Source organism: Pongo abelii, chromosome 2 (assembly GCF_028885655.2).
Source record: "Pongo abelii isolate AG06213 chromosome 2, NHGRI_mPonAbe1-v2.0_pri, whole genome shotgun sequence".
Classification (NCBI taxonomy): domain Eukaryota; kingdom Metazoa; phylum Chordata; class Mammalia; order Primates; family Hominidae; genus Pongo; species Pongo abelii.
In genome coordinates, this window is record NC_085928.1 from 171,196,022 (window position 1) to 171,268,110 (window position 72,089).

Below are 72,089 nucleotides of genomic sequence, written 5' to 3' on the forward strand. Positions count from 1 at the left end.
TTTCAATACAAGTGATTCCATTTTGGTTAGGTCTGTTGGGCCTAGTGCAGGAGCTCAGTCGAAACCAATGGTCTTGTATAAATTTCATTTAACAACTACTTAATTTCAAAACATTTTTCATCACTCCAAAAAGAAGCTCCATAGTTATTAGCAGTAATTCACCATTCCTCCCTCCTACCAGTTTTTGGCAACCACTAATCTACTTTTTCTCTCTGTGGATTTGTTTACTCTGAAAATCCATATAAACGGAATCTTGAAATATGTCTTCTTTTACTTAGTATAATGTTTTTATGTTTGTCCATATTGTAGCATGTATCTGTACTTCATTCCTTTTAATGGTTAAATAGCATTCCATTGTATGGATGTACCACATTTTGTTTATCCATTCATTAGCTGATGGACATTTGGGTTGCTTCGATTTTTGGCTCTTGTGAAAAATACTTCTAAGAGCATTTATGTACATATTTTTTGTGTAGACATGTGTTTTCTGTTCTCTTGGTTCTATACCTAGGGGTGGAATTGCTGGGTCATATGATAGCTTATGTTTAACTTTAAAATGTGGTTTCATTTTAGTATTACTAAAAGTGGTATTAACCCTAAAAAGGAGGCAAATAAGCACATAGTCAGAAATGGGGGTTATAACCCAGATAGCAGTCAGAGACTGCAGCACCAGTGAGAGTCAACAGGGCTTTTAGATTACCTAAATTGTGTGTCAGATTATTTCACCAGTTGATTAAACACAGAAGTCTTTAATCATTAGTGGAATAGTGTATTTGCATTAGTTAGTCAAGGAAAGCTATAAACATTATGTCCTTAAAGACTGAGGATCAATTTCATTGTGTTGTGTATTGTCGAGAGCTAGATGTTTGCGAAGGAAATGTTTTTACAGTTTCTTTGTCCATTTCAAAGTTCATCAGCAATTCAGTGTGGAGTCAGTAGCCCAAGATGGAGTCACTGGTGTCAAGCCTGGACCACTGCTAAGCTCACAGTGGGAAAATCCAGTATTGTGTGCATCAGAATGAGATGCAAAAAATTACACAGCATACATACAAATTATTCTGGCCTAAACAATTGAACTGAATATAATAAAGCATCTCAATCAGGAATCTGCAAGCTTTATTTTGTAAAGGGTCAGGCAGTAAATATTTTAGGTTTTGTAAACCATACAATCTCTGTTGAATCTTCTCAACTCAGGTAGTGTAGCATGAAACAAGTTATAGACAATATGTAAATAAATGGCATGGTTGGCTTTGCCCTAGTAAAACTTTATTTACAAAGCCCACAGAAGGTCAGATTTGGCCCACAGACCGTGGTGTGCCAACAGATTTGAGATCTCACAACCATTTGCAGGAAACTGGTGACTTGGTTTCTCCAAAAAAAAGGTCAACGGCGTGAAAAAGGCTTACATTCCACTTCTTAAATACTGGCTTACAATGTATTTTTCAGTAGTCTTACTGTGCTGCCCCTTCTCCTGGTGACAAAGTGTTCCTCTATCTGGACCAATTATAGTTCTCCATCCCTGTTGCTGCAGCAGCAATCACTCACAGATGTGAACATTTGCTCTAAGGTAGACCAATCAATTTTTCCCCTAGCACTCTTTTTTTTTCAAGTGAAGTGCTCTGGTTGTGAGAGCATGTGAGAGTGTACAAGGCCCAAGATGACTCTTATCAGAGTTTCAGGTTTGAGTGGCCACTGATCTTGAGAAAATGAAGCTAACCTGAAAAGAGAAGGAGAGAGGTGTATGCGTGTTTGTGTATGTGTATATGTTTGTGTGTGTGTGTGTGAGAGAGAGAGTGAGAGAGAGAGACAGAGAGACAGAGAAAGAGACAGACAGAGGCAGAGAAAGACAGAGACAGAGAGACAGAGAGAGAGAGAGAGAGAGAATGACAAGAGAGGAGACGTGTTATTTGCAACTAAAGAGTTCAATTTAATTTTTCACTCCTAAATAATTTCTGAGAAGATTAAACATGATATGTGTAAAATTCCTGGCATCATTGTGTATTAAATCACAAATTGCTTACTCTATCTCTATTGTTTATGTGCCTGGTTTTACAAGTAGACTGCCAGCTCCATGTAGGCGGGAAACACATTCTACGCTTCCTTGCTTTCCACGGTATTTAATGCAAGCTAAATTAAATTCTGTGAAAAAGATACTCTGTATTAACATATAAGAATATGAAGTTGTATTATTTGATTAGCAGCAGAATGACCTGTAATATCTTCTAATGAAAGTAGACTTGTTTTCTGTGAATTTATAACAAGTTAGAAGTGACATTTTAATTGAAGAGTCTTTTCAGAAGTATTATTATTGTTATTTATTATTATTATTTTTTGAGATGGAGTCTTGCTCTGTTGCCCAGGCTGGAGTACAGTGGTGCAATCTCGGCTCACTGCAACCTCTGCCTCCAGGGTTCAAGCGATTCTCCTGCCTCAGCCTCCCCAGTAGCTGGGACTACAGGCATGTGCCAAAATACCTGGCTAATTTTTTGTGTTTTTAGTAGAGACAGGGTTTCACTGTGTTAGCCAGGATGGTCTTGATCTCCTGACTTTGTGATCCACCCACCTTGGCCTCCCAAAGTGCTGGGATTACAGGTGTGAGCCACCGTACCCGGCCCAGAAGTATTATTATTACTTTTACATTTAGTAGAAGAAATATTAAATTTTAAAAAAAGTTTTCCTTGGAAGTTCATGGATGAAATGTTATTGTGCATGTAATTTAGGCTCTAATGTTGACTATTTAAGGCATATTTTTAGCTTAATTGCTGGAAAGCAATATCACCACAAGCTGAAATCATTTTATAATACAGGAAGACTTAAAATTATAGTGAACATGTCATTTGGAATAATTGGCATTCTAAACAAAGTCGGAAAGAAGTCATTACAGGTATTTAAAGCAATTAGCTGATGGTTTTTAAAAGACTCATACAAGTTGAATTTATTTACTTTATACATTTAATGGCTTTAAATATATAATACTAAAATTTCTTTTCTAGTTTTTAAATAAGTAACTGAAATTCTTCTATTTCTTTCTAAAAATCAGATTGCCTAGAACACTAAAATATCTATTGGTGTTCTAAATATAATGCTTATTTAGTTACCAAATTTGATGCCAGACCCACATTAAAAAGTTTTCAAGCAAATATTAATATACTCTAGTTATAATATCTAGGTGAGGTGTATCCTATAGCTTTCTCTTTATAGTCAATGCTAATTTTAAAAAACTCTTTAAAATTTTATTGTGCATAAGTTTACATTTTTAAAACATTATTTTTATTTTTAATTTACATAAAATTCTACATATTTATGGGGGATGGTGTGATGTTTTGATTCATGTAAACAATGTGTAATGATCAAATCAGGGTAATTAGTATACCTGTCACCATAAATATTTATTTTTTTGTGGTGGAAACATTCAAAATCCCCTCTTCTAGCTATTTGGAGATACACAATACCTTGTTCTTGACTATAGTCACCCTACTGTGCAATAGAACACCAGAACTTATTCTTCCTTTCTAATTGTAACTTTGTGCAAATCGACCAACATTTTCCTATCTCTCCTGCTCTCCTACCTGCTAATGCTAATTTTCTCATTCTCAGGAAAAATTATAATTAAATAAAAATTTCTCCCCTCAATAATAGATATTTCCTTATTTATACTTACACATAAAATTAATTTAAAAAAATGTCCTAAGGATGTATTTTCTTTTTTTGCTTCACGTATTTATGAACATAATTTGATTTACAAAAGTTATGGGAAGACAAACTATTATGCTTTTGCTTGAGTTTAAATCTATATTTACTTTTATGTAAATAAATACAAAAAATTATATTCTTGACTTTCATTTCTGTCCATGATGGATTAATAGAGAGAATATTTATAATAAAAAGATTAAATAACCAGACAAAATATATAAAGCCATAGTTTTTAGACATTGGAGAACAGGAAGTACAGGAAAGTGATTTCTGAGCAAACAGAACAAATAGGGTAGGCTGTAAGATTGCATTAGATTACAGGATAAAGAGAGTTTCCAGGCTCCAGCACAGGGAAAGGGAGCTCAAACAGAGCCTGGAGTCTCTCTTAACTAAGAAGACAGAATGCAGAGTTCACAAAGGCCAATGCGTTTATAATGGAAAGGACGGAATACTGAAGAGGAGAGAGCTGCCCATAAAGGAATTCTGAAGATCTGGCTCTCAAATAATACACGGAGCTCACACAATGCCAGGAATAGTTTGTGTTTCAAAAACGTTTGCTGAGCCCCATGCTATACTAATTGCTGAGCTCTACCTTAGACTAAAAGCTGTTCTAAACCTGATAATAAAGCCGAAAAGCAAATTTCAAAAGCATAAAACTATTTCCAAGCAAATTAACCACTTTTTAGAACAAAGCCTAAAAATATTTAAAGGAAAAATAATCTAGTGTACATTTCCAAGAAACTTAACTTCATCCCTGAACAACGTCCAAAAATACTTAAAAAAATACAAAGCGTCCAGTATCTGACAATGTGAACATCACACTGTCTGGCATCTAATAAAAAATTACCAAGGCATCCAAAAAGGCAGTAAAATATGACTTAAAATGAGGGAAAAAGTTAACTACTAGAAACAGAAATGACATTGATGATATAATTAGTAGAAAAGGACATTAAATCATTTATAATAAATATACTTCTGTGTTGAAGAAGGTAGAAGCATAGTGAAGAGAGAAACAGAAGAAACAAATAAAACCTAAACTGACTTTCTAGAAATGAAAAAAATAGAGTGTATGAAATAAAAATACACTGAATGGGATTAACAAGAAATTAGTCACTACAGAAGGAAATGTAGTGACCTTGAAGACATAGTAACCAAAACTATCCTAATAGAAACACTGAGAGATAGAAGACTGAAGAAGATGAGCAGAGCACTAGTGAACTGTGCTTCAGTTTCACTTGTCAATGGAGTCATACATGTGTCATAAGAGTTACGGAGAGAGAGGAGAGAGATGAGAAGGGGGCAGAAAAAATATTTTATGAAATAATGGCTGAAATATTACCAAATTTGATAAAACCATGAGCCCCATAGATTTTAGATCAACAGAATTCAATCAGAAAACACATGAAACACACACACACACACACACACACACACACACACTCATAAACCAGATAATTGAATTGCTTAAAACCAGGGATAAAGAGAAAATAATTACATAAGTCAAAAAAAAAGAGACATATTACATACAGAGAAACAAAGAATGATAAAGAAAGAATACAGCCAGAAAATAATGGAGCAACAAATTTAAAGTATTGAAAGAAAAAAACCTCCATCATTGTAGAAATCTATGCTTAGCTAAAATATGTTTAAAAGATGAAGGTGAAATAAAGGGTTTGTCAGACATTAACAAGCCGAAAGAATTTATCACCAGCAGAGCAGCACTACAGGAAATGTCAGTAATCCTTGAAGGAAAAAGAAAATGATGACAGATAAAAAATGTATTTCTACTCAAACGAATGACAAGAACTAGAAGGAATAAATATTTGGATAAATATAAAAGAGTATTCTTTCTTATTTTAAAAATCTCTTTGAAGAATACTTGTTTTAAACAAAAATGGCAACAATGTATGGTTTATAACGTATGCAGAAGAAAACTGTATGACAACAGCAGCACAAAGTCCAGGATTGGGAGAAATGAAAATAAGAGTGTTATATAGAGTTCTTATGCTATGTATAAAGTAGTATAGTATTAATTTAAGGTAGAGTACAATAGCTTGAATATATATATTATAATCCTAGAGCAAGGGCCAGCAAATCTTATAAATATTGAAAAGAATATATTATGAATACATAATGAACAATTTTATGCTAATCAATTCAACAGCTTAGATGAACAGAAAATTCTTTAATAGATAAAAACTTCTAAAGCTCAAGAATAGATGACTTGGGTAGCCCAGATTTCCTGGTGAATTCTACCACATAATTGGGAAAGAAATCATAACAATTCTATGCAATTTTTTTTTCCAGAAAATAGGAGAGGACACTCATTTTATGAGAGCAGCATAATCCTAATACCATTAAACCGAAAACATTGTAAGAAAGCTAGAGATCAATATTCCTCATGGACATAAATGCAAGAATTAATTTAAAAACTAGTAATTTGAATTCAGCAATATTATAAAACGATAATACATTATGTCCAAGTGGTGCTTATCCCAGGAATGCAAGGTTGGTTTCACAGTCAATGTAATTTACAATATTAACAGACAAAAAGAAAAAAAGTGTGAATGTCTTAAAAAGATGTAGAAAAACATTTGACAAAAATCAACATTTTTTCAAATAAAAATTATTAAACTCTAGGAATACAAGACAATTTTCTCAGCCTGATAAAAGGTATCTATTAAAAACTTACAGCTAACATCATACTTGATAAAAGGCTGAATGATTTCCTCTCAATATTGGTAACATGGCAAAATTGTCTACTCTCACTACTTCTCCTTAACATTGTAGTAGAAGTCATAGTGAAATAGACAAGGAAGAGAAATAGAAGTCATGCAGATTGGAAAGGAAGAAATAAGACCATCTTTATACACAGACAGCATGATAATCTATGTAGAAAATCCTGAGGAATCTGTAAAAGGTAACTAGAAGTAATATGTAAGTTTGACAAGGTTTTAGGATACTAGGTAAACAAAATCAATTGACTTATTTCACTTAGCATAATTTCCTAAGGCTTATCCATGTTGCATATTGCAGGATTTCCTTCTTTTAAGGCTGAATGCCATTACTCTGTGTGTGTGTGTGTGTGTGTCTATGTGTATATATATATATATATACACACATCTATATACACATATATATACACACACATATATATACACACACATATATATATACACACACACATATATATATATATATACACATATATATGTCATGTTTTAAAAATCCATTCATCTGTTGGTGGATATTTAGGTTGTTTCTTCGTATTGGCTTTGTGAATAGTGCTGCAATGAATATGAGAATACTAATATCTCTCTGAGATCTTGATTTCAATTCTTTTGGGTAAATACCAAAAATGAGATAGCTGGATATTATGGTAGTTCTATTTTTAAGGCTTAAAGAAGCCTTCATACTGTTTTCCTTAATGGCTGCACTAATTTTCATTTCCACCTACAGTGTACCAATTTCTCCACATCCTTGCCAACAATTGCTGTCTTTTGTTTCTTGATAATAGTCATCCCAAAAAGTGTGAGATGATATCTCATAGTAGTTTTGATTTGGATTTAGCTTTTGTTGAGTATCTTTTCATGCAGCTGTTGGCTATTTGTATGCCTTCTTTGGAGAAATGTCTCTTCAAGTCCTTAGCTCATTTATTTAATTGGGCCATTAGTTTATTTTTTTGCTATTGAGTTGTAGGAGGTCCTTATATGTTTTAGAAATGAAACCCTTACTATACATATTGTTTGTAAATAATTTCTCACATCTGTTGGCTTCCTTTTTGCTCTCTGTTTTAAAATTTTTATTGAATTAATTATTTATTTTGAGACTGAGTTATGAGACTTGCTAAGTTTTACATTTTTAACAGCGATGAGGTTTCACCATGTTTCCAAGGCTGGTCTTGAACTCCTGGGGTCAAGGCATCTACCCACCTTGGCCTTCCAAATTGCTGAGAATACAGGCATGAGCCACCACCCCAGCCCCTTTTTGCTCTTTTGATTGTTTCTTTTGCTGTGCAGAAGCTTTTTAGTTTGACGTAGTTTGTTTATTTTTGCTTCTGGTGTAATATTCATAAAATAATTGATAGACCAACGTCATGTGAAATAAATCAGTCACAGAAGGACAAATAGTTTGTGATTTCACTTGTATGAGCTATCTAAAATAGTCAAATTCATAGAAGTAAGGAATAGAATGGTGATTGCCAGGGGTTAGAGGAAGGGAGAAATGGTGAGTCATTAATCAATAGGCCCCAAATTTTGGTGACACAAGATGAATGAGTTCTAAAGATCTGATGGGCAACATTTTGCATATAGATAATAATATTGTATGGTGCACTTAAAAATCTATTAAGAGGGTAGATCTCATGTTAAGTGTTCTTACCATAGAAAATTATAAAAGCATGTCTGGGAAACACTAAAAAAAACTTCAACCCAAACCAAATGAAACAAAAATCCAAAAAAAAAAAAAACATGACAGATGGCCAGTGGGTGAATAAAAACCCCAGGATCCTAACCCATCAGGTGGAATAATTCTGAAGTGTGTTCCACACTATCCCTGAGTTCTCAAATGGTATCGAGACGTTGTTGTCCATAGGAATAACCTCCCTGATAACTCACCATATATATGTTTCCTTCCCTGCCCTGTCTCACTTCCCACTCCTCCTTTGGTCCTATTGAGTACAATAAACTATTTGTACTTGTTGGGGCTCAGGACATACCACCCCAAAATATGAATGTGAGTAACCAGAACATGCCACCCCAAAATACACATCTTTAGCATATTTTGCATAGGTTATTTTGAGAAACTGCAGATACAGGAGTAACTCCTAAAAGCTTCCCTTTTATAAAGAAAATTTGCATCTATAAAGTAAATCTGCATTAGTAAAGATATCTGCGTCAGGAAGAGGGCTGCTCCAAGACAACTTTTCTTATCTGAGAGACTTTTTATCTGTATAATAAGACAGTTTTTATTCATCATACATTTTCTTCCCTCAACTTCCCATAACTTGTTTCTACCATTCTCTGTAGACCCCAAGCCTTTATCCTTTGCTGAAATTCAGGATGCTATATAAGCTTTAATTATCTGGGCTTCTTTGAGTTTCATATTTTGTGGGATTTCCATATGTATGCATGTAATTAAATGGTTTTTCTCCTATCAACCTGTCTTATGTTGATTTATCTTTATTGTATTTATTTTTAAAAATTTATTTTCAATTATCATGTAATAATTGTACATATTTATGGGATACAGAGTAATATTTTGTTACATGTATACAATGTGATTACAATCAGAGTAATTACCATATACATCACCTCAAAGTTTTATTATTTCTTTCTATTGGGACCATTGAAAATCCTCTCTTCTAGCTATTTGAGAATATATAATCAGTTATTATTAACTGTAGTCACCCTACAGTGCTATGGAACACTATAACTTATTCCTCCGGTTTAGCCATAACTTTGTATCCATTAATCAGACTCTCCTTGTTCTCCCTCCCTCTCTACCCTTCCCATTCTCTAATAACCACAATTCTCTTTTCTAATTCAGAACTCAACTTTTTTAGCTCCCACATATGAATGAGACTTGGAGGAATGTTGAGAAGAAATAATTGCATTTTGCAATGTGAGAAGGACATGAAATTTGGGAGGGACCAGGGGAAGAATAATATGGTTTGGATTTGTGTCCTTGCCCAAATATCATGTCAAATTGTAATCTCCAATGTTGGAGGAGGGGTCTGGTCGAAGGTAATTAGATCATGGATGTAAACTTCTCCCTTGCTATTCTCATAATAGTGAGTTCTCATGAGATCTGGTTGTTTAAAAGTGTGTAACACCTCTCCCTTCTCTCTTTTTCTCCTTCTCCAGTTATGTAAAATGTGCCTCGTTCCTCTTTGCCTTCTGCAATGATTCTAAGTTTCCTGAGGCCTTCCTAGCCATGCTTCCTGTACAGTCTGTGAAACCATGAGTCAATTAAGCCTCTTTTTGTATTGTAATGGAATTGTATTCTTGATTTCTTTTTCAGGTAGTTTGTTATTGGTGTATAAACACAGTAGAAATTTTTGTATGTTGATTTTTTATCCTTCAACTTTGCTGAATTCATTTATTCATTCTAAGCGTTTTTTCCTGGTGAGGGCTTTAGGCTTTTTTATGTATGAGATTATGTCATCCACAAAGAGAGACAATTTGACTTCCTTTTTTTGCGATTTAGATGTTATTTCTTTTCTTTTGTCTTGTTGAATTGGCTAGAACTTTCAGTACTATGTTGAACAAGATTAGTGAAAGTGGACATCCTTGTCTTTTTCCCATTCCAGTTCCATTCAGTATGATGTTAGCTTTGAGTTTGTCATATATAACCTTTATTGTGTTGAGGTATGTTCCTTCTATAAATACTCTGTTTAGAATTTTTATTATGAAGGGATGTTGAATTTTATAAAATGATTTCTTTCTGCATCTATTGAGATGATCACATAGTTTTTGTTCTTCGTTTTGTTGATATGATAGATCACATTTATTGATTTGTATATGTTAAGTCATCTTTGTATCCCTGGGATAAACCCCATTTGACCATGATGTATAATCTTCTGTTGTACTGCTAGAGTCAGTTTGCTAACATTTTTTTGAGAATTTTCGAGTCTGTTTTCATTAGGGCTATTGGTGTGCAGTTTTCTTTTTTTGTGTGTCCTTGTCTGTTTTTGGTATTAGGATAATGCTGGCCTCATAGAATGAGTTAGAAAGAATTCCCTCTTCAACTTTTTGGAATAATTTGAGAGGAATTTGTTTTAGTTCTTTCAAAGTTTGGTAGAATTAATAGTAAATTTATTTGGTTGTGGGCTTTTTTTTTTTTTAAATTGGGAGACTTTTTATCACTAATTTAATCTTGTTACTCATTATTAGTAAACTCAGATTTTCTATATCTTCCTTGTTCAATCTTTGAAGGTTATATATGTCCAGAAATTTATCTATTTCCTCTATGTTTTTCAACTTGTTGACAGTTTTTTCATAAACATCTCTAATTATCCTTCGTATTTCTGTGGTATAAGTTGTTCTTTCCTCTTCTTTTTAATTTTTGATTTTATCTATTTGGGTCTTATTTCTTATTTTCTTAGTTAGTGTAGCTAATTATTTGTCAATTTTGTTTATTTTCACAAAAAACAGTTTTTTCATTGATGTTTTGTATTTTTTAGTTTCAGTTTAAAAATTCTGCTCTAATTTTTATTTCTTTTTTTCTACTAATTTTGGATTTGGTTTGTTATTGCTTTTCTGGTTCTCTGAGCTACATGATTAGGTTATTTTTTTGAAATCTATCTACTTCATTAATATAGGTGTTTATTGCTATAAACTTCCCTCTTGGCACTGCTTTTGCTGAATCCCATAGGTTTTGGCATGTTGTGTTTTAATTTTCATTTGTTTCAAGAAATTCTTAAATTTCCTTCTTATTCATCAACTTAGCAGTCATTCAGGAGTCTGTTTTTAAATGTGTATGTATTTATATTGTTTCCAAAGTTTCTCTTTTTATTAATTTCTAGATTTTTTCCATTTTGGTCTGAGAAAATACTTGCTATGATTTAGATTAAAATTTTTTTTGAGACTCGTTTTTAGCTCTAATATATGGCCTTTCCAATGTTCCATGTGCTTATTAGAAGAATGTGTATTCTGCAGCTGTTTGATGAAATGTCCCGTAAATATCTATTAGGTCATATTGGAGTATAGTGCAGTTTAAGTTGATGTCTCTATGTTGATTTTTTGTCTATATGACTTGTTCAATGCTGGGAGTAGGATGTTGAAGTTCCCAAATTTTATTTTATTAGGCCCTATCACTCTCTCTAGCTCTGATAATATTTGCTTTGCATATCTGGCTGCTCTGGTGTGGGGTGCATATATCTTTATAATTATATCCTCTTGCTGGATTGATTTTTAAATCATTATATAATAATATTTTTGCCACTTTTTGTGTTTTTTAAATTAAATCATTATATAATAATATTTTTGCCACTTTTTGTCTTTTTTAAATTTATTTTTTTAGGTTTTTATTTTTATGAAAAATAGGGAGGGGGTCTCACTCTGTTGCCCAGGGTGGCCTTGAACTCCTGGGCTTAAGAGATCTATCCACCTCAGCCACCCAAAATGCTGGATTACAGGCTTAAGTTACCATGCCTAACCTATTTTTATGTTATTTGACATAAGATATATTTTGTTTATCATGAGTAACACTACTTCTGCTCACTTTTGCTTTTCATTTGCGTGGAATATCTGTTTCTGTTTCTTTACTTTCAATTTCTGTGTCTTCACAGGTGAAGTGAGTTTCTTGTAGGCAACATGTAGTTGGCTCTTGTTATTTTTTATTCATTCAGCCAGTCTATATCTTTTGATTGGGGAATTTAAATCATTTACTTTCAAGGTTATTATTGATAGGTGAGGACTTACTCCTGTAATTTTGTTGTTTCCTGGTTGTTTTGTGTATAATCATTTCTTTATTCCTCTCTTATTGCTTATCTTTGGGATTTGGTGGTTTTCTGTAGTGATCGTTTGATTCCTTTCCCTTTGTCATTTGTGCATTACACCTACCAGTGAGTTTTTAGTTTTGTGTGTTCCATGGTGGTAGATATTATCTTTTCATTTCTAAATGTTACTCTTTTAGCATTTCTCCTAGGGCTGGTCTAGTGGTGATGAATTTTCTTAGTATTTGCTTGTCTGGGAAGGACTTTATTTCTTTATTTCTGAAGGATAACTATGGTGGGTATAGTATTTTTGTCTGACAGCTTTTTTTCTGTCAGCTGTTTTGAATATATGATTTCATTCTCGACTGCCCTGTAAGTTTTCTGCTAATATAACTGCTATTAGTCTGATAGGATAACTTATGTATGACTTGACACTTTTCTATTGCTGTTTTCAGAGTTCTCTCTTTGTCTTTTGACAATTTGACTGTAATGTACAAGTTTTCTGAGTTGAATCTACAAGAGAGTCTTTGAGTTTCTTGTATCTGGATGTCTGTATCTCTCCCAACCTACTTGGGAATCTTTGAGTTTCTTGCATCTGGATGTCCATATTTCTCCCAAGATTTGGGAATTTTTCAGCTATTGTTTTATTAAGCAGGGTTTTTTTTTTTTGCTTTTTAATAACTTTTCCTTTTGTAATTCTCATAATGTGAATATTTGTTCACTTAATGGTATTCCATATGTCCTGAAGGCTTTCTTTTCATTCTGTTTTTTCTTTTGTCTGGGTTATTTCAAAAGACCTGTTTTTATGTTCAGAAATCCTTTTTTCTGCTTGATCTAGTTTATTGTCAAAGCTCTCAATTGTATTTTTAAATTTCATTCACTGAATTTTTCAGCTACACACTTTCTGTTTGTTTCTTTTTTTTTTTTTTAAATGATATCTATGTCTGCTGAATTTCTAGTTCAGGCTATGAATTGTTTTTCTGATTTTGTTGCATTGCCTGCATTCTCTTGTATCTTGCTGAGTTTCCTTAAGTTTATTATTTTGAATTCCTTTTCAGGCATTTCATAAATTTTCTTTTCTTTGGGGTCTGTTATTAGATAATTATTTTGTTACTTTAGAGATAATATGTTTCTTTGATTTTTAAATGTTTCTTGTGTCCTTTTTTTGATATCTGTGTATCTGGTTGAAACAATCACTTCTACTGATTTTATGGAATAGCTTTCATAGGGAAAGATTTTTTTCTTGTAGATATTTCCTACAGTGTCATTTGAGTAGATTGCTTTGACATTGGTTCTGGCTGGGCAAAATAGTGTATTCTCGATATTATTTCTTCAACTGTAATCAATGTCAACAGTGTCTGTGAGTTTCTCAGTGGCCTAGGCTGTGGTTGTTTGTAAAAGCTGTGATGTAGCTTTATTGGGAGTGAGGACACTGGGCAGGCAGGTCCTCAGAACCTATGGGGGAGTTTGCATGCTTATGGTGGCTTTGCTGCTGGAGGAGGTGGGGTTGCCAGTTTCAGTGTGTTCCAGGTATTCTTGTCCTCAGGCCCCTGGGAAATTGCTCATGGGCACACAGCTGTTATGCAGCTGGATGGGGTGGGAATGCTGGTGGCAGCTGTTAACCCAGATCCTTGGATTCTTAGGGGGGCTTGCATGGCATGTGGCTGCTTCCATTGCTGGAGAGGGCAGGGTCACAGGCAGTAGTAGTGGGGCCCAGGCAGATGGCTCTCAGGCTATGGGGAGTCCACACATTAGCTTTCTCTGTATTGGGGGCAGCCTTCCTGATGGGCTAGACCACCTGTTCCTTGGGGTGTGGGGAGATACATGGGCTCATCTGGCATGGTCATGGCTGTACCACTGGGTTCAGCTGGTGTTGCAACCCTGCAGCCATCTAGGTGGATATTGGTGGATATCAGTGGGGTTCCAGGGACGTGGAGATGCAGGGGCTATTGGTCTCCAGAGCAGGATTCTCTCTGGTGGTGGCCCTGCTTTCAAAATTGTCCTGTGATACAGTGCTCTGAATCCCAGGGAATAGGGGATTTTCAGAGGGAATTCTTCTGTACGATAATGCTGTATTGTGGACTCCAGGTAGTTCTTTATACTCAGTTCAGTGCTTGTGAGGACTATGAGGCTCTCCTGTAGCCTGGATTGCAGGCATCCATGATGAAAATGTAGACTTTTAGACTTACTTTTTTCTAATGGGGAGACCCTATTGGCTTTGAGTTGATAGCATCTGGGTGCTTTGCTTACCTCTTTGTAATGCCTTTCTGAGTTTCTATACCTCAGAGGGCCTTTATCACTTATTGGCTGAATTCCAGTGTTGTTCCTTAGGGGAACACCTATTAAATATGTGGCTATTTGTTTGTTCTTTGGGCCCTTCTTTGTGGAGGAGGTGACTGCTGAGTGCCTACGGTCAGTCATTTTGATCTTATGTCAAGTTAATTTGTAGCCCAGCCAAGGAAACTACGAGAGTTAAGGGAAGACATTTTCCCCACTTATACACTAAAAAAATAATGTGGTCTTTTTATCCTTAAAAATTAATTGGTAGTCTTTAGTACTGGTTGTATTAATTAGTAATTATTATATAACTTCACTATGAAATTTGTGCTTGGAAGAGTTCTAAAAAATGTGGACTGTGTCAGCCTGCATGCCTTGAAATAATTTTATTAGCTTGAATGGCAATAAAGGTTAAGATAATAAAATGCTAAAAAGGAATTAGAAGTTTAAATTAACTAAATAATACTCTTTACAGTATCACCAAAATATGAAATACTTAGGGATAAAGTTGACAACAGTTGGTTAAGATCTATACATTAAATAGTGCAAAGCATTGCTGAGATAATTTCAAGACAAATAAATAGAAGGATATACCAGGCTAATAGACTGGAATAGTCAATATCATTAGAATGTTACTGATCTATACTAAAGCAACTCCAATAGAAATTCCTGCAGAATTTTTTAGTAGAAATTGATAAACCAATTCTAAAATTTAAGTGGAAAGGTAATGAATCAAGATACCAAAACAATTTTGAGAAAGAAAAAAGATTTTTCATATTTGCAATATTGTGATTTATAATAGAATATATATATATACACATGTATATGTGTGTGTGCTTGTGAGTATATATATACACATATGTATATATACACATATGTATATATATACACATATGTATATATACACATATGTATATATATACACATATGTATATATACCCATATGTGTATATATACATATGTGTATATATATTTGGTCTTCCTCTTCATTTAAAGATATTTAGTTCCTATAGTACTTGAAATCTCTAGAGTGATGAGTGTCTTTTTTAGGTGAATGAGACAACTATTGACTGGGGGCCCTTAGATAGCTTTAGGATTGGGGCTAGTTACCAGAAAAACTAAGGCAGGATTAGAGGACTGGGACTTTTACTCTCACCCCTTAATATAGTTTAGATATTTGTCTCCTTCAAATCTCATGTTGCAATATAATCCCCAATGTTGAAGGTGGGGCCTGGTGTGAGGTTTTTGGGTGATGTGGGCAGATCCCTTAGGAATGGCTTGGTGTTATTCTCCCAGTAGTGAGTAAGTTCTCACTCTTAGTTCCTGTGAGATCTGTTGTTAAAAAGAGTCTAGGACCTCCCCTATTTCTCCCTTCCTCTTTTGTCATGTGATGCTTGTCTCCATTCACCTCTGCCATGAGTAGAAGCTTCCTGAGGTCCCCTCCAAAGAAGATGTGAAGCCATGATGATTCTTGCACAGCCTGCAGAACCATAATCAAAATAAACCTTTTCTCTTTATAAATCATGCAGTCTCAAGTATTCCTTTATAGCAATACAAAACAGGGGAGCTGAAGGTTAAATTGATCAACAGGGGTCAATGATTTAATTAATCATGTTTACATAATAAAATTTCAATGAAACCCCTACAGGACTGGATTTGGAGTGCTCCTGGATACCTGAACATGTGGAGCCTCCTGGAGGGTGGCAAGCCTGGAGAGTGCATGGGAGCTCTGCACTACTTTCCATATGCCTTGTTCTATGCATGTCTTCCATTTGGCTGTTCATCTGTATCCTTTGTAAATATACTTTACAATAAACTGATAAATGTAACTAAAGCATTTCCCTGGGTTCTGTGAGTAACAAATTAATTGAACCCAAGAAGGGGGTCTTGGGGACCCTGATGAATAGTCTGCCAATGAGAATCACAGGCCACAACCTAGGATTTGATTGGCATCTGAAGTTGGAGGCAGTATTCTGGGACTGAGCGCTCAACCTGTGGGATCTGATGCTATCTCCGGGTAGGTAGTGTCAGAATTGAACTGAATTAGAGGATACCTAGCTGGTGTTCACTGAATTTCTTGGTGTGAGGGGGAAAACCCCCACATATCTGTGGTTGCAGAAGTGTTCAGTGTTGATGTGTGAAAGAATGGGGAAAACACTTTGAGTTTTCCTATTTATATGCACAACTGACTTTTAACAAAGTTGCCAAAGTATTTCAATGGAAAAAGGATAAGCTTTTCAACAAATGGTGCTAGAACTATTAGACAGCCACATGCAAACAAATAAACAAACACAAGACCTTAACTTATACTACATGTATACATTAATTTGACATGAATCAGACCTACACACAACCTGAATGAATTATAGACCTAAACCAATAAAATTTCTAGAAGAAAACACAGGCTAAAACATTAGTGATCAAGAGTTTGGCAAAGCTTTCTTAAATAAGACACAAAAAGTATAACCTGTAAAAGAAATAATCAATAAAATTTGACTTCTTTAAAACTAAATAATTTGTTCTTCAAATAACACTGTTAAGATAATTTAAATGCAAATGGCAGACTTGGAGAACTACTTGTAAAACATATGTGACAAATATGTTGTGTCTAGAATATATATATCTAAAATGTTTACAATCTACTGAGTTCACAATGAAAAAATGAGCAAAATATTTGAATATATGCCTCACCAAAGAAGATACACAAACGATCAATAAGCCTGTGAAAAGATGTTTAGTATCCTCAGTCATTAAAGGAAAGTAAGTTGAAACTATAATGATATACCACTACACACCAACTAGACGATTAAAATTAAAATGTACAACTATATTAAGTATTGATAAGGATGTGGAGTAACTAGAATGCTCATACTCTGCTATAAGAATGTAAAATGGTACAAATACTTTGGAAAACATATTTGTAGTTTATTAAAAATTAAATGTGCATAACTGCTGTATGCCTCAACCAATCTACTATTATTAATTGCCCAAGAGAATTGATAGTATATGTTCACATAAAGTCTTGTATATGAATATTTAGAATAGCTTTGTTTGTTAAAGCTGCAAACTGCAACCAACCCTGTGTCCATCAATAGGTAAAAGAATAAATAAATTGTGGTATATACATACATTGGAATACTACTCAGCAAAAAAAGTAATGAACTATTGATAAAGATATTAACATGAGTAAATTTCAAAAGATATTATGCTAGTGAAAGAAGCTGGACCAAAAAAGCACATTATGAACTGTATATTCCATTTAAGTATAATTCTAGAAAATGAAAATATATTTATACTGCTATAATGCAAAAAAGTCATTGCCTAAGGATGGGGACAAAGGGAGGAAGGGATTACAAATGGACACATGGAAACTTTTGAGGGTGAATGTTCATTATTTTGATTGTGGTAATGGTTTTATGGCTATATCTACAGGTTAAAGCTTCTCAAATTGTAAACTTCATATGTACAGCTTATTGCATGTCAAATATATTTCAATAAACTGTAAAGAAAGAAAATAATAAACAATAACAAGGACAAAACCCAAAATAATTTACATTTTTTTGCCTAAAGTACTTTTTTTACTTGGTATTATAAAAACAATTTATATATTATATATGAATTTGCATAATAGTTGATTTCTTCCTCTTGAAAATATTTTTACATGAATGGTTAAAACTAGAGTTTTTCTTATTCATTATACAACATCACAATTTCTTATTCAGTAATTTCTTATTCATTATACAACATCATAATTAAATATATACCATATGAAAATCTATGTAAGCAAAATGGAACAGTTCAAATCAAAAAGCAATCCAACCCAAAAATTCTTGATGAAACTTTTTTTTTATGAGGCAGGGTCTCACTCGGTCACCCAGGCTAGAGTGAAGTGGTGTGATCACAGCTTACTGCAGCCTCGACCTCTTAGGCTCCAGTGATTCTCCCACCTCAACCTCCCAAGCAGCTGGGACTAGAGGTGTGCACCACCATGCCTGTCTAAGTTTTAAAACATTTTTTTTTTTTGTAGAGGCAGAGTCCCTATAAATGTTGTCCAGGCTGGCTTCAAACTTCTTGGGCTCAAGCAGTCCTTTCTCTTTGGCCTCTTAAAGTGTTGGCATTATAGGTGTGACTACCATGCCCAGCTGAAACATTTTTTCTGTCCATTTTTTTTCTTTTTTTTAGAGAGGGGGGTCTCACTATGGCTCCCAGGCTAAAGCGCAGTGACTATTCACAAGCATGATCCCACTACTGATTTACATGGGAAATGTTTTTTAATGCGCTTGAGTATAGTTTAATTTCACAACTGAGAATTTTGCATTTTTAAGTTCCAGCCTTCATCCCTCCCTGAAAGGACAGGATTGAAGGCCCAGGATGGCTGGTTATGGGCAAAGTGAAGTCAGCCTGTTTTGTGCAAAGGAAACCAGTTGCTGAGGCTTTAGTATTCTGACTCTTCAACTAAATTTTAATTGTAGATATAAAAGATCAATACTGGAAGGTAACCAGCATTGGAAATGGATGGAATAACTACCAAAATAGGAAAATACCAAAAAGATAAATGAACTATGGGAATAGAAAAAATACCTAACACTTGTTTTTCTGGAGTTTAAAAAATTTCTTCACATACATTATCTCCTTTGATGGATACTTGTTATAGTCCCTGAAACAAAGTAGGTATGCAATAAAAGCTTGCTGAATGGAGGAATTAGAATTATTACCAGTGTCTAGCACATGGTCGGCACTCTGTGTTTGGAGACAATTATCCATTTGTGTCTTACATTTCTGCATATCTGGTGAGCAGAGAAATTGATTTCCTTGTTATGAACTGTCTCTTCAAGGATGTTTGTGTAGTAAACTGGCTTGGAAGATAGAGATAGTGTCTCCTCCAGAGCAGTGAGAAGGCTTGCTTACTATCCAATATAATAAGTATATCTTCTTTAGGAGCAAAAGTCAGACAAGTTTCCCTCCTATTATAGAATATTTGGGATGTTATGCTGAGGATTCCTCCTCTGTAATATACTATACTACACAGCAGGTATCATTTGGCCCTCTTTGTTTTACATTATAGAAATTGAGCCTCGGGGAACTGGCATGAATGTTGATGTTCTGGCTATAGGCATTGGTCTGAGCAGTAAACTGTCTGTCTCTGATCCAGAAGTCTCATTTTTTCTACCTGGATCCATTAGACTGTGAGAGGCTAATGCGTTAATTTGTAAGTAGGTTAAAATCTCAGATCCTGCACAGTTTTTGATTCTATCTATACATGCTTTTTGCACTAGCGTGCATAATCTCAGGAAAGCTTAAAAATCAGAATAAGTAGCAAAATATATTAGATGAACAAAATCTAACCAAAAGTACAACTTCCCCAACTGTGCAGAACAAAACTACTATCTTACCTCCTCCTGAGGAAAAATAGAAACCATCTTGCAGTTGGGAAGAATAAGAGAAGTGAAAAAGCCTAATTGATGGTAAGATAAAAGGCCAAAGCAATTATAGAAATTAGAAGAAAACATAAACATTGGAAGACAATGGAATCCACACATATGAGAAGTTAAACATAATCTTAAGGAGAAGTTGATTCAGGAAGATTTCAAAGAAATATTGTGCCATTATGCTGGTATTGCTTCTTCATCAATCTCTGGAAGGATTCACAAAATACTACAGAGAGTGGTTGTTTCTGAGAGGGAGAATCGGGTGGGAGACAGAGCGCTACTTTGAGTATTTTAAATTTTGTACCATCTGCAGCTAGATTTATTTTAAAAACATATACATATATATATAATTTAAAAAACCTTTAAATGACTTTTAAAGTAAAAAAACACTAATTTTTTTTAGATTAAAAAAACTTATATAACAAGGATATAACTGTTTAAAAGATTTACTGAGGACATTTCTTTTCAGGGTTGCTGGCAGTTTGGTTTTATGGAGGTAAAGACATCTTTACCTCTGAAACTGACTACTTTTGTTAAGAAAATTCTCCAGAATAGGCTCTTTCCTTCCAGGTATGTAAGATAAGTAAATACCCACCCAAAGCCCTTGGAAAAAAGTATGAGGTTACTTTGAATCGGAATGCATGCATTGTGTTCTGTTTAATAATGTCAATTAGGTATACATATTTTACTTCTAAAAGAGGAGACAGAGGTAGTTTTCCTCAAAGATATTTAATAGGGACTATTAGTGCCCTATACTGGGTTTGTTTAAGATTGAATGATTAAGAATTTGAGATGGTCTTGTCAGGACTATAGTGCTTCCTTGTAGTTGTGCCTTTGGTAAGTCAAAGGGGTATAGTTCAGCCAGGTTTAGAGCAATTCATAAGGAAGGCTGGTTTTGGGCACAGAATGTATCTCTTCCTTGAGTTTCCTGGCCCAGCACCAGGAGGAGAACTGCCATAGCTAATTGGTCTGGATGGCTCTGATGGCCATGAGCAGAAACCAAAGGGGTGGTTGGCTGTCTGAGGAGGCTCAGGTAGCAGTCATTAGGAATTAATATTTTAGATTAATTAAACTATCCTGGAGGTCCTTGGGAATATCTCAGGGGAAGAGTGATGAGAAAAAGATGGCGTCTTTTTGCAACTGTAGAAAGGGGCTTGGAATTATAGTGATAGTGATAATACCTTTTTTGGTACTCTACAGTGTTAAAATTGAACATTATGATTATTTATTTAAGCATGTTTAGATTTGTTTAAACAGTTTCATCCTTTAGTAATTTAACCATTTAAGACATTGATAAAGTCAGGACTCCAGCTTGAATCTAAGTAGGATTTGGACATGGCTAGAGTAAAAGTGTGGGTTGGGCTAACAGATGTCTATCTGCAGGGGAGGCTTGAGGAATATATGGGGAGAATGGGCCAGGTTTGCTGAAAACAAACAGTCTTTAGTGAGAAAACTTAGTCATCAGTAAGGATGGCATACTCACAATAGAGTGTAGTTGTTATTGGACTCCTGTTTGAGTCCCACATCATTCAGGAAAGCTATAGAAAACAGGAAGAACTGTTTCAGGGAAAGTTTGTAAAACATTGAGGAACCTCCAAGAATGCTTTGGAATCCTGCTAACAAAAGCAAACACTAAGAAGTGACTGTATCTCTTTTGCTTTGCCATTGACCCTTGCGTAGGTTAAGTCTCTGAGAAAGCCAGACACTTCTACTGTAAGCATCACCAACATGATAAATTGAGTGCAGAGCCTCCTTCCTCAGGATGCTCACTTCCAAATTGAAGTCTCATTGAGTACCTCTTATTGGTAGAGCCTGGGTCACTTGCCTGAGTCCTAGTTGCAAGGGAGGCTGTTTCCTGAGTTCTACCTTGAGGATGAGGGACTCGTAAGCTTAAAAATTTGCCAAACAAAAAGAGAAAAGCTTGTCAGTCAGGACACCTACAAATGTCTACAACAACGTGTACCTCTGAAGTTAAGCTGCAAGTATTTGAAGTTGTGGGGTGAGGTATCAGAGCGCTAGCATTGGAAGTGGTTGGCTTGTGGGTCATAGGGTAGTAAGAATTTACCAACACCAGTATAAGTTTGAAAAGGAAAGTTTTATTAGATAGAAAAAACATTGCTGAAGAGTGCAGCGGGGTGTCTCCGCAAGAGAGGACTGAGCACAATGGAGTGGATTTTTCTTAGGAACATTTACGGACCTTAAAATAGGAGCTTAAGGGTCATTTGGATCATATTAGCCACATGGGTCATGATAAATGATTACATTTGTAGACATTTTGGTGCCTTAATGTCAGCAAGGACTGCACAATGAGTTTCAACATGCATGCATTCAGGAGATATGTAGAAATTCTAGTTGTTTTGGGGAAAGAAGCCTGGTACCAGATGCTGGCTTTAGATAATAAGGAAGTCTAATTACTTCTAAATTCCCCAGTTAAGGAGTTTTGCTTCTGGATGGCCTGCTTGATGGTCACCAGGTGATCTTTTCTCTCCTCAGAAGTTCCTATTTTAATATGCAAATATAAATAGTTTTGAAAATGTCTTAGCTGTGTCTACCTGTTACTTTTATTGTGGGTAATCACCTAGAACAGGGGTCTTAAATCTAAGCAGGATCCAGATATTTCTAGTGTTACTGTGTAGGGGAGGAAAAATAATTTTCCCTCTACCCTCCACAGTTCTTAGTTGAGACAGATCCCTGCAATAAAAAACAAATTAACAAGAGAAAAACAAGCAAAATTTAAAAACATGTTGTCTTATTCTGTTTGGGCTAATACAACAAAAATACCTTAGACTGGGCAATTTATAAACAACAGAAATTTATTTCTCACAATTCTGGAGGCTGGGAATCCCAAGATCAAGGCCTCAGCAGATTTGGTGAGAGCCTGTTTCTTGTAGATGGTCCTTTTTCTGTTTACTCACATGGTGGAAGGGGTGAATACTGTGTCCTTCTTTCAATCTCTTTTGCAAGGAAACTAATGTCATTCATCAGGGTCCACTGCTTAATACCCATCACAATGCAGATTAGGTTTCAAGATGAGTTTTGTAGGAACATAAACATTCAGACCATAGCATATGCACACATCCTATATGCATGAGACATGACTCAAGAGAAAGGAGTGAATATCTAAAGTAGATCTCAAAGGGGTGGTTTAAACTTCAGGCTTAAATACCATCATTCTCTGAAACAAAGAAAGAAGGATGGAAAGGTCTGGTTAAGATGAGAAGGCTGGAAAGGACCTTAAACAAAGCTAAGGGTTGCTATGCAGATTTCAGTCAATGCTTTCTCCATTAAGAGTTCTAGTGATTTAGTCATCATTTTCTTCTGGTACAGAGAGGGAGATAACTTTAAAAATGGAGATTTCTATTAGATGTAAATTTCTCTTACAAAAGGGCAACTTTTCAGAGCTGTTCCTGTGTCTGTACTTCCTCAAAGTAACCAACTCAAAATAATGCTTATGCCAGAAAGGCATATTTTGGGATGGCATATTCTGATCTCCTACAGTCATATTTTGGGATGGCATGTCCCCCTTATGTAGAAAATGGTGGATTAACATTGAGGAAAGTGAAGCTGACAAGCATAAGCACTAAGAACCCTCATGAGAGGGGAATTCATTCTTAGGATGAAAGTTGCCCCTTAGAAAGGGTAATTTTATATCCTGAATGGTAATGCCTAGGTTTTCTTCTAGGGTTTTTATGGTTTTAGGTCTAACGTTTAAGTCTTTAATCCATCTTGAATTAATTTTTGTATAAGGTGTAAGGAAGGGATCCAGTTTCAGCTTTCTACATATGGCTAGCCAGTTTTCCCAGCACCATTTGTTAAATAGGGAGTCCTTTCCCCATTGCTTGTTTTTCTCAGGTTTGTCAAAGATCAGATAGTTGTAGATACGTGGCATTATTTCTGAGGGCTCTGTTCTGTTCCATTGATCTATGTCTCTGTTTTGGTACCAGTGCCATGCTGTTTTGGTTACTGTAGCCTTGTAGTATAGTTTGAAGTCAGATAGTGTGATGCCTCCAGCTTTGTTCTTTTGGCTTAGGATTGACTTGGCGATGTGGGCTCTTTTTTGGTTCCATATGAACTTTAAGGTAGTTTTTCCCACTTCTGTGAAGAAAGTCATTGGTATGGGCAAGGACTTCATGTCTAAAACATCAAAAGCAATGGCAACAAAAGCCAAAATTGACAAATGGGATCTTATTAAACTAAAGAGCTTCTGCACAGCAAAAGAAACTACCATCAGAGTGAACAGGCAACCTACAAAATGGGAGAAAATTTTCGCAACCTACTCATCTGACAAAGGGCTAATATCCAGAATCTACAATGAACTCAAACAAATTTACAAGAAAAAAACAAACAACCCCATCAAAAAGTGGGCGAAGCACATGAACAGACACTTCTCAAAAGAAGACATTTATGCAGCCAAAAGACACATGAAAAAATGCTCATCATCACTGGCCATCAGAGAAATGCAAATCAAAACCACAATGAGACACCATCTCACACCAGTTAGAATGGCAATCATTAAAAAGTCAGGAAACAACAGGTGCTGGAGAGGATGTGGAGAAATAGGAACACTTTTACACTGTTGGTGGGGCTGTAAACTAGTTCAACCATTGTAGAAGTCAGTGTGGCGATTCCTCAGGGATCTAGAACTAGAAATACCATTTGACCCAGCCATCCCATTACTGGATATATACCTAAAGGACTACAAATCATGCTGCTATAAAGACACATGCACACGTATGGTTATTGCGGCACTATTCACAATAGCAAAGACTTGGAACCAACCCAAATGTCCAACAATGATAGACTGGATTAAGAAAATGTGGCACATATACACCATGGAATACTATGCAGCCATAAAAAATGATGAGTTCATGTCCTTTGTAGGGACATGGATGAAATTGGAAATCATCATTCTCAGTAAAGTATCGCAAGGACAAAAAACCAAACACCGCATGTTCTCACTCATAGATGGGAATTGAACAATGAGAACACATGGACACAGGAAGGGGAACATCACACTGTGGGGACTGTTGTGGGGTGGGGGGAGTGGGGAGGGATAGCATTAGGAGATATACCTAATGCTAAATGGCAAGTTAATGGGTGCAGCACACCAGCATGGCCCATGTATACATATGTAACTAACCTGCACATTGTGCACATGTACCCTAAAACTTAAAGTATAATAATAATAAAAAAAAGAAAGGGCAATTTTAATATGTTCATGTTATTTAAATTCATCTCCCAGACTAGCCCTCCTTGGACTCTTATGTGGTGCAAGACAGAGAAATGGAAAATGTTTTTTACTTTGTTAAAAGAAAAACTTTAGAAACATTAAATTTAACAGAATTTGAGTAAAGACTGATTCATCAATCAGGCAGCCTCCAGAACCAGAATAGGTTCAGAGCAATTCCAAGGCTGCCGTGTGACCAGATAACATTTATGGATAGAAAAAAGGAAGTGACAAACAGAAAACAGAAGTGAGATACAGAAACAGCTGGATTGGTTACAGCTGGGTCTTTGCCTTACTAGAACCTGCTGTGATTGGCTGAGACTCAGCTACTTGTTACAGGAGTAGGTTACAGTCTGTTTACACATCAAATTACATTACAGTTCATTACCGGGAAACCTTTAGGCTGAACCTAAATATATAAACCTTTAGACTGAACTTAAATGTGTAAATATGAACTTAAATAAATATGTAAATTTCTAAGGAGTAGGTTACAGTCTGTTTACACATCAAGTTAGGTTATAGTTCATTATGTATGGAATAACCTTTAGGCTGAACTTAAATATGTAAGGAGGCAGCTTTAGGTCAAACTTAATTTAACAACTTAAATCTCTTGAAGACATCAAGTGAATAAGAAGTTTACACTCAGGCTCCTCCAAGAAGGCCTAAAACAAGGCAGAAAAGTACATTTCCAGCTTCTCAATGCACCATCATCCTCTATCGCTGAAGGAGCACAGATGGTGTCAAGAAAGATTCAGGGAAGGCTGAGATGCAGTAGCATGCAGGGCCCATGTGGTCACCTGGCAAGAAGCCACCAGGAATCCTAGACATAATTGAGGGTGGATCTTAGAGCATGGATATAAAAGCAAGGAAAAATTTAAAAAAATGCTTGTAAGGTGACCTAGAACCTGGGAGAAAAAGCAGTTTATACATGTATTTTATTTTTGATCTATCATTATATTCTTGGGATTGTTTTGCTGCTAAATAGGACTATTTCCAGATACATGAAGTCACTACTCAGATTGAATTCAGATAACTACAAAAAGTTTTTATTTTAAATGGCACCTTACCATGTATTTAAACACTTAGATATTAATGTATATTAGTGATAGATGCATATTAGCAAATATTAATTGGTTTTATAGAGGAAAAGTATACATATGTAAGACTTAAAGCAAATATATGATATAAAAGGAACTATTTTTAGTGATTAAATTGAATTGCTGGCATATTGCAATATTTCAAAGGTCCCTGGTGGGAGATTTGCTTATATTCTGGAACTTTACTTTATTGAAAAAAACCCCTCAATGTTATAAAACTTGACTATTTTCAGGAAGCCAAAAGCATTTTCAAATATAAGTTGTTCAAGGAACATTAGGTCTCTTATCGCTTGAATCAATGGGGAAAAAGCTAAATGATTTTTAAAAAAGGTTTGAAGCAAACAAAAAGATAATCTTTCTTTTCTTCTGGCAGTCAACTTAAATGATGAACAAGTATAGTGAAACGCCTAGTTGTTAAATTTTTCCTTTATTTACACATTAAATTACAAAAATAGAAGGAAGCTCTGTGCCATTTAAATTTTCCACTGTGAGGTTTATAACTTCACCAGAGCTGAAAACAAATGAATATTTTTGCAATAAGATTTTCAATAAGAGAGAGGATGAAACAAAAACTTCACAGCAATTAAAATCTTATAAAGAATAAAATTAATTTCAAACTGCTTGGAACTTTCAGAACTCCATGTTACCAATGAAACTTTAATTTTTAAATACTTAAGTTTAAGTAAAAAATTATATTCTTAAAAATGAAAGGCTCTGAGAGAGCAAGATTTTCTGTTGTAAGGGAAGCTTTGTCCTTTAATTCCTTTATTTACTGTGTTTGATCAAAGTAGTCAGGGTCAAGTGTGCAGACCTGTTACATGAGATACACATCTGGGGAGTAAAGGTCAGTGAGAGATAAAGTGAGTTAAGCAGAGGCTTTCTGGACTGAAGCCGAACAGGACTGATCTACTTGGAAAGAATGTAAGCTGACAAGCTCCTTCAATTCAGGGTCAGGAACATGATCTAGTTGGTGATGCAGCTGTTTTATGAAAGGAGCTTTATCCTGGGCCTTCACTGTTATCCTCTTGATAAATTATTTTGAGTACAAATGCTTTCTTGAAGAGCACAAAACATTTTATGAAGTAATTTTGGAGGATATGTATATTATACATATGTACATATATGAATGATATTCTAGTATTAATAATTTGAATTTAACCTTGACACACTTCGTTTTCTCAATTTTAATACATGAAGTGACTTCTTTAAAGATCAATGTGATGGCCCTTGAAGAAAAGGTAGTATTTAGAGGGTGTATTAGTGCAAAAATACCAATTTTCAGGTTAAGATGCCCAGCTATAGGGATAGTGCAGTTTACTGCAAAATAAATCAGAAGTCAGAGGCACAGCTCAGGGTTGAATTTTATTCCAGAGTTGCTGATCTATATCGCCCAGCAGGGATGATAAATTAGGGCAGCTGCAACTGGTTCCATGTTTTCTGGGATCTTGAATGACTGGAAACATGGTGGTATTCAAAGAAGCATCTCTTTTTTATTATTTTTATTATTTTTATTATTTTTTGAGACGGAGTTTTGCTCTTGTCGCCCGGGGTGGAGTACAATGGCGTGATCTCCGCTCACCGCAACCTCCGCCTCCCAGGTTCAAGCGATTCTCCTGCCTCAGCCTTCCCGAGTAGCTGGGATTACAGGAATGCGCCATCATGGCTGGCTAATTTTTGTATTATTAGTAGAGACGGAGTTTCTCCATGTTGGTCAGGCTGGTCTTGAACTTCCGACCTCAGGTGATCCACACTCCTCGGCTTCCCAAAGTCTTGGGATTACAGGTGTAAGCCACCGCACCTGGCCAGAACCATCTCTTTGTTTAAATCACTTACTTGACTACACACACCCTTTCATCAAGCGAAGTGAGTAAGAGTGTTCACACCTTTATGCCTCCATTAGATTGTGCTTTGTAACATGATTTCTTCAGTGTGGCTTCCCTTGATTTTTAAAAACTGAATGTTTTTCAAAAAAACTTTGTGTTGTATTTAGTATAAATACTCTCTTTCTTTTTAAATTTATTTTATATATATTTTTTGAGATGGAGTCTCGCTCTCGCCCAGGCTGGAATGCAGTGGCCTGATCTGGGATCACTGCAAGCTCCGCCTCCCGGGTTCACGCCATTCTCCTGCCTCAGCCTCCCGAGTAGCTGGGACTACAGGTGCCCGCCACCACGCCCAGCCAATTTTTTGTATTTTTAGTAGAGATGGGGTTTCACCGTGTTAGCCAGGATGGTCTCGATCTCCTGACCTTGTGATCTGCCCACCTTGGCCTCCCAAGGTGCTGGGATTACAGGCGTGAACCACCGCACCCGGCCAATACTCTTTCTCTTACTCTGGGATATGTCGTCTTTCATCCTTTTGATATTTAAGAAATGTTTTCACTGACACAGATTGTATTATTTGCCAATCATTCTTTTTCTCCCACACTTGCTGTGGTTCACTGTGGGTATAATATTGATCTTGGGATTGACCACGTGTCTTGCTTGGGCTAATGGAATATGGAAAAAAATGACTATACAAATTCTAATCTGAAGAGACATTGTATTTCTGTCACCCTCTTGCATTCTGCCGTCTGCTACAAGTTGAATAGGCACTGGGAAGCTTCTAGTTCCAATATGACAGACGTATAGCACAGAAATAAACCTGATATACAACTTGAAGTAGAACTACCTGGCCAACTTATAATCTTTTGGGAAATAAAGGAAAGTTTTTTGTGGCAAGCCACTGAGATTTTTAGACACGTTTGTTATGCAGCAATATCAGAGCAGAACCCAACTTATACATCCTCAACTTTTAGTTCTTCAAAATCAGAAATCCATAAAACCGTGAAAGAAGAGTGGAATGAATATCTATATGATCTTCACTTAAATTCATCCATGGTTAACATTGTGTCATTTGTATTCCATCTGTCTTTCTTTTATTTTTGGGAGACCATTGAAAAATTTTAGGCACCTGATACTTTCATAAATACTTTAGTTTATAGAATGTCTAAGACTAAGAACTGTCTTAGACAGTACAGGCTGCTATAATAAAAATACCATTCAGTGGTTGTTTAAACAACAGAAATTTATTTTTTACAGTTCCAAAGGCTGAGAAGTCTAAGATCAAGATAATGGCCATTTTGGTTCCGGGTGAGGACCCTCTTCCTCACATGGTGGAGACAGAGAGATCATCTCTCTTGTATCTTTTCTTATAAGGGCACTAATGCCCTTATAAGGGACCTGATTACCCCTCAAAGGCACTAGCCTAATACCATTACCTTGGGAATTAGGGTTTTAACACAAGAATTTTGGGAGGACACAAACATTCAGTCCACAGCATAACATTCTTTCATTTCCATTAGTTCAACTTAATTTGAAATAGCATATAAATGATTAAAAATTATCTTAATTTTATCTCAAAAGAAATGCACAAAAATGATCTAAACAAGGTAATCTAATACTATAGAAAAAGTGATAATAGTGTAGGGATATGGTGTATAAAAAGCAACCACAGCCAACCTGTAGTGAGTTGAAACTGTCCAACAACTTCTTGGAAAACATTATTTTCAATTTTATTAAATGTAAGTAAAGATAATGATTTATAAGTGCAGCTACATATATTTTATCAGCATTACTGAGGGCTCAGGCAATGAAGTGTTTTAAGCTATCTAAGTTTAGTGGTACATAAATCCATCCAGTGCCAACATGTTAGGGAGTGTAGAGAATTATAGGCTGGTGTGAATTCCTAATGTGACTCACCATAATGTGTGTTGCCTGCTGAACACTTTCAAATGAATTGATGAAGATTTCCATAGGCCACACTCCTTTAAACTTCATGCTCAAGGTCGTTTCTTCTACGTTAGCAATAAAGACATGAATAAATACCCAGAAAGGAGGAAGGAAAAAAAAGTACAAACGTGGTTTAAAGAGGTAAAATAGTGTAAAAGGGACTTCTGAGCTGGACTTTGGCATCAGAAAGACCTGGGTTTTTATGCTAGGTCTATCCTTGGTTTCCTAGTTATCTTGGGCATCTTTTTTTTTTTTTTTTTGAGACAGAGTTTTGCTCTTGTTGCCCATGGCACGATCTCGCCTTACTGCAACCTCTGCCTCTTGGGTTCAAGAGATTCCCCTGCCTCAGCCTCCCGAGTAGCTGGGATTACAGGCGTGTGCCACCATGCCCAGCTAATTTTCTGTATTTTTAGTAGAAATGGGGTTTCACCATGTTAACCAGGCTGGTCTCGAACTCCTGACCTCAGGTGACCCGCCCGCCTCGGCTTCCCAAAGTGCTGGGATTACAGGCGTGAGCCACTACACCCGGCGATGGGCAAATTTTTAAACTTCTCTGTGCTTGGTTTTCTCATCTATAAAATGGGAATAATAATGTCTACCTCAGTAGGTTTCACTGACTAGTAAATTATTAATTAAATACAATTATTTATGTGTTCACATTTACAGCATCCTCTGTAACCTTCCTGCTCCACAATAGACATGTGCCTTTGCTCATTTGTCTTCCTTTCCCCATCTCTAAAAGGCAAAGGCTTTTCAGGCTGATTCGATAATAACAGAGGAAAAAATAAGAGAAAAACCAGTGTCAGAGCAGCATGCTGATCACACCCCTGCAGGAGGCAGCATTAATTAGGGGCACAGAACTCATTGATAGGATGATCACAGGGGTGGGATGTAACTGGGGGGGTGAAAGAAGACTCTTCTGGGGCACAGCTTACTTGGGAGGGAAGCACTGTGTCCATGAGCCCTCATATATTTTAGTAGATACAGGTCTGGATTGGAATGTGGGTTTAGTTGCAAACCACCCCAGGTTCTGGACTATGAAAGTTATAGTTCAACAGGAAACATGCGTACAGCTCTTAATGCATTGTCTTGCACATGGAAGTGGTTGGAAATGAGCATTTTAGTACATTTTTAGAGACAGTAGGCATCTTAGAGCCACCTAGCCCAGTGACTCTCCAGCTTTAACTGTGAAAACCACTGAAGGTGCTTGTATAAATCATGGCTTCTGGCTCCCATATCCATGGATTCTCGTTCTAGTCTGAGGTAAAACAGTAGCTGCCCCTTTCTTTATTTTTATTTGTTTCTTGCCTTATTCTTAATAAACACTTCTATGATTCTGATTCAGGTGATCTATTAACTATAGCTTGAGCCTAGATTCAGATGTTTCTATTTGTTAGTTCCCCTTCCTGGAGCTATTCTAGAGAAACTCTCTTTTGCACGCACAATAAGGAATATACAAGGATAGTTACTCCAACATTTTTAGAGGTTAAAAATTGGAAACAGTCTAACTAGCCCTCAATTGATAGACAGCTAACAAAAGTGTAGTGCATTCTTATAATGCAATGCTATGCAACAATTAAAAGAGACTAAGGGAGATGTGTATTTTCTGATGTGGAAAAGTCTCTAAGACATATTGCTTAGTTAAAGCAAGTTACAGAACAAGATGTACAATGTGGAGCTATTTACTAAACACAGAGTGAAAATACTACCTATTTTAATGCGTATGTATATATACACATGTGGACATATGATATAAATGCTTAAAAAATGTTTGAAAGGGTTGATACACAATAGCAGTGTTCATCTTAAGACAGCAGAAGCAGGAGATAGCAATTGAGGTGTTGTTCTCTGTAATGTTCTATATGTTTACAGGAAAAATGTATTTATATATTACTTGTGTAATTAAAAAAATCTATGAATAAAGACCTAGCTCAGCTCCTTCATTTTATTAAGATAAGGAAACTGATATTTGTCTGCCAAGGGTCTCGGACAGTTTGGTAAACTCATAGATAGACCTCGTGTGCTTGATTGCTTATAACTGCTTGTAGCCAGTGCAGTAGCTTTCTTCATCATGCTCAGTTGAGCTAACTAGGCATTTTAGATGAGGTTGCAGTAGCCATAGCCATATCCTCAGCATCAGGAGGAGGCAGTGACTGTTAAGACAAGGCCAGCTGGGGCTGGACAGGGATGTGCTAGGTAGTGGCTTGATTAAACTTGAACTTTTCAGTGTCCAACAGTGATCAGTTCCCCAGAGGAGGAACTAAAATGAGGAGGAGATAGATAGCTTCCAGAATGCCCATCAATTTGCAGTGAGAAATATAACTGCATGGGCTGCTGTCGTTATATCAGCCTGACCACAACATTCTATCGAAGTGAACAGCTAAGGAGAAAGCCGAGTGATAATTAGAAATCCACTTTGTAACTTACATGACCAATTACTATATCAAATTATTTAAAGTCTTATGATCAACACATTCTCTCAGTGGGAAGAATCACAGAGCACTTGGTGAGTGTGGAATCTGAAGGAGAGGATTTACATTAATCAAAATATTTAATGGCATCTGGCAAAATTAATTAGCTGCATCCAGCTCATCATGGAAATCAACTTACTAATGGGAGTGAAATATTTAAGTCATGTCATTGGCTTATGTTCGTTGGGACTGTCTGACTGGATGGTAATTCTGTTTATGCCATACACCCTCCTTTCTCTATGTTTTGATAGTTGTATATTATATATGTTAATATGTTAGATCATATCACCATTTTTCTGCTCCAGGATTTAATTTGGTTATCTTCGTATCTCTGCTCTGATCCTCTTTGTGTTACTCTTACAGTTCAATGCCAGTTGCCATTTCTGGGTCTTCACAATTGGGGTGCTCTTATCCCTCTGATTTCCTCTACCTAGATAATTCCTTTGTCATTCAGATTGTAGCAATTTAAAGGTCAGCTTGTTAGAACAGCCTTCCTCAGCACCCAATCTAAAAAAGCCACTCATTCATTCTCTGTTACTTTATTTTAGTTTGTACATGATACTTATTAGCTTGTTAATATCTGATATTTACTGTTTATATGTGTGTGTTTTAATTTCTGGTTGTATTTTCCACCAGGATATAACCTTCATGAAAGCAGATCCTTGTCAATCTCTCTCCTCTGCTCTTTGCTCAGTACCTAGAACAGAATGTGGCACTTGGCAGGTTCTCGTGAAAACTGTTGAATGAATCAATCAAGAAGCCCATAGCACTTTTGTAATTTACAAGTTTTTACATTGTAGCCCCCAATGAAGACAAAGATATCTTTTTAGAAATAAATCTGGCCAAGAATCTATATATCTTGATCAATTCTCAATAGGTGGCAGCTAATTCAGTAAAAGGGAGTCTGTGAGTGGAGGAGAGGAGTGTGTGGTTCAGAAGTGCCACCTAAATGTCTATTCTCCTGCAGTGAGGGCTTACTCAACAATGGAAGCAGATGCTTCTGAATGCCTACATGCTGTCCAGATCACAGATTACGGTGGACACACTTCAGAAAACTATAGTATTTACTAAACAGGAGAGTTTTTTGTTGTTATGGTGCAATGACCTTAATGTATTAAAATGAAAGATAGTCCTATAAACCAATGGCAATAGTGGACAAAGTCAGGCCATTGAAGAGCTAAGGCTTCAATATTCCCAAGACATTTGCATTTCATCAGATTTCAGAGCTTTTCTTTAGAGTTTGAAAAGGTTACCACTCCCCTTATCACAAGGCATTCACTTCTTATTGGGTAGGGGCAAACCTTGAAAGAAATAAAACAGACTACTGTGTAATGGTAAATGAGACTGAATTTTCCAATGTGCCACCTGGGAGAGGAATTGCTGACAAGGAAAGATCCATAAGGTAGGAGATGATTACAAACACTGATTTATTTTGTCTTCCATCCCACCTTTTGCAATAAGATCTCAGGCTGAAAAAGATCCTGTTGACATAATTTGCCTCTAGGAAATAAGAATATGAACAGAAATGATAAAACTATGCAATTGATAAAAGGTAGTTTTTCCTCTCTGGTATTAAATCTATTTTTTGTATTGATTTTTGGAGTATGGAAGTTTGTGGCATGGAGCATAGAATCATTCTTCATTTTAAAGTTACTAATTTGTGAATATCTGTGAGATAAGTAAAATAAACAAATTCTAAAGAGAGAATATGACATATTGGCATTACTGAGGTAGAACTACACATTTTTGGTATTATGCAATAATTAATATCTTTCAAGATGATGTGCAACAAACTTCTTAAAAATCAGATTTTGTTCAGATTATAACAGTGTGGTATATCTTCAGTTAAGATAATATAGGTGCATAAAAATGTGGTTCCTCTCATAACAATGATCTGATAAGAGAAAAAGATATTTTGCTTTTAAAAATATATTATGCCTGTGCTATTTTATGGAACAATTATGAATAATAATAAAAATTTAATATGCACTTAGTTTTCTGTGATAGAATTAGTGGAACATTGCATTTCTACATATATCTTATTTTCATTTTATCTTCACTCTCTCCTGTAAAGGATTTATAATTCATGAATAAAAATTAACTGCTGGCTTAAACTTGACTTGTGGGTTTTTAGGAAAGAAACTGATGTTTATATATTATGTTCTTTCTATCAGTATTCAGGGAAAATCATTATTGCTATCTATTTAGATACTAAATGCTATTTGCATTTTGAAATTTCATAAAGAACTCTGTCATTTATTTTTCATTTTGAAAAGCCAGTTTTTCTAATAATATATCTGCACTAAAAGAACAAAGAAGAAAATGCTATGCTTCTATGAGAATGAAGTCAGACAAGTCATTAAACAGGAGAATTTCATCTAAAGATCCTTCTAAGAAAAAATGTTTCTCCTGAAATTCACATTTTGTCAATTCCTATTCTCTTCTTTCCCCTTAAATTCATTGGTAAAAACCCAAAATAAAACTAAGGTATAATTTTGAATCTTTAAAACAATCAACTAGAGATATACAAGGTATCAAAGAAGATATTTAATTAAAACATGACATCCTTTGTCCCATTTCCTTTATTCTTGAGTAAAGACTAGACACTTGGCTGCTTTTTTCAATTTCTGGAATTTGTGAGATATTAAGCGAGTCTATATTAGAAAAGAAAATTTATTTTCATTTATGTGATACCTACTGTGGTAATATGACATTTACTATAATTTAGTCCTACTGGTAGCTTATAAGATTTGAAATTTCAGTGCTTTGCATAACCTCCTTCCAAGTGTTTTAATTGACATTCTGCTATGATGAACCCCACACACCATTACCTGGCTAATTGCTTGAGTTACAGTGCTTATACAATGCCATTCTTTGTCCTTGGTCTTTTGGGGTATTAAATAGCAAGGCTGTCCTGAAAGAGGAAGTTACTGCTGTTTTTCATGTGATGCATTAACCTCTTGGTAGCTTTGTCAGGGACAGACTCCCTTCTGTTCTTCTCTGGGCTGATCCCAAACCTGATGCTTATCAGAGCTATCTTATTCTCTACTTTCTAGGGGAGCCCTTGACTTCTAAAGGGTCTTCCAGAGCCACTGCCACAGGCAGAGTTTTCCATGAGCTGACTCTGAGGTCACGGAATGGGCTCTGGACCAAGTGACAAAATGAGAATGTAATGATATTTAAATCTTCAGCACTGACTATGATTAGGCAGGATTTGTTAGGAAAAGAATCTTAATACATTAGAAGTAGAAAAGGGTTTAGAGCTGGCTCTTCTAGTCTGAATTCATTGTTTTTAATGGAAGGACACTACTTTTCTCCTGATAAAGGGAATTACCCTAGCCTCAGGCAGCTGTTAGTGACCCAGGATCAGGGCTCCCTTTTATGAGCCCAGATCCAAGATTATGTCTTGAAGTCTGATGCCAAATTATAGAGTTTGAGCAAAGCAGGAAAGTGCTAGGGTCACCATACCAACACACCCCAAAAAACTGCCATGTAGCCGATAATCCTCTCATGTTTTCTACCTATCTTTGATGTTGATACAGGTCAGTGACGATGGCTTTGTGAATAGTGAAGGGGAATTAGGGGGTTCTCGAGGACTTTTTGAGAACTAGAGACAGAGTAAGAACCAACTCATGTACCTATTATTTAGATTGACCCTAAATTGACTTTTCTTGGAAACTTCTGATTAAAATGTAACAGGGCCTGCTATTCCCTTGATCTATGATGCTAAATGGCTCTGAAACTAGTTCATATTCCAATGGACAACATAAAAATGGACATCTTTTGGGATATGTAATGTCTGTTGACATCTTCAAACTTCTGATTCTTCTGATGTTTGTTTATAAGAATTTCTGAGCCCTGGAATAGGTTTAGAACTCTCTGGATTGAAAAAAAAAAGATCTTAAACATTGTAGAAATGAAAGACATATGGGAGTTGGGTAATTGAAAATAGTTTAATAATAAAGCATTTATTTAATGCCATGTCTTTAGCAGTTATATTTCATATTCGAGTGCCTTACATGCAAGCATTCAAGTAAGCTGATAAAAGAATCAACACAGGCTTTCAACATTGAGAAGCCAGGCTATCAACAGAAAGTAAGCTGTTAGTAATGAAAATTCCATATCTATCACCTTATCTGAAAAACATCTTTCGCTTCAAAGACAAATTCCTTTTCTTTAAAGCCCACTCATCTGTTAGATTCTGTATCCTGACGCTTCCTCAGAACCTCCCCTTTAGGACAGCTCTGGTTAATTTTGGATAGACTGGATGGAGCAGGAATGAGCTAGCTCCCATTTGTTTTACATAATAATTCCCTCCTGAGAAATACCCCACAACAGGCATTCGGCTTGGTCTCCAAAAAGGTGAAGAGGTTTGCTTACTTATTTTAATGGATATATAAATTCTTCATATCAAAGGAGCAGAAAAGTCTCAGTGAAATTTTACTTCATGGAGAGTTTCTAACATGGAACTGGTTTGATTCCATCATGGGTTTTTGTTAACATGCCAAAATTTAACAAAAATGTATTATGGACATATATAAGTTTTAAATTCAGGAGTGTAGTAACAACTTTGATAGATTATTAACTGTTGCCAGGACCAGTTTATTAACTGGTAAGTGAACAAATCAATCAATATGTTTGAACCCCATTGCTTTATCTTTTAAAAAATTAATGGACTTTATTTTTTAAAGCAGTTTTAGGTTTACTAAAAAATTAAGCAGAAAGAACAGAGAGTTCCCATATACCACCCTCCCTCACTCTTCACACCCAGCTCCCCATTGCTTTTTTAATCGGTGGAATATATCAGCCTGCAAAATTTAATTCAGGCTCGTTATCCAGCCACACACCCACAGATGCACACTGTCCCTTTCCCTCACCTCCTTTAGTCCTCTTTTTTCCTAAAATAAGACAACTACTATAGCAGATATACTCAGAATCACTGTGAGGGAAATAAAAATGGTGAAACTAAGGAGTAATAATTTTCTTCTTGCGTTTGCCTAATCTGATCCTTAAAGGTTTTTTTTAAAGGTTGTGGAGACATGGAGCTGGGGCTTATTGTTGTGCCCAAATTTAGGCTACATTTTTACCTGTCTACTCACCTATACAGGTGACTTAACTTTTCTACCAACTAGTCGCCGAGTTATTACTTGGTCCTGCCCTAGCTTGATTGCTCTGATAAGTGCAGTTCCTTCTCCATAACCAACCCTATGCCATGGGTCTCAACTGTCACTTGTAACGTTCTGCTTCCTGTCCTACAGCTTTGATTTAAGGCAGGATGAGGGGAGAAGAGGAGGAATTGAAAAAGTGATGGCATCCACAGAGGCAAAAGCTTCCACATTTGCAGCTGGACTGTTTTTATGGTATATTCTGAACCAAAGCCAATCCCTTTCCATCTGAGAGAAAAATGCTGAGAATGTTTTAATTTTCTTCATACTTCTTAAATACAAGAAGCATTTAACTTGGTAGAATGTAATGTTATATTCAATGTCCTTAATAAAATTGTAATGGATTCACTTATTTAGACACTCTGGAAGAAACAGCCTTCCACTAGACAATAGAAATAATGATGCTTTTGCTGCATCTATCAACACAAAGAGATGGGCACGTCTATCAGAGCTGATTACAATCACTCTGGAATTTCTCTTAAAAAATAAAGTGGGAAATAGAAATCTGTAGTTACAAAGTTTCTCTTTCTTCCTTTTGATGTGGCAATTTGTGAATGAACTCAAGATTTGAGCTCTAAAGGGCTACCTGTCTGAGTTTACTAGAAGGAGTGGGGCAAGAGGAAATAACTTATCAGAAATTCTCCCCTAATTTATCTTCACGGCTGCATAGCGTTGAAGGTGCAATGCTAGGCACCTTAAAAAGGAAAATAGGATTGTTTGATGGATGTAGCTCTGAGGAAGGAGATGTAAGTAGCGGCAGCAACTGCCTCTACCCATTTTCCTTCTCCTGATATTCTTGTGTAATATTCTCTTGTCTGAAATAAACTTTCTTTGTCACTCTTTATCAAATACTTCTATTTATTTTCTCCATAGCACCTAATTACAGTCTGAAATGTTTATTTCTTTACCACATGTTATTTATTACTCTCATTGGTTTGTAAGCTTTATGACAGCATATGTTTTATTCTATAACTCCTGAATATAATTTGTGCCTGACACAGAGTAGGTTTTAATAAACATTTGTTGACTGAATATAAGGAAGAGCGAAAAGAAGAAAGAGAAGCATGAGTATGAGAAGAAACACAGCATGAAATATTGCTCTGAATAAAATGATGTGAGACATTAAAAGTAGCTATTCAAATAGCAAAGCAATACTATAGACATAATGGTTCATTTTATAATTCTGTAGAACTATACAGGGTCAGAGGAGAAGAATGCTTTATATAAGGTTAAGGAGAAAAGGTCACCAGTTTTGCAGCCCAAACAATATACGCACACATATCCATGTGCCTAAAACTATTTCAACAGTATTTATATTAGAATTAGCATTCAAGAGTACAACTGGAATACAATATTCATATAGGCAATATATTTGAAGGCTCAGAACATTGTGGGAATGCTATGGTTTGAATATATCCCCCAAGATTCATGTGATAAAAACCTAATTCTCAATGCAACAGGGTTGAGAGGTGATTAGGTAATCACCTCTCAACATTAATGTCCCTATGTTTGGAGTTGGTTCTTATAAAAGTGAATTCGACCCTCTCTTGAACTGTCTTGCCTTTCTGTCTTTCTCCATGGGAAGAAGGCCTGGACCAGATTCTGATTTCCTGATGTTGGACTTCCCAGCCTCCAAAACTGTGAGAAATAGATTTCTTTTCTTTATAAATTATCCACTCTGTAAAATTCTATTACAGAAACACAAAATGGACAAAAACAGGAATAATCTTTTGAAAAAGTTTTTGGGACATAATTTGATCCAGCTAGCTTCTAATAGATGAAGATGTTGTGGATGGATGAGGAATGATTGTTGTAAAAAGAAAGAGAATGTAGAATTGAATATAGAACAAAACAAGGGAGGCAGGCTGGGATTTTATAATAAAAGAAATAGAGATAAAATTAAATGGAGAAGAAGATATGATAACAAAATTTGCTCTCAAGGCACTACAGGCATGTTAGGCAGAAAGGGATTTAATTCAGGTAACTAGGTGCTTATTTAATCATTGAGGGGAGAAGAAGCAAAAGGCAGGGATGGCTGTCACTAGCTGTCAGGTTTGCCTGTAGCCTTCAGAGAATCAGAAAATTGCTACTGCTGCCATCTTCTTCCTCCCCTTCTTCTTCTGCTTCTCCTTATTCTTCTTCTTCTTTTTTTTTTTTGAGACAGAGTATGGCTCTGTCATCCAGGTTGGAGTGCAGTGGCACGATCTTGGCTCACTGCAACCTCCACCTCCGGGGTTCAAGCGATTCTTCTACCTCAGCCTCCCAAGTAGTAGCTGGGACTACAGAGAGCTTCTATTTTCTTTCTGTATCGCCCATTCCATCAAACGCTCTCATTAGAAGATACTAAACTGGAACCCTGATGTCAAGAGATTCTGGAAAATTTAGTTCCCACATTTGGGTCCCTTAGATTTGGGGGAGCAGATAAAACCGTATGGGAATAATGCCAAATGACCAAATGCAATCTCAGTTTGGCACAATATGAGAACAAGAAAAACTTGTCACTGCTTCAAAATATTTCTGGCTAATTTCATTAGATCTAATTCTCATTAAAAAATAGTCAACAGTTACTGAGGGCACTATGCTAAGAGCTTTTCATGTATTACCTCACTTAGTTTCACAACCATACAAGATGAAACTACTATTATTATCTCCATTTTAGGAGTGAAGAACCAAGACTTAGAGAGGTACAGTGTCTTGCTCCAAATCAAGCAATTAAAAAGGGGAAGATTTGAAACTTAAACTCAGGACTGATTCTCTACAAAGCTAATGGCTTTTAATCCTTATACTACACTATTTGATAGTCAGTTACTAAAATTTATGTATAATCCATGGCTTTAGCCTCAACATAAAACTTGTTGATCATCCTCCAAATGTGCACTATTAGGTCAGTGTGAACATCTTATTTCTACCAGGAAAACAACTAATAAATCTTCAAATAATGTTCTCCCAATCTTGGGCACCTTCTTTTTAATGGGAGCGAAGAGTACACTATTAGAAGAAACATAATGCCTCCTATATTTAGAATAAAATTTTATAGAATGAGCTAAATTTTATGTATTAATAGCGTGCCCACTGTTATAAAACCTCATCACAGAATCTCAGGGAAGGTATATTCAAGATCATAGCATCTTCAAGAACTTTTCTAATAGCAAGCATCTCAACAAGGGGTGGCCCAAATTCTGCTTGAACACTTTCAGTGGGAGAGATTTCCAGAGTTATGGGGGCTAATTGATGAGGAAGAGGACCTCAAAGGGTGTCTTCTGTCAGGGAAAGGTAGGATGACATTGTCTAGAGGCTGCTTAGTTTTGTTTCAATAGTAAAAATAATGTTAGGCTAGAGGCTGGAACCGTGGTGTCAGTTAGCTTTTGTGGCCAAATCTTGCTAAAACTCCATTGCTTACAAAGTATAGCTTGTGTATCTATGGTAGATTCAAGATGATCAGAAATTGACATGCCTCACATTAAGAAATGAGGTCCAAGCCCCTTTCATTTGAGTATGGCTGGCTTCTGAGACTGCTTTGGCAGTCCTAACTGAGCCCAAGTATTTTCCATTTCTATCAAGGTATCAGACTTGTAATTAAGCCTCTCTACACCAGCTCATCCACTAGCTGAACACTCTGAGTGACCTTAGTTCATTCCCCAGGGAGCAGAGGAATCACCTAGTTGATCCAGACCTGAATTTCTGACCCACAAAATTGTTGGCTAGAATAAAATGGTTGTTTTTGGACCACCGAGTTTGAAGTACTTTGCAACACAACAGTAGATAACTGGAACATATCTGTGGGATTGGTCAGGGTTGTTTAATATTGACTGGCCTCAGCCAGTCTTACCTGGGGTCACTCATGTGTCTTCAGGTCCGTTGGAGACTGTGATCTAGGTCATATTTGGCTAAGACAGCTTATCTGGGACAGCTCCACTCTGTGTTTCTCATCCTCCTCCAGTGACCAGCAAGCTGAGTCATTCATATCCTTTTGATGGCAATGGCAAAAGTGCAGGAGAGCAAGTGGAAACACCCGAGAGGCCTTGAGACCTAATACCCTGTCACTTCTACCTCATTCTATGGGCTGAAGTCACATGGCTGAACTCAGAGTCAAGGGATTGGAGTATAGGACCCATTTCTTTTGTGTGTGGCAGTGCAAAATCCATTTAGCAAAGGGTGTGAGTACAAGGAGGGATAAAAAATTGGTGACAATAATGCAATCTACTACGTTTACTTCATTTCAGTTCAGCAAAACATCTATGGAACACCTATTATTTGCCAAACATTATACTAGTCTTTGGGAACACAGAAACAAGAGACTTAACTTTTTGCACTGGAAATGTTTGCAGTCTAGGCAATCTTCAGGATAAGTAAAAGGGTTTCCTGTACTTAGGTTCTCTAATTAAGGATCCCAAACTCCTATTTTGATTTTTACTTCTAGCCCTTCTGTTAAGATTTACACCTACTTTAGGCTTAGCATTTAAGTTATGTTTTATTGTTTTAGCGACTTAAAATTTGGTCAGGGGCCCTTACTTGCTTCAGTCATTGTGGAAATTTTGTTTGGCTGGAATTTTATGTTTTTACACAATAATGAAAAATTCTGGTTACAAGAAATGATGTATTTGCATCATCAGTTAAGTTACTACCAACCCCTGTTCCACTGTCTTTCGAAGAACTTCATGTTTTCCTCATCTCCAAATTCTTGGGGAGCCTTATCACAATCAAAGTGCTGCCAACATTATCCTTTAACATCTGTGTTTAAATCGGGAAGCAGGAAACCACAATGCAAAGGAAACATATATGAGGACAATCCATGCCCTTCAATAGGGAGGCTGAACACCTTCCTCATACTGATTAGCTCTGTTCATTACTTTCTGTAGCTCTTTGACCTCTTGTCAGATATGCTGTCTGTAACTTTGTTTGCCTCACACCAATAGGTTCTACTGTTAGAGTCAGACTTCTCATCTCTCTCCTTCCTCATTGCTCTCATTAAATTCCCATTTTCTGTCTGCAGAAAGTCACTTTCTTCTACTGAAAGACCCAGAGTTGAGCTTCATGAAGGGGCCAACTCAGTTCACTTTTGCAACATCTCTGATCAATCATTAATCCCCAGGAAGCATGGCACAGTGGGAAGTACATGGGATGACTTTGGGGTCAAAACCTGGATTTTAATCCCAGCCCCACTACTTGCTAATAATGTGATTTTGTGCAGGCTACTTAATCTCTCTGTGCCTCAGTTTTTGAATCCATTATATGGGCATAGTAAATCTTATCTTGCATGGTTCCTGTGTGGTATAATCGAATAACAATTATAAATAACTAGGACAATGTCTCCCATGCTCTCCCTTCTCCTCTCTGTCCCACTGGCTATCTCTTGCTTGCACCCTCAGGACTGGCTTACCAAGATGCTATCACAACGTCTTTGCAGGGTCAAAAATACTTTGTATGTATGGACGACTAACACAGATACATTTAGTAGGGAAAAAGAAAGGCTATTTTCTCACATGACCTCACTTGTCTAAAGAACATAAGAAATGTCTTAGAGTATTAACACTGAGCATTCTGCAAACCCTAAATCTTCTTAAAGTGGTGAGAGAATTAAAAGCCACCAATATTTCCCTTCGAGCCTTCTGCCAAATCTCTGATTCTTCTTTTGCCCAAATATGTGGGCCTGGTTATTTTTGAATGTTTATGGCAATAAGGATCCTTAGGGATGGGGCCAGGTTTTACTTTTCTTTGTATTCTGGGACCCCACATAGACTTCTTAGATGCTCAAATACATGTTTGTTGAACAAATGAATATTTTATTGAATGCAATTGTGTGAACCAATGAAAGTTTAATTATTTTATATCCAGACAGAATATTTCTGTGTTCTAGTTTTTGCTGGGACTGGATTTAGCTGGCTGATGCATTGTATCTGTGTTTGATGTCCTCATTCTTGTGGAATGAAGAGTATATATGTGTGTGTGGGAATCTGCATTTGGGGACAGAAGGGCCTATATTTGGGAAGATGCAACGTGATCAGCTGCTTTTCACATTCTCCTCCATTTCCTTTGCTGCGTTTCATCTCTCATTACTAGACTATAAACTCTCTGAGGACAATGACCATGCCTTATGTTTGTTGTTACTGTATATAATATTTTAGGGCTTGTTAAATATTGGTTGAATGGATGAACATGGTAGCAAAGACAACTCAAAGGAAAGTTAGCATTTTTTATTTTTATATGATTTTGGAAGCAAAGCATCCTATCTTTCTCTTTTTTTAATCTGCACTGATTTATATTTGTTTCATCAATAGCTCTGTTCCATGGAGCTACCTTTGGATTTATTGTTCTTTAATCTCATCTTTATAAATGCCACATGATTTGTGGAAAAGGGTTTAGACTCTGAAATTAAAGAGACCTTGATCTATAACTTACAGGTTATGTGACCCTGGGGAAGGTACATAACCTCTTGGTGCTTGTTACCTCATCTGTGAAGGTGAATAATAGTGTCACCTACCTACTGGAGCTGGCTTTGTTTCCCCTTAAGAATCTTTTCCAACGTTTATTTCAGGTTCAGGGAGTATATGTGCAAGTTTGTTACCTGGGTATGTTGTATGATGCTGAGGTTTGAGGTACAAATGATCCCATCCCCAGGTACTGAGCATAGTACCCTATAGTTAGTTGTTCAAAACTTGCCTCCATCTCTCCCTACCCCCTCTAGTAGTCTCCAGTTTTTATTGTTGCCATCTTTATGTCCACGACTATCCAATGTTTAGCTCCCACTTATGAGAACATGTGGTATTTGGTTTTCTGTTCTTACATTAATTTGGATATGATAATGGCCTCTAGCTGCATCTATGTTGCTTCAAAGGACATGATCCCTTTTTTATGGCAGCATAGTATTCCATGGTGTATATGTACCACATTTTCTTCATCCCTTCCACTGTTGATAGGTACCTAGATTGATTTCATGTCTTTGTTATTGCAAATAATGCTGCAATGAACATGCTAGTGCATGTGTCTTTTTGGGAGAAAAATTTGTTTTCTTTTGTATATGTATCCAGTAATAGGATTGTGGGTCAAATAGTAGTTCTGTTTTAAGTTCCTTGAGAAATCTTCAAACTGCTTTCCATAGTGGCTGAATTAATTTACACTCCCATCAACAGTGTACAAGCATTCCTTTTTCTTCTCATTTGCACTGAAATCTGTTAGTTTTTGACTTTTTAATAGTAGTCATTTTGACTGGTGTGAGATGGTATCTCATTGTGGTTTTGATTTGCGTTTTTCTTTTGATTAGTGATGCTGAGCATTTTTTCATGTTTGTTGGCTGCTTGCATGTCTTCTTTTCAGAAGTGTCAGCTAATGTCATTTGTCCATTTTTTAATGTGATAATTTGTTTTTTTGCTTGTTGAACTGTTTAAGTTCCTTATAGATTGACTATTAGATCTTTTCAGATGATAATTTGAGAATATTTTCTTCCATTCGGTAGGTTGTCTGTTTACTCTGTTGATAGTTTCTTTTGCTGTGCTGAAGCTCCTTGGTTTAATTAGGTCCCACTCGTCAATTTTTCTTTTTGTTGCAATTGCTTTTGAGGGCTTAGTCATATTTTTTTTTCCCAAGGCTGATGTCCAGAATGGTATTTTCTAGGCTTTTTTTTTCTTGGATTCTTATAGTTTGAGGTCTTACATTTAAATCTGTAATCCATCTTGAGTTAATTTTTGCATAGAGTGAAAGGTAGGGGTCCAGTTTCATTCTTCTTCATATGGCTAGCCAGCTATCACGGGACAATTTACTGAATAGGGAGTCCTTTCTGCATCACTTATTTTTGTTGACTTTATCAAAGAACAGATGGTCATAGTTGTGTGGCTTTATTTCTGGATACTCTATCCTTTTCCACTGGTCTATGTGTCTGTTTTTGTACCAGTACCATGCTGTTTTGGTTATTGTAGCCTTACAGTATAGTTTGAAATCAGGTAATGTGATGCCTTTAGCTTTGTTCTTTTTGCTTAGGATTGCTTTGGCTATTAGGGCTCTTTTTCTGGACCCACATGAATTTTAGAGTAGTTTTTTCTAGTCATGTGAAAAGTGACATTGATAGATTGAAAGGAATAGTGTTGCATCTATCAATTGCTTTGGGCAGTATGACCACTTTAACAATATTGATTCTTCTAATCCATGAGCATGGAATGTTTTTTCATTTATTTGTGTCATGTCTGATTTATTTCAGCAGTGTTTTGTAGTTCTCCTTGTAGTTCTCCAGATCTCTTACTTCCTTCCTTACATGTACTCTTAGGTATTTTTTTTGTGGCCATTGTAAATGGAATTACAATCTTGATTTGACTCCCAGCTTGAATGTTATTGGTGTATAGAAATTCTACTGATTTTTGTACATTGATCTTCTTTCCTGAAACTTTGCTGAAATCATTTATCAGTCCCAGGAGACTTTTGGCAGTCTTTAGGGTTTTCTAGGTATAGAAAAATATTTTCTGCAAAGAGAGAGAGTTTGACTTCTTCTTTTCCTATTTGAATGCCATTTATTTCTTTCTCTTGTCTGATTGCTCTGGCTAGCACTTCCAGTAATATGTTGAATAGGAGTGGTGAAAGAGAGCATCTTTGTCATGTTCCAGTTCTCAAGGGGGAATGGAGAGCTGTTGTGAGACCTGATTAGATTGATTAATGTATGGCATCTACTCAGAGTAGGGACTGTATAAACAGTAGACCTTTTTAATCTCTTTATTTCCATTCTATTTACTCTCCTACTATTAATCTTAATTATGGCTGCCTTCTCCTATCAGGAAATGTGGATTTATAACCCTGGCTATCTGTTAGCAGCCCCTAGACTACTGGGAGTTGATTTGGAATGGAATGCTCTGAACTATCAAAATTTCACCTCATTAGAAACCTTACATCATAGCACTTTGGACATTGCCAAAGGTCTTTTAAGAATAACCACATTTTGCCCCATTAAAATAATACAAGAATAAACATGAATTTCTTGAAAATCTCCCCAAATTACAAAGCGAAGAGGTGGAGAGTTAAACGCCATGTGAAGAATCTAAGGATGTAGCATATATTCAAATTTATTATTTTTAATTGTCTCTCTCTCCACTTATTAAAATAGATTTTAAAAAATTGCTCTCACAACAGGACCATTATCCTTAGTAGATTTAAGGATTATTTCACCATATTTTTTCTTGAAATAATTGAGTTTGCTGAAAAAACTACTCAGTTCAATATTTTTCATCTCCCTCTAATACAAATGTATTTGATTTCTATAAATCTGAGTGAAATCTGTCAGGAAATTATACACATTTATCTTCCACAGGGTATATGAGCTATTGAGTCATGTTGTATTTATTATAGATCATGTTTGCTATTTGGCAAGGTAGTTTGAATGGTTGGGAGCAATATATAATGTTGAGAAAACAACCAGAAAGATGAATTGAAGTAAAGTGTTCTTTATAATAAATAAGTACATAAAATATTCTGTAGTGATTCAAGCACACATTTACATATAAAATATATTGAAAATATATCATTCTATATTATGCATATCGTTCATTCTTATGGTTCATATACATATCTATTTCTTTTATATATGTTTATATCACTTAGTCTTTTCATTTGGACCTCACGTAATATGTACATATTTTCCTATTATGTCTTTCTTCCAGCTTCAAATATGTGGACGCTTTCTTGGCTTTGTGCTATTTTAATTATTTTGGCTATTGCTGGTATGAACACAATAGCAAAGACCACACCACATACCAAATTTACGAAGAAATCTGAGGAAAGAGAGATGCCAAAGGGTCTAAAGCCATCCAGTGGCCCACCTCCAGAAGAAGAAGAAACCCTCTTCACAGAAATGGCTGAAATGGCAGAACCAGTTACCAAACTCTCGGCCTTGGATTCTGTCTTTGGCACTGCCACTCTCTCTCCCTTTGAAAACTTCACTCTTGACCCAGCTAATTTCTTTTTGAATTGTTGTGATTGTTGTTCACCTGTACCTGGGCAGAAAGGAGAACCTGGAGAGACTGGGAAGCCAGGTATTAGAAAATATAAGAAGTCATGTTTCTCACTTGTACATCGGTAGAGTTGAGATGTAGGTTGTGGGGTGAAATTGCCCCAGGAGTTTCTACGTTGTTATGCAAATGGTAACAGGTCTAGGTGTCACATCGTTACAAATGCAAATGGGTGCTCTGTTGCCCAATGTGGTAATTAATAAATATTAAAATTAAAATTGAATAAGGTAAAAAATTCAGTTCATCAGTCACATTAGCCACAGTTCAAGTGCTCAACAGCCACTGTATTGGGCAGCACAGATAGCACTTCCATCGTTGTAGACAATTCTACTGGACAGTGCTGGTGAGAGCAAAGTCAGGGATTACCAACCCCAGCATGGTGCTGTGGTTCTTCAAGATGCACAGGTTTATTACCAGTACAATTTTTTCATTAGTGGCTGATTTAAAAAGGGTAAATGAAACTTCTGTTGCCTTGCAAGAATGTGTGCTGACTGATGGATTTTCTGAGTGCTATTTGTAGTTAGGATTAGAAATGGAATGGCTCTGAGGTAGAGAATAAAGCTTAGGATTCCATTTGCTTCTCATTGAATTTCTGAGGCAATACAGTGTCATTGCCCAACGATTTTCTCCACTGAACACCATGGTTATATATTTCAAGATTTCAGATGTCTATAATATATACATAATGAATATACTCTCAGCTTTATTCAAATACATTTCAGCTTTTACATGTCATCTAGAAGAGAATTCAAGGTAAAGTTAAGATCAGAATGTCAACTTAAAATTCACCATTGCCTGAGGAATTTAATGTTATAAACTCAGCAATCATACATCTTCACCAAGCTTTTCATTCATTTCATCCCATTGTAGGGACCTTTTGGGAAATGCAGTTAGTATTTATGCAGAGCTGCATTAAGGAGTAAAGGAGATGGGCCGTAGCTTGGGTACCAAGATGTCAGGATTGCTAAAACATTACTGAAAATTTAATGAGACTGAGAAAATTGTATTTACCAGAAGTCTTAGTATCCTATCTGGCTGGTAAGCTGCTTGGGGGTGAAAATCCCAAGGGCATGGTCAAGTAGACACAGCCGGTTGCTAAACTATTTGCTAAGGCTGTGAGTTCTGTAACGTCAGGGATTTTGTTTTACCCAGTGGTGGATTTAGCTGGGCTGTTCTCAGGGTTCATTCTCTCCTCTAAATATATATGACAAATAATTCCAAGGTGTGCCAAGTTATTACCCTGCCTGGGGAGCTCATATGTCTTAGTCTGACTGGTTCTGCCACAGAGCATAGTGCTTGAGAGCTTAGAATGCTGAGACTATCTTGGTCCTCCTTAGGGAAGCTACTCTGCTTTGGGAAATCTTAATCTGTTCTTTGGGTCTTAGCTTAATACCATTTTCTCAAGGAAGCCTCTGATCTCATCAGTTAAGTCCTCAAAAAGACCTTCGTATTTTTCTTTATATCATTTACTATAATGTGACAATTTCTACGTATTTGTGTGGTTATTTGTTCAATGTTTATCTTTCATAGACTCTCAGCTTCATGAGAGTAGGGACTGCCAGAATGTTGATGGCTGCATTCCTAACACCTTGCAGGGTGCTTCGTGTATAGGATGTCTAGAAATAGCTAATGAATGAATGAGTAAGTGAATAAAAGGGAAATCCAAAGGTGCTAGGTGTTGTTTTTACTTCCAATGTGAAAGTGTGGTCCGTATAAGGTTAAGTGTCAGATTATCATTTTGTTCTTGTTTGATATAGTGCTGCTTCCCTGAATCATTTGATCACTGCCATGAATACAGTGACAAGTACTAATGGGCTCAATTTATCTATTCAGGTAGTACAAAATTGCAAATCAGACAAAAATATTGCCCTTAGGACTCTGTGTGGTTTATTCTCACTCAGATTTTATCATTAGGTCATTGATACTTATTGATCCCAGTAAAATGCTTTTTTTTTTCCTGAACTAATGAACTTCAAAAGAGAAATTTTATATTCTGATGTATTTAAAAATCCAATTTCTAGGTCCTAAAGGAGAGGCTGGAAATTTGGGGATCCCAGGGCCACCAGGAGTTGTTGGGCCCCAAGGCCCTAGAGGCTACAAAGGAGAGAAAGGTAGGTAATTCATTCATGTCAAAACTCAAGGGACATTCTGCATCATTTTTCAGGAGAGCAATTTGCTACTTAAAGACTAGATTCTTGAAGGCGAGTCAATTTTCAAAATGTAAGTACTTGATAAAGCACATTATATTTGATATAAATATGTTAACTTTATAAATAGCCAATTGAGAAATTTTAAACTTACCTAGGAACATTGCACACATGCATGCAGGCACACAGATTGTCACACAGCTTTTCCGTCTCTCATTGGTCACCTGGCTGACCTAGTGACTAGCAGCCACAGAGTATAATAGTCTCTGGGGAAGTGTATAGAGATACCCTTTCTGTACATGCTCATGTTAGCCTGCTTCCTTTGGATGCAAATAATTTTGTATTAGATGGAACTAACTAGAGCAGGCAATTCTCTGAATATTCAGTTTAGGTGGATAGTATGCCTGCTAAGAAGAATTTAATATATCCCTTGGCTCACTCTGAAATCAGAGGCAGTGTCAGTGGTGGGAAGACAACTTAATTGAAACAGACGTAATCAAGCTTATAATAATGACATTGGGCAAGTCATTTTCTTTCACCTGGAAATTGAGGGAAATGAACTAGATATTTATTTATATCTTGTTTACTATCAAAGAAGATTTGTAGTTATGAGTGCCTTTATAGCTCTTTACAAGCTCAGAAATTCTGTAATTCCATAGGTGTATCAGTAAAGAAGGCTTTCTGCCCCAGGAAATCCCTGGTAATGTAAGTGCTTAAAGGTACTGAAGGAAGGCTACAGATTCACTAGGATATTTAGAAATTCCTCAGTGAATACCAGCAGCCCGTAGAAATACCATCTATCCATCAAGTTAAATGTTTTAGCCTCAGTGTCACATGTCAAAAGGCCTAATACCATATATATATCACCCTCCGCATGGCTCAGGAACTGCCTAACTCATTTCTGGTAGAACATTCAGTGAAGTAATTACTCAAAAAAGATGCTAAGGGAAGAGAGAGCTACTTCACACTTGTCAGTTATGTGATTTTCATTCTTGGAAACATTTAATCCTTTTGTGCCTGAATTATGTTAGCAGAAAACCTTGTGAAATAAAGATGAGTGATGAATCTCCCCAGTGATTCATACATTTTTGAAGCTAGACTTCTGGAAATAGAAGAAAAAAATAGGGAAGTGTAATAAAATAAGGTTCTTAAGAATACACTTTGATGAAGGATCAAAAGTAGAAATTCATTCAGCCATTCTTTATAAAGTACCAACTCTACTTTCCTTTCACTTCCAGACTTAGCTTGGACTCTTGGTTAAGACAGAAAGTTAGAAAAAAAAATGAGTTGAATGATTCCATTCTAGTTAATCATTACCTGGTTGAGTAAATTAGGGGAAGCAATTAAACTCTTTAAAGGAACTCAAGAACCAGTATAACTCTGTGTGGTGAAGGTTGGTATTTGAGTATTGGCAAAGGCTAGGAATACAATCGGCTCTTCCCTTCCATTTAGGGCTGGGTTTCTCAAAATGCATCTAGTTATTTTCCTGATGGCCTATGGTTTAATTTCCAAATTTTGCATTTCATGAGGAGTGGTGTTGGGGTAGACAGCAACTTAGAAAACTCTGCTAAATGACCTATGGTGGGATTTCTCTAGTTGGTCTTGTGAAACTGGAGGGAGTCTATTCTTACCACTTTTAATTTGGCTTACAATTTATTTTTTCCCTCACAAAAATAAAACAAAAGATGTTAGTTATGTCATAAACAATATAGGTAGCAAATTGATGCCAACCAATGTCATATGTAGTTGTATTTGACTCTGTCCAGTGCTTTAAATTTTTTCATATCTCAGCTTCTTTTGTTGATAAAATGATGACAAAAATATCTTCCCTACTTTTCTTGAAGGGCAGGTGCTATAAACTTTTGTGAACTGAAAATTTTCCAATTGATTAAATGTGTTCTGTTATATGAACCTGTGTGCTATAGAAGAGGTTGTGTTAATGTCAAGTAAAAATTATATTAAATAAAAAGACTGGATTAAGTAAAAAAAAAGGTAAGAGCTTTGAACAGTATCTGTGCAAAGTAAATGTGTAATAAGAGTGAGATATTATTAATACTATTGTTATGGTAATTTATAGCTGAAATCAATTCAGTGTGACTGAACTATAATAGTATGGGCTTTTAGTCAGGCCCAATATTAAAATATATTTTACGGTAATATGACAAATATCTGAAAATCCAGATGTTTTCATTTTTTTCAAGTATGAATTCCTACAGTTCTATACTTACATAGATGCTCTATATAAAGAGCAGTTTTTTTCCTGGACTTTTTTTGTTATCATTGGTTTTAGCCAACTGCAGGATGTTGTGCCCTGTGTTTAGACTTGTAGGGAACACGGCATTATTTCTCAGGTGTTGTGGCCATATAAAGAAGGCATTTTAACTTTATTCAAAATTCATATTGGGAAAAACATGAATACATACATATATAATACAAGCAGAATGTCGTGAGTTTTATGACAGGTTTGAAGAGCCATGGAAATGCTGAGGGCAAAGATGAATTCTGTTTGAAGGGATCACTGCCTCCAGATCTCTTTAAAATAGTTTACCAGTTGAAATTAATTATTCCTAATGACCCTCAATACATTTTTTTTTTTGACCAAGTCTTACTCTGTCACCCAGGCTAAAGTGCAGTGGTGTGATCTCGGCTTACTGCAATCTCCACCTCCTGAGTTCAAGCAATTCTTGTGCCTCAGCCTCCCAAGTAGTGGGGACTACAGGTGTGCGCCACCAAACCCAGCTAATTTTTTGTATTTTTTGTAGAGATGGGGTTTCACCATGTTGGCCAGGCTGGCCTCGAACTCCTGACCTCAGGTGATCCACCTGCCTCGGCCTCCCACAGTGTTAGGATTATAGGAGTGAGCTGCCGTGCCTGGCGTACATTCTTTTTCCACACGATTTTACCTTTAGCCCATTTTGGTTAAAGAAAACACTAGAATGTGACATGGTTGTGAGAGGAATATTAAATATATCATAAATGATGTAGTTGGTAAAAAGTTAATCTTGGTATCATTTTAGGACTCAAAGGAGAACGTGGGGACCAAGGAGTTCCAGGATACCCAGGAAAACCTGGAGCACAAGGTAGAGCATGAAATGTATCTACTGTGTACAGTCATGTGTGCAGTATAGCCCTTCATTCTCTTCCTGCTTGTATTTAAAATTATCAGAGAGGTAAGCTGAAAATAAAAATTACTGTTATTCTTCTAATAATTCAGTGTACTGACTCAATGAAGGAGAACCAGTCTAGGAATTTGGAGACCAGGTAATAGTATCTGTGCTCTGCTTCTCTCTCTAGCTGTCAATGGAAAATAAAAATCCCTGACTCGTTCTGGGTCTCAGTTTCCTTGCCAATAATAACTTAGGCTTGAATGGACAATATGGGGATTTAGGGGAATAGCTGGGTTAGGCCAAAATGCAAAGGATAATGGAATACAACGAACAACTACAGTCCTAATATTCTTTATTATCTTTAAAGTAAAAAACAAAAAGAACTAGATATATGACATCTGAATATAAGCCACTGTTTCTTGGAAGCATTAACTATTCCCCTTCTAAGAGCATGGCATAATATAAATTATTCATTGTCAGAGCCTCCTAAGCACAGTTTTTACTGAGGTAAGAATCAGGTTTCCTAATTAGTAGGTTTGTTTCTACTTTTTTGAACTCTGTGGTAATAGCATGCTGTTTATGGCTTATGTGATCCTTAAACATTATTTTAATTTTCCATTTCAGGTGAACCTGGCCCTAAGGGAGATAAAGGAAACATTGGTTTGGGAGGAATGAAAGGACAAAAAGGCTCCAAGGGAGACACATGTGGGAATTGTACCAAAGGAGAAAAAGGAGACCAAGGGGCTATGGGCTCACCAGGCCTGCACGGAGAGCCTGGCGCCAAGGGAGAGAAGGGGGAGATGGGGGATAAGGGCTGCTGTGGAGATTCTGGGGAGAGGGGAGAAAAAGGACAGAAAGGTGAGGGGGGTATGAAAGGAGAAAAAGGTAGCAAAGGAGACAGTGGAATGGAAGGCAAAAGCGGCCGCAATGGTCTGCCTGGGGCCAAAGGTGATCCAGGGGTTAAAGGAGATAAGGGAGAGTTAGGTCCTCCTGGTCTCCTGGGACCTACTGGGCCAAAGGGTGACATTGGCAACAAAGGGGTCCGAGGCCCTACTGGGAAGAAGGGCTCTCGGGGCTTTAAAGGCTCCAAGGGTGAGGTGGCTAGAGTGCCCCGGTCGGCTTTCAGCGCTGCTTTGTCAAAGCCTTTTCCTCCTCCTAACATCCCCATCAAATTTGAAAAGATTCTCTATAATGACCAAGGGAATTATAGTCCTGTCACTGGGAAGTTTAACTGCTCTATTCCTGGGACATATGTTTTTTCCTACCATGTTACGGTGAGGGGGCGACCTGCTCGAATCAGTCTGGTGGCCCAGAATAAGAAGCAGTTCAAGTCCAGAGAAACTCTCTATGGTCAGGAAATAGACCAGGCGTCTCTCCTCGTCATCTTGAAATTAAGTGCAGGAGACCAAGTCTGGCTTGAGGTGTCAAAAGATTGGAATGGGGTGTATGTCAGTGCTGAGGATGACAGCATTTTTACTGGGTTCCTTTTGTACCCAGAGGAAACTTCTGGAATTTCACCATAAATTTGTGTCCTGAATCCTGTAGTTTAGATTCAATGGAATAAGTCAGTTAACATAGAGTAGTGCTATTAAAAAATAACTTCCATTTTTTTCAAGATTATAAAAATAATACAGAAAAATTTAAAAAAGTCACCTAGTCAATTATTATTCCTATTTTAAGGCACCTCCTTTAAAAATATTTATAAGTATTTGAAAGCATATGTCTATTAACTTTGCAGCTAGCTTTTAAAATTTAGCATTATAATATTAGCATTAGTCATTCCATTTAAGTATAATAATTAATATTTGTATACAAAGTATGAATGGGATTTATAATTAATAAATATATTCTTGCTAAATATCTTCTATATCTCAGATCAATGTGTGTCACTTCTTTCTGTGTGAATTGCAGAGTATGACAGCAAGTTTTTGACTCTCTTGAGTGGGTTGCCTTCTGACAAAATGGAACTATTCTCATGTTACTTTAATTCATGGAGACGACACAGAAAGGGTGGCAAAGACTAGCTAAAGGATATTTAAAATTTATCAATGTGTAAAGGTTTGCTCAGAAAACTTGTATTATATGGACTTGTGTGTTGGGTAAAATGTAAGAAAAAGTTGATGATCATAGTGAAGATGAAATCATTCATCAAATTATTGTGCTTAGAAGAACTGAATGTCCCCAAAAGAATCAAGAATAAAATGAAATCATTATTGATCTGAATTTTTGCCTTTTCTTCATGATAGAACATTTAATTAGGATAAATTCTTTGGCATCATTATCATCATTTCTATAATAATTAATTCCAGTTATTCAGAGATAACATTGCTGGAGCAGGTGGGGATTTGGGAGTTCATTTGCAATGCAAATGTATAATAATTGTGAATATTTGATAATTCAGTGGTTTCATTTTTTTTCTTTTTTGAGACAGGATTTTGCTCTGTAGCCCAAGCTGGAGTGCAGTGGAGTGATTCTGGCTCACTGCATCCTCAACTTCCTATGCCCAAGCGTTCCTCCCACCTTAGCCTCCCAAGTACCTGGGAACACAGGCCTTTGTCACCATGCTTGGCTAATTTATTTATTTATTCTTTATTTTTGTATAGATGGAATCTCCCTATGTTACCCAGGCTGGTCATAAACTCCTGGGCTCAAGCGATCCTCCTGTCTTGGTCTCCCAAAGTGTTGGGATTATGGGTGTGAGCCACTGCACCTGGCTGGTTTCATCTTTTAAAAAAGAAAATTTACGGAATCCAAATTGAATTTGGTTCTACGAAGGTATAGTTATGCAGATATGGAAATCTTGGTGCATCAAGACAGGGAGTGGGTGATAGAAAACTTTCTGGTCTTGCTCTGCCTACTTTGTTGCACTGCCTACTTTGGCAAACACCATTCACTTTTGAGGCTCTCACTCATATATATATGTGTATATATATATAAACACACATATGTATATACACACATATATATACACACACATATGTATATACACAAACATATATACACATATGTATATACACACATATATATACACATATGTTTATATTTATATATGAGTGAGAGCCTCAAAAGTGAATGATGTTTATATACATGTGTTTCTCAAACTATGTTCAGAGGAATACCATTTCTGGAAGTTGTTATTATGAACTACTGGAAAAAAGTGGGTTCTGCATCAAACAAATATTGGAAGTACTATATTCTGTCTTCCTGTTGCAGATCTATAAAGCACATTAGTGTAGTCTTGGATGTTCCTGCAGAAAATAAGTTTGTTTAATTTTATTTTATCCAGTGATCACGTTTATTTTGGGTATAGAATTGATCAAGTAACATACTGTGAAAACGCATTCTGTAGTATATCCATTTTGGAAATGTTGCATTTGTTTCTCATTTAAGGATCCAACTGGGGTAAAGTTAACTCCTGACGTTTCTCCCTTTCTTCAGCAGTTCTTCCCTGTTTAGAATGTAATATTGCTTTAGTTGTAGCTGTGCTTGTATTTGTCAGAGGGAGAATAAGATAATTTGCAAGTGATTTAAAAAGTGATGCTTATACTTAAAATTTTTTCTTTTTCCAATTAGAATTGAATAATAAAGAAATTCAGGAACTTAGAGTTTTGTCTCTGATTCCTATGTTCTTATGTTTATTTTTTTTTCTTTATGTCATCTCTATGAGTGGATTGGAACAATCTGGGGAGGCTGAGAGACAAGCAGCCTAGAAGATAGAAGAAAAAAACCATGCCACAGGATTTGATACAAAAGAGAACCAGGCAGAGCACCTGTAGGGGTACAACAATTCATGTGTAAGATTTGGGGTATCTGTCAGCATCTTACACCAGTGTTTGTGGCTGACATTTCATAGAAAGTCTGGAGTTACGAGCTCAGGGTTAGGATCCAGGAGTAGTAGTTGATTATGAGTTCTTTCCGGGGCATCCAAACCAAGGAAGTTGCTATTCTCTGGTAGTGGCTTTGGGAGGGAGGTTCTAGGTTCTTCACACCATTTTCTGTTATGAAGGTGGAGAACTGGACAACTGAGTACCCCCATCTTTCAACAACATCATGTCTTCCATCTTGTCAAAAGTAGAAAAATCAAGGAAAGTAGAAAAAAATAGAAAATTAAAATCTCATCCCAAGGATTTGAACACAAACCCTACCCTGTTCTTACCCTGATGATTACCAAATATACACACCTGACTGCCAGCCCTGAGTACTAACCTGCTTGAGTGAAATGAACATCCCAAGCTTAACATGACAAAATCAAGCTGCTCCTCCCACATCCTACCTTAACTCACATAGTGACAAGTTCTCTTCAGCTTCTCAGGCTAAAACCTTGTGTCACTTGATTTTTCTCTTTTATACTTAAATTTAATCTGTCAGATAATCCTTTTGGTGCTTTTTTCAGAATGTGTACAGAGTTTGAGGAATAGTGCCTCTTCACTGCCACAACCCTGGGTCAAACTATAGCCAAGTATTGCAGTAACTTTGTAACTCCCTCACATATAAGAGATCCAATGCCCTAATGCAAATAAAGCTCAACATACCACATGTTGAAATATTTAAAGCTTAAAAATGAAGCTAACAAATGTTTATTTAAAATATCTTCTATCCTTCTACTTTGAAATATAAGCATTTTTGTTGAAACAAATAGAAAATAAAGTATGGCTTTTTACATGACTCACAGTAAACAAAATGTCAAAAGTGACTTAATCCCTATGGTGTATGTCTAGGTGTCCTAGTAATAGGCAGGTGATATTTGGATGAGTAATAAGACAAAGACATTAATTCATAAATTACTCTATATTTATCCCATAAATGTTATTTTTAAAACTGAATTTCAGACAAATATGATGTATTTTGTAATCAAGCTTTCCATACAATACATGTTCTGTTGACAGTTTTGTCAAATTTGACCACCTTTGTTGAGTCATTGTATTTCTTACTAATTTCAAGAAACTAATTCCTATTTAGAGAAAGTTTTCTCAGCTGAACTGGCAATAAGACTTGAAAATGCAGTAGTAATTTTATGATTAAGTTTTGGTTCAAATTGTAAGGGGGTTTGCCTAAGATGCATTATTACTATTGCAGACAATATTGGAAGATATTGAAATTGTATATATAAACCAATGATCAGTTATATTGCCATTTCATCATCTCTTAAAACACTATTTTAGAACCTACATTCATTATGAATTTTCAGTCTAGACTGCATTAATACAAATTTGGGTGGTATGAATTCTTATCCTTTAGCCATTAAATGTGCAATTTTCCAAATGCCATGCAATTTTCCAAATGCCATGCAATTCAAGAATGGTGAAATGAAACACAAAGAGAAAGCAAGAAAACGAATGCCCAGGACAACTGTTATATAACACACTGTTATCTATGGTATTTGTGCTCCCCAAAAGGAAAGATTTGATAAGTTAAGTTGCATTTCTCTTAATCAAGCCCACCTGTTGCTCAACTCTTCCCATGCCATACCCATGATAGCAGCAGTACAACCTAGTAAACCTGATGGTGTTTGGAGGTGGCCACCTTTTGTTTGATGTGCAGAGGATAAGAAGCATGGAGGTGAGTTTCTCAGGGTTCCTGAAGGGTGTTAGTTACAGGAGCACATGTTTAAGATTACAGATTGTACTGAGCCAGAAATGAACCCTGATCTCTAATCAAGGTGCTCTGAGTACTATAATAAATTTATACATTGTGTGCTTGTTTTATGAAGAACTCTTTAAAGCATGGGTCTAGGGCAGGGCCCCTCTTGCATACAACTAAAGGCAGTATTGCCTATTTCCACCTTGGAAAAATAAAATGATTCATTTTTATTTTGAGGTGGGGGTCCCACTCTGTCAACCAGGCTGGAGTGCAGTGGTGCTAACATGGCTCACTGCAGCCTCACCTCCCAGGCTCAAGTGATCCTTCTGCTTCAGCCTCCTGAGTAGCTGGGACTACAGATTCTTCCCACCACTCCCAGTTTATTTCTGCTTTTGACCCCTTTTATCAAAGCAATCCTGTTAAAAAAAAAAAAAGTGACTCATCTTACCCCTCTGTGCAGAGTCTCTTGAAGCTCCCATCTTATCTGAAGTAGATGTTAAATCCTCACTGTGACCAGAAAGGCTCCGTGTGATCTGGCCCCATGTGTCCCCTCTGTCTTCATCTCCTGCCTTCTCCTCCACCCTTGCTCTGGACATTGGTCTCAACCCTTTTCAAATTCACCAGGCATTTTTCTACTCAGTACTTTGTACGTGCCATTCTACGTAGAGGGTTCTGACTCCAGGCAATGGCGTATCTGGCTTTGCCTCTTTCAAACCTTTCTTCAAATTTTTTTCAGGTGAAGCCTTCTTGGACCACTTGATTTTAAATTGTAGTTCCCCTTCCCTGATCCTTGTCCCTGCTTTATTTTTGCTCTGTAGCACTCATCACTGTCTAATACGTTATGTATTTCATGTATTGTTCTTGTTACTTTTCTGTCTTCTCACTAGAAAGTTAAGTTCCACCACGCCAGGGAGTTTTGCCTGTTTATTGTTCCATCCACATTGTCAGTATATTAAATATGTGTTCAATGAATCCAGATTGATAGGGTCCAAACAGATGTGATAGTTATAGATACTTCCACAAGGTGGTGCTCACAGATTATTTTTGCTTTTGGTTTCCATTTTAAATAATAATAAAAACAAACAAGCCCCAAAGCCCTAATCTGTTACAAAGTAAATAAAATATTGACTTAGATTTCAAAATTAAGAACCTGATTTCATAAAATACCATGTTTTATGTTTCAGTGTCAGAGAGCTACACATTTTTTTTTCTTGTTGGGACATAGGACTATTGGGCAGTTGCTATGAAAAACTTATAACTTTGGAAGGAGACCATGTCTCCCGTCATCTGGGTAAGATGCTCTTGAATGGAGTCCAAATACATTTTTATCTCCCTCCACAGTATAAAATGGGTCATCCTGAGTCCTGGGATAGAATATATTCCAGGTGTTAGTGCCCTCAGGAACTGCCTCAGCTGCAGAGCTGCCTCATTCAAAGTTATGCCCTTCCCAGGACAGTCCAAATCTGGTAACTCAGCAAGTTGGGTATATGAGGTCTGGCCATTTCAGTTCTCCAAGGCCTCTTTGACAGGTCATATTTGCTCCAGAGCTCTCTGCTGGTTGGCCAAGGCTCTGCCAGGCCTTACTGCAGCTCAACTTCTTCTCTGCCCCATTCTACCCAATTCTGCCTCCTCTTCTTTCTTTTCACAGGGAATCTGTGAACATCTTGCACTTCAAACGCTATCTCCACATCTGCTTCTGGAGATCCAACTGGTGACAATGAGATGTAAAATGCGAGAGAAAGTGGTAGAGGGTACAATTTTGTGGACTACTTGTTTGTTCCCTTCTCCCTGACTTCTCCTTTGCTCTGGGCCAGAGCTGAAAGAATAAACGAATATATTATTGGAAGATTTTGGCCTGACATTTAGGTCCAAAGAACCTTTGTTGTCTGACTGTAGTGGTTGACAGCACAGGCTCAAGAACAAGATGTACTTAGTCAGAATTTCATTTACTGGTGATACAACTTGAACAAGACACTGAGTCTGTCTGCCCCTCAGTTTCTTCATCTATAAAATGAGATTTTACTGCAATAAAGGAGTTCATGATTACAAAGCTCTTAGAATTGTGTCTGGCACATAGTAAGTGCAAGATAGGTGCTTGTTTAACAAATAAGAAAGCTAGCTCTATTCAAGTCAAATGTCAGAAAGGAGGCATTTTGTGTATGGGTCGAACTCCTTTTCACGGTCAGGTATGTGTGAGTTTTTCAGCTGATGGACGTAGGACTGTTGAAGGAGGTAAAATCAGGACTGGTTTGGGCTCAGTGTATGATCAGAGGTGATAGGGTTCATTGAATTGTAGCTTTTCATTTAATCAAGGTCTTCCCATGGAATATCTAAATTATATAGACATAAAACTGGTGCGGTTTATAAAGGATACATTAAAATAAAGTGTTACTTCTTTGAAATGAGATTAAAATTTACTTGTTCTTCAAAATCACTATTAATAAAGTTTATATACCAAAGTGCATAGATTTGCCTTCATATTTAGGCACCCAGGGTCACTGTCTTGAATTGTCACGCTGATCACATGCTTTTTAGACACCTGAACAAGACACTGAGAGAGGGCCCACCCAAAGATGGATATTCTGCTGATCCGAAAGGTAATGACGGTGACAAATGAGACCTCCCAGTGGACCATAGTGAGGGTTAGCAGCAGGAAATTGCATCGGCTCAGTGATTAAGGCAACATCAGCAGTCAGAAGACAGCGGCAGGGCAGGTGGCCTTGGTCTTGCTGCTGTCTCGTCTGATCCGTCTCACAGGGTGATGAGTCTGAGATGTGTCTGCCTGGTCTGCAAACACAATATTCCCCTGCTTCTCCCAACTTTCTTTCTTTCTTTTTTTTTTTGAAAATAAATGAGCAACAAGAAATTTGGAACATCCAGATTATTCAATGTCAGGGCTATTGCCAAAGCAGCACGCCCACTGTCCTCGGATATCAAATGCAAGTTAAAATTGCCTCTGGCAAAAGGTTTTGTGAAGGCCTTCCTCATTCATTTTAATTCAAGAAAAATTAATGAGCACCAACTATGTACCAGGCACTAGGCTCGATGCCAGGGATACAAAGATAAATGAGATAATTTCTTGTCTTCAAGGAAGTCACAGTTGAATGAAAGAGGCATCTAAGTAACAGCAATGGTTTTCCATCTTTTTTGTCTCAGGGTTGGACGAGGACCTAAATGCCATGGCAATTATAGGAGAAATTGAGAAAACACTTGATCTAGCAAGTTGGTTGATTAATGTTCTTACTTTAACTACTCCAAGGAGTATTAAGCAAGAATTTATTTCAAAATGTTCTGCCTCAGCAGAAGAAAAATGTTAAATAAAAATTCTAAGAACAACATTTTCACAATGGGGTGTTACCATGTGGGACTCTAAATCTTGTTTCTAAGACCTTGGATTGATAAGGAGAGAGAATACTAAAGAACTCTGGGGAAATTAGAAGTTGAAACCTGGCAGAGTCAAGGACCAAAGTAGGCAGAGGCATTATTGTCGCTCTCACCTGAGCCTGGAAAGATCTCAATAACCACCTCACCAGCTCCTTTTGAGGGAAGAGAATCCAAAGCTTGTATGCTGTAACTCAAAATATGTGGCCCAAGAACCCATAGATATATCATTCACATTTCCAACAAAGACTCCCAATTTTAAAAATGAAATAAATTTTGGGGATATCACATATCAACAGAAAAAACACGAGTATTAAATGTACAGCTCGATGACTCTAAACATACGACTATGTCCATTAAACCAAGACCATATCATTATATGGCAATTTTCCAGTACGTGGAAGTCTTCTTGTGCCCATTTCCAGTTAAATTTCCCACCCCACAAACATAGCCACTACTCTAATTTCTATTACCATAGGTTAATCTTGCATGTTTCTGAACTTTTTATAAATGAATTCATGCTCTTTCACATCTGCCTTCTTTCTTCAACATTCTGTCTGGGAGATCATCCATGTTGTTTTGGAGATCAGTAGTACTTAAGATGTTGAACATCTAATTGGTCATGCTGACTGGCCATTTGTGTATCTTCTTTTATGAAGTGGCAGCTCAATATTTTGGCCCAATTTTATTGGACTGTCAGTCCCTTTCTTATTGACATATAGGAGTTCTTTAGACTGTCTCCATACAAGACTCCTGTATTTTAACTTACTTCTCTTGTTTTCTCCAAGTAGCTTAAGTTTGTTCCCTGAATCATCTTTTCCCTTTCATTCATTATCCTTAAGTTTCCAAAACTTTCGAACTTAAGCTTCTCTGCTGGCTCTCTTCCTTTGTAGACCCCAAATTTGGATCCAAAAAAAGTGAGTTAGATGTAATTGACTGAAAATCCTTTTAAAATTTTGTCCTCTAATATTTATCTTTTTTAGTTTTTAAATTTTTTTATTATTATACTTTAAGTTCTAGGGTACACGTGCACAATGTGCATGTTTGTCACATAGGTATGCATGTGCCATGTTGGTTTGCTGTACCCATAAACTTGTCATTTACATTAGGTATTTCTCCTAACACTATCCCTCCCCCAGAACCTACGTTCCAACAGTCCCTGGTGTATGATGTTCCTCTCCCTGTGCCCATGTGTTCTCATTGTTGTTTGGTTTTCTGTCCTTGTGATATTTTGCTGAGAATGATGGTTTCCAACTTCATTCATGTCCCTGCAAAGGACATTAACTCATCCTTTTTTGTGGCTGCATAGTATTCCATGGTGTATATGTGCCACATTTTCTTTATCCAGTCTATTATTGATGGACATTTGGGTTGGTTCAAAGTCTTTGCTATTGTGAATAGTGCTGCAATAAACATACGTGTGCATGTGTCTTTATAGTAGCATGATTTATAATCCTTTGGGTATATACCCACTAATGGGATTGCTGGGTCAAATGGTATTTCTAGTTCTAGATCCTTGAGGAATTGCCACACTGTCTTCCACAATGGTTAAACTAATTAACACTCCCACCAACAGTGTAAAAGCGTTGCCATTTCTCCACATCCTCTCCAGCATCGTTGTTTCCTGACTTTTCAATGACCACCATTGTGATGTGAGATGGTATCTCACTGTGGTTTTTGACTTGCATTTCTCTAATGACCAGTGATGATGAGCAGTTTTTCATATGCCTGTTGGCCGCATAAATGTCTTCTTTTGAGATATATAGACCAATGAAACAGAACAGAGGCCTCAGAAATAACACCACACATCTACAGTCATCTGATCTTTGGCAAACCAGACAATAAAATGGTGCTGGGAAAACTGGCTAGCCATATGTAGAAAGCTGAAACTGGATCCCTTCTTTACACCTTACACAAAAATTAACTCAAGATGATAAATTAAAGACTTAAATATAAGACCTAAAACCATAAAAACCCTAGAAGAAAACCTAGGCAATACCATTCAGGACATAGGCATGGGCAAAGACTTCATGACTAAAACACCAAAAGCAATGGCAACAAAAGCCAAAATAGACAAATGGGATCTAATTAAACAAAAGAGCTTTTGCACAGCAGAAGAAACTATCATCAGAGTAAACAGGCAACCTACAGAATGGGAGAAAATTTTTGCGATCTATCCATCTGACAAAGGGCTAATATCCAGAATCTACAAAGAACTTAAACAAATTAACAAGAAAAAAAAAAAAACAACCCACCAAAAAGTGGGCAAAGGTTATAAATATTTACCTTTGTAAAGAAAATAAAGGCAATAGATAGAATATCTGATGGTAGAATTTAAGGAATTAGAAAACTGATGGAATTTTTTTTATTTTTTATTTTTTTTTATGGAGATTGGGAACAAGAATGGCCAATGAAAGCTACATTTTTATACCTCTGAAGTCCAACTATGCTGTAATGTCTTAAATTTTTTTTTAAATTTGGGATAATTAGCTTTAAGGGATGGGATGTTGAACAAAGGAAGAAAAAATTTCTTCATCAGTAAATGATGTTTAATTTAAAAAGAAAAGATTAAGGATTATATGGCTATTCCTGTGATATTGTGAGTAATATCTTCCTCTCCCCCACTGGATATTAGAAACAATATCACAGGTGAGGTGTACATTCCCTGCGATATTGGGAGTAATATCATCCTTCCCCCCCTCCTTGATATTAGGAACACTATCACAGAGGGCGTGTCCATGCCCTGTGATACTGGAAGTAATATTATCCTTTTCCTCCCTGGATATTAGGAACAATATCACAGCGTGAGTGTACACCTCCAGCGGTATTTCAATTAATATCAAACTCTTTCCCCTGGATATTAGAAACAATATCACGAGGGGTGTGTACATGCCCTGCAATAATGTAAGTAATATTATCCTCTCCCCACCTAACTATCAGGAACAACATCACGGGGGGTGTGTACACCCCTTGCAATATTGGGAGTAATATCATCATCACACCTGGATATTAGGAACAATATCACCAGAGGGGTGTACACTTTATGCAATACTTGGAATAATATCCTCTTCCCTACTGGATATTAGGAACAGTATCACAGGGGAGGTGTACACCACCTGGAATATTAGGAGTAATATAATAATCTCACCCTGGATATTAGAAACAATATAACAGAGGGTATTAGAACTCCTGCGATATTGAGAGTAATATCATCCTCTCCCCTCCCTGGATTTTAGGAACAATATCACAGAGGTGGTGTACACTCCCTGCGATATTAGCAGTAATATCATTTTATCCCCTTCTGCATATTAGAAACAATAACACTGTGGAGGTGTACACCCCCTGCAATATTGGGAGTAATATCAGCCTTTAGCCACCTGGATATTAGGAACAATATCAAAGGGGTGGTGTACTCCCCTGCGATATTGGGAGCATTATCATCCTCTTCCTGTCTGGATATTAAAAACTATGTAACGGGGGAGGTACACCCCTTGCGATATTGGGAGTAATATCATCCTCACCCCTTAAACATTAAAAACAATATCACAGAATGGGTTTACACCCCCTGCGATATTAGGAGTAATATCATCCTCTCCCTTCCTGGACATTAGGAACAATATCATAGGAAGGGTATATACCCCCTGCGATATTGGGAGTAACGTTATACTCTCCCCCCGGATATTAGAAACAATATTAGAGTAGGAGTGTACACTTCCTGTGATATTGGGAGTAACATCATCCTCTCCCCCTCTGCATATTAGAAACAATATCACAGGGTGGGTACACACCCACTGCGATATTGGGAGTAATATCAATCTCTCCTCTTCTGGATATTATAAACAATATCACGAGGGGGAGTACACCCCCTAGGATATTGGGAGTAATATCATTTTCTCCCTCCCTTGATACTAGGAACAATATCACGGGGGGGTGTACACACCCTGCAATATTGGGAGTAATATCATCCGCTCCCTCCCTGGATACGAAAAACAATATCAGAATTAGGGTGTACACCCACTGCGATATTGAAAGTAATGTCATCCTCTCTTCCCCTGAATATTAGGAACAATATTACAGGTGGGGTGTACACCCTCTGCAAAATTGACAGTAATATCATCCTCTCTTCACCTGAATATTAGAAACAATATCACAGGATGGGTGTACACCCGCCGCTTGGGAGTAATAACATCATTTCCCCCTGCTGGATATTAACAACAGTATCACAGGGGGAGGGTACACTCCCTTTAATGTTGGGAGTAATATCATTTCCTCCCCCTCGAGTACTAGGAACAATATTACAGAGAAAGTGTACACCCGCTGCGATATTGGAAGTAATATGTTCTTCTCTCCCCCTGCATATTAGGAACACTATCACGGGGGAGTGTACGCTTCCTGTGATATCGGGAGTAACATCATCCTCTCCCCCTCTGGATATTAGGAACAATATCCCAAGGTGGGTATACACCCATTGCGATGTTGGGAGTAATATCAACCTCTACTCTTCTGGATATTAAAAACATTATCACGCGGTGGGGGCTGTACACCCTGTGATATTGTTCCTAATATCCAGGGAGGTGTACAACCCCTGCAATATGGGAGTAATATAATCCTCTGCCCCCCAGGATATTAGGAACAATGCCACAGTGGATCTGCATGCCTCGTGAGATATTGGGAGTAACATCATCCATTCCCTCACTAAATATTAGAAACAATATCACAGGTGGGGTGTACACCCTGTGCGATATTGGGAGTAATATCATCTTCTCACCCCCCTGGATTTAGAAACAATATTACATGGGGGGTGTACACCTACTGGGATATTGGGAGAAATATCTTCCTCTCCCCCCTTGATATTAGGAACAATATCACAGTGGGGGTGTAAACACCCTGTGATATTGTAAGTAAAATCATCCTCTCCTCCCTGAATATTAGAAACAATATCACAGAAGGGGTGTACATCCCCCGCGATATTGGGAGTAATATCATATTTTCCCTCACTAAATATTAGGAACAATATCGCAGGGGGTGTACACTCCCTGCGATATGGGGAAAAATATGATCTTACCCCCTGGATTTTGAAACAATATCACAGGGGGTTGTACAGCTGCTACCATATTGGGAGTAATATTATCCTCTTCCCCTCTGGATATTAGGAACAATATCACAGGGAAGGTGTACACCCCCAGCAATATTGGGAGTAATATTATCCTCTCTCACACTGGATATTAGAAAAAAATCACAGCGGGGGTGTACATCACCTGCAATATTAGGAGTAATACCATCATTTCCCCCACTGGATATAAGGAACAGTATCACAGGAGGGGTATACAGTCCCTACGATATTGGGAGCAATAGCATCTTTTTCACCCTGGATATTAGGAACAATATCATGGGGGGGGATTACACCCACTGCTATATTGGGAGTAATACCATCCCCTCACCCCTGGATATTAGGAACAATATCATCCCCTCACCCCTGGATACTGGGAACAATGGGGGGGGTGAACACTCCCCCGCGTTATTCAGAGTAATATTATCCTCTACCCCCCCGGATATTAGGAATATTAACACAGGGGTGTTGTACACCCCCTGCGATATTGGGAATAATATCACCTTCCCCCCGCTTGGATATTAGAAACAATATCACAGAAAGAGCGTACACCCGCTGAAGTATTGGGGACGTTATCATCCTCTCCCTCCCTGAATATTAGGAACAATAATCATAAGGGAGGTGTACACCTCCTGCAATATTAAAAGTAATATTATCTTCTCCCTGCCTGGATATTGAAAAGCAATATCATAGGGGGGTTGTACACCCCCTGTGATATTTGGAATAATGTCATCCTCTCCCTCCTTGGATATTAGGAGCAATATCACAAGGTGGGTGAACACTTTCTGCAATATTGGAAATAATATCCTCTCCCCCCTTGATATTAGGAACAATATCTCAGGGGAGGTGCTCACCCCCTGCGATATTGGCTGTAGTATCATAATCTCCCCCTGGATATTAAAAACAATATCATGGAAGGGGTGTAGACCCCCTCCGATATCGGGAGTAATGTCATCCTCTTCTTCCTTGGATATTAGGAACAATATCACATGGGAGGTGAACACCCTCTGCGATAATGGGAATTATATTATACTCTCCCCCCCTAAATATTAGGAACAATATCGCAAAGGGGGTGTACACTTTCTGCGATATTGAGAGTAATATCATGCTCTTTCCCATGGATGTTAGGTACAATATCACATGGGTGTTGTACAGCACCTGAGATATTTGGAGTAATATCATCCTCTTTCTCCCTGGGTATTAAGAACAATATCACAGGGGAGGTGTAAACCCACTGCGATATTGAAAGTAATATCATCTTCTCCCCACGTGGATATTAGGAATAATATATCAGGGGGTTGTACACCCCCTGCGATATTGGGAGTAATATCATATCCCCCACCTTGATATTAGGAACAATATCACTGGGGGATGTATCCTTCCTGCGATATTGGGAATAATATAATCCTCTCCCTTCCTGGATGTTACGAACACTATCACAAAAAAGGTGTGCACGCCCTGAGATATTGGGTGTAATATCATCCTCTCCCCACCTGGAATTATGAACCATATCGGGGTGTACACACCTCACGATATGAGCGATATGGGGAGTAATGTCACTCCCACTCCTGCCTATTACGAATCAGATAACGGGGGTGAACACTTTCCGTGACAGAGGGAGTAATATCACCTCTCCCTCCCTGGATATTAGGAACAGTATCACAGCGGAGTGTACATTCCCTGCGATACTGGGCGTAATCGTCCTCTTCCCCACTGAATATTAGGAACAATATCACAGGGGGATGTACACCCCTGCGATATTGCAAGTAATATCATCCTTTCCCTTCCTGAAAATTAGGAACAATATCACAGAGGTGGTGTACATCCCCTGCGATATTGGAATTAATATCATCCTCTCCCCCCTGGATATTAGGAACAATATAAGGGGGAGGGGGGTGTACAACCCATGAAACATTTGGAGTAATATCCTCTTTTCTCCTGAATATTAAAAACAATATTACGGGGGGGGGATTGTACACCCCCTGGGATATTAGGGGTAATATCATCCTCTCCTCCCTTGGATTAGAAACAATGTCATAAGGGAGGTCTACACCCACTGCGATATTGGGAGTAATATCATCCCCTCTCCCCTTGGATATTAGGAACAATATCGCAGATGGGCTGTACAGTCCCTGCGATATTGGGAGTAATGTCACTCTGACCCCTCTGGATGTTAGGAACAATATCACACAGGGGGTGTCCACCCCCTGCGATATTGAATGTAGCAAAATCCTTCCCCTGCCTGCATATTAGGAACAATATCTCAGGGACAGTGTACACTCCCTGTGATATTGGGAGTGATATTATCTTCTCTCTCCTTAGGAACAATAACACAGGGGGTGTACACCCCGTGTGATATTGGGGATAATATCATCCTCTCAGGCTCTGGATATTAGAAACAATATCACAGAGGGTGTGTACACTTGTAGGGATATTGGGAGTAATATCATCCTCTCCCTCCTTGGATATTCGGAAAAAATCACAGGGGGTTGTACACCTGCTGCGATATTGGGAGTAACATCATTTTTTAACCCTTGGATATTAGGAACTATATCACTGGAGGCGGGTGTACACCCCCTACAATATTGGGAGTAATATCATCCTGCGCCCACCTCGATATTAGGAACAGTATCACAGGGGGACGTACACAACTGGGGATATTGGGTGTGAGACTATCCTCTTTACCACTGGACATTAAGAACAATATCAAATTGTGGGTGTACACCCCATGCGATATTGGGAGTCATATTATCTTTCCCAGTGAATATTAATAACAATATCACAGCGTGGGGCTACACCCCCCTGTGATATTGGGAGTATTATCATCCTCTCCCCCCCTGAAGATTAGGAGCAATATCACTGTGGGATTGTACACTTCCTATGAAATTTGGTGTAATTTCATCTTCTCCCCTCCTGGATATTAGGAACAATATCACAGGGGAGGTGTACCCCCCATGCGACACTGGGAGTAATATCATTTTCTTTCCCCCAGGATATTAGGAACAATATCAAAGGGGTTGTGGACACTCCCTGATATATTGGGAGTAATATAATCTTCTCCTCCCCTGGACATTAGGAACAATATCATGGGGGGTGGGGTGGTGTGTGTCTACCCAGTGCGATATGGGGAACAATACCATCTCTCAAGTTGGATATTAGGAACAATATTTCAGGAGGGGTGTACACATCCTGTGATATTTTGAGTAATAGCATCATTCTCTCTCCACTTGGATAATAGAAATAACAGGGGTTGTACACACCCCTGCAATATTGGGAGTAATTTCATTTTCTCCGTCCTTGAATATTAGAAAAACATCACAGGGATGTGTCCACCTCCGGCGATATTGGGAGTAATGTCATCCTCTCCACTTTGAATATTAAGAAAAATATTACAGAAGGCTGTACACCCCCTACGATACTGAGAGTAATGTCACCCTCTCTCCCCCTGAAAATTAAGAACAGTATCGTGGAAGGGGTGTACACCCCCTGAAATATTGGGAGTCATATTATCCTCTCTTGCTTCTAAATATTGAAAACAATATTACAGGAAGGTGTACACCCTCTGCGATATTGAAAGTAATATCATCCTTTTCCACCGTGGACATTAGGAACCGTATCACAGGGGGGGTGTACACCCCCTGCTATATGGGGAGTAATATCATTCTCTCACCCCTGAATATTAGGAACGATATCATGGAGGGGGTGTACCTCCCTGTAATATTGGGAGTAATATCATTCTCTCTCCTTCTGGATATTTGGAACAATATCACGGAGGCATGTACACCTCCTGCAATATTGAGAGTAATATCATCCTCTTTCTCCCTGAATATTAGGAAAAACATCACACGGGGGGGTCTACATCTCTTCGATATTGGGAATAATATCATCCTCTTGAATTCTGGATATTAGGAACCATATAACAGAGGGGGTGTACATCCTTAGGGATATTGGGAATAACATTTTTCTAGGGTACTACGAATAATACCACAGGGTGTACACACATGTTGTACACACACTGTGACATTAGAAGTAACATCTCCCTAGGATATTACAAATAATATATTAATATTTATTATCATAATAATTATCATATTAATTCATATATCATTCACATTATCATATTCATATTATCCTATAACTAATATAATATATTAATTATATCATATTAATGATACAATATCATATCATTATTCATATTAATGAACTATATCGTATAATTAATATGATATAATTCGTAATATCCTAGGGAGATGTTACTCCTAATATCACACAGGGTGTATTCCCAGTTGTATTATTGGTAATATTCTACTGAGATGTTACACCTAATGTCACAGTGGGTGTACACCATGTGAAATTATTCAAAATATTATAGGAAAAATGTTACTCCTAATTCCAAAGTAGTTATTACAAAGGATTGTACAATCCCCGCGATATGGGGAATAATATCACCCTCTCACCCGCTGATATTACGAACCATATCCAGATGGTTGTACACCCCCCGAGATATAGGGAGTAATATTACCTCTCACCTCCTGGATATTATGAACCATATCACAGGGGGGTGTATACCCCCCACGATACAGGGAGTAATATCACTCTCTCCCCCCTAGATATTATGAACCATATCGGAAGGGGGCGTACACACCCCACGATATGAGCAGTAATATCACCCTCTCCCCCTCTGGATATTACGAACCATATCACACATCACTGGTTTCAGGACTATTTAAAATGACTGACCATTAGTGTCTTATCGCCAGTCTGGGAATCTCATGGTGCAATATCCTAGGGAGACTTGTTACCTTAGAAACAGGTGCTAATATTGCAATAATGATTTGTTAGAAAATTACAAAGCATATCTAAGAAGTTAGTGGATAATATTAAATTGGGAAGTGGAGCCTAGTATCCTTTAGGCAGGAGAATTATTTAAGATGCCCTTGAAAATGAGGGTAAGAAACCACAGAAAGAATAAGAAAAAACATCAGTGAAGGCAATTTTTGTGATAAGAGGGAGTTAAATTAGTGGGGAAAAACAAGGGAAAATTTCCAGTACCTTCCAGGTGCTTCCACAAGTACCTGGAAAGCTTCTTGTGCTCACTTCCATTTAAATTACCTTGCTCCACAAACATAGCCACCACTTTGATTTCTATTACCATAGATTAATTTTCCATGTTCCTGAAGTCTTTATAAATGGAATAATGCAGTCTCTTTCA

The 72,089-nt window shown here is 37.0% G+C and overlaps 1 protein-coding gene across 2 annotated transcripts; it reads left to right on the forward strand.

Annotated features, from left to right (window-relative positions):
- Positions 1-33,701: 33,701 nt before the first annotated feature.
- Positions 33,702-54,426, forward strand: OTOL1 (otolin 1). Of its 2 annotated transcripts, XM_054551142.2 has the most exons (6): positions 37,651-37,761; positions 39,152-39,206; positions 47,205-47,576; positions 49,574-49,663; positions 52,717-52,779; positions 53,431-54,426. In XM_054551142.2, exons 3-6 carry the CDS (start codon positions 47,213-47,215, stop codon positions 54,327-54,329), a joined length of 1,416 nt encoding a protein of 471 aa, XP_054407117.2. In that variant the 5' UTR covers positions 37,651-37,761; positions 39,152-39,206; positions 47,205-47,212; the 3' UTR covers positions 54,330-54,426. The 2 variants fall into 2 exon arrangements, with proteins under 2 accessions (XP_002814299.4, XP_054407117.2); XM_002814253.4 differs by lacking the exons at positions 37,651-37,761; positions 39,152-39,206 and adding an exon at positions 33,702-33,803.
- The last annotated feature ends 17,663 nt before the right edge of the window (positions 54,427-72,089 follow it).

Bases quoted from the DNA above. Each gene is read 5' to 3' on its own strand.
- OTOL1 (XM_002814253.4), top strand. From the start codon at position 47,213: ATGTGGACGCTTTCTTGGCTTTGTGCTATTTTAATTATTTTGGCTATT. The intron at 47,577-49,573 runs GTATTAGAAAAT...TCCAATTTCTAG, and splicing joins TGGAGAGACTGGGAAGCCAG to GTCCTAAAGGAGAGGCTGGA. The intron at 49,664-52,716 runs GTAGGTAATTCA...GTATCATTTTAG, and splicing joins AGGCTACAAAGGAGAGAAAG to GACTCAAAGGAGAACGTGGG.